The 72,089-nt window shown below is 41.0% G+C and overlaps 2 protein-coding genes across 4 annotated transcripts; one reads left to right on the top strand and one right to left on the bottom strand.

The window, feature by feature from the left end:
• Nucleotides 1-30,580: 30,580 nt before the first annotated feature.
• Nucleotides 30,581-39,966, bottom strand: LOC147899061 (hypersensitive-induced reaction 1 protein-like). Of its 3 annotated transcripts, none has more exons than XM_087377888.1 (6): nucleotides 39,946-39,966; nucleotides 39,088-39,390; nucleotides 38,862-38,982; nucleotides 38,634-38,725; nucleotides 31,754-31,850; nucleotides 30,581-31,669 (listed from the first exon to the last, which is right to left on the bottom strand). In XM_087377888.1, the coding sequence occupies exons 2-6, from the start codon at nucleotides 39,274-39,276 to the stop codon at nucleotides 31,305-31,307; spliced, it is 864 nt and encodes a 287-aa protein (XP_087234014.1). In that variant the 5' UTR covers nucleotides 39,277-39,390; nucleotides 39,946-39,966; the 3' UTR covers nucleotides 30,581-31,304. The 3 variants fall into 3 exon arrangements, with proteins under 3 accessions (XP_087234014.1, XP_087234015.1, XP_087234013.1); XM_087377889.1 differs by lacking the exon at nucleotides 39,946-39,966 and adding an exon at nucleotides 39,510-39,576 and having other exon boundaries at nucleotides 39,088-39,380; XM_087377887.1 differs by lacking the exon at nucleotides 39,946-39,966 and adding an exon at nucleotides 39,475-39,520.
• Nucleotides 39,967-57,210: 17,244 nt separating this feature from the next.
• On the top strand, nucleotides 57,211-58,782 carry LOC147899060 (pentatricopeptide repeat-containing protein At2g03880, mitochondrial-like). The gene has a single exon (XM_087378198.1). It carries the CDS (start codon nucleotides 57,211-57,213, stop codon nucleotides 58,780-58,782), a length of 1,572 nt encoding a protein of 523 aa, XP_087234324.1.
• The last annotated feature ends 13,307 nt before the right edge of the window (nucleotides 58,783-72,089 follow it).

The following is a 72,089-nucleotide window of genomic DNA, read 5'->3' as shown; positions in this document are numbered from 1 at the left end:
GATATAGTTTTTGAAGTGTGTTGTAATAGCACTTGAATAAATGTAAAAGTTTTGAAACTATGTTGTAATAGTTTTTGACTAAATGTAATAGTATTTGTTAAGTGTGATGTCATTTGCACTAACATAGGGCCCCCTAAATTCAAAAAAAAAATCCATTATTTTGGGTGGTAGGGGAGGCGGGAGTGGAATATGATGGAAAATTATTTAGGCCAATATATTACATTGTCCAATATTTCATTACCAAAATTGTAGTTAGACTTTTAAGGTATTTAAAGAGACTGAAGTCAACTACATAAAGGTGTAGTTCTTTTGGAAATGGAGGACACAAATGCACCTCCATTCATCAATGTAGAGCCAACTCTTTTTCTAGCAACAGGGAAAGATGTGGATGTTGAGGAGAATCCTAATGTGGTTGCACAAGCCACCGTTGCTCTAGATTGGTCTAGTGCAACTTTGGACAAGGGAAAGCACACAACGAAAATAGAGCAGACGATAGAGTTGGTTGTGGTTCCCAAAGCAGGTGGGACATCATCCCTCATAGGACGGCTTGAAGAGGAAGAGGAGGAAGGAGAGCAAAAAGAGGAGGAAGAAGGTATGATGGATGAGGTTTTGATGCAAACCCTTCCATATATTTTGATTGAAAATAGAAAATATTTATTATTGATTGACATGTCAAAGTGCAGATCGTACTAGCCTAATCTATCACTTAATGAGCATAAAGATCACAGTGGTTCAAACCAAGTATGAAAAGCCATGGGGAGAGAGACCGAAAGTATGAAACACTCAATATATTCCAATGTGCTATATCAACAATACATGATAGGCATCTTATAGAGAGTGCCCTCTGAATAGTCAACACTTGTGGGATCCTCTAGTCCACATCTCTCCTTGTGGATATCCTCAATCTACATCCTCACATCACGTAGTCCAAATCCTACGGTGGCTACTTTAATTCTTTCCTATACCATACCTTAGCCTCTAATTCATGTGCTCATGGCACCATATCTCAACACTTCCCCTTAGTGCCATGATCCATTGGCTACCGCAAGGTGGTCAGATGTGAGTAACAAATCCATCACCTCCCGTTAGTGATGCATTGCTACTTAAGGTGGTCAAGTGTGGCTTTTTACGTGTCAATACCTCCCTTGGGTGCTTTCATAGCTACTCTCAAGTGGTCAAGTTTGATTTACAAACATGTGGGCTGAAGGTGGCAAGGTTGTTGCTTCTCAATGCTTGATGTCGATGGTGTTGTCTTCTTTGCTTGATGTAGCTTGATGCATGATGCTTTGTTCTTCCATGTGCCTTAATGCTTTATGTGTGGAGGCCATGTTCTGTGCTATGGTCATCTCATACACGTGCTTTTGGCATGCTTATGACAATGATGTGTGCATTCATGCGTCGCTTTTCCATTTGTTGCAAAGGGTCATACCATGAGCGTTTTTGCTTCAATGGTAGTGTATAATTTCTAACAATGATTCTGATCTGACAAGCAAGTAGAGCTCAAAAAGGCGAACACTTTTCCTTTTTGGAGCATGTGCAAATTCCTCTTGGATTTCAAGTTACGGCTTGTTAAAGATTCTGTGAAGAAGAGGGCCTTTGATGATGTGGCATGGGGATTCACATGGAGAATTTAAACTATGCTTCACAAGGGCCTCTGTGCTTAGGTGGCACTATTGACATGTGGTAGCCTTCTGACCCAAATGAGTTAACCCAAGGTTAAGAAAACTTAAACTATGGTCCAATCACCAAACCTAACGCTATGAACCTAACCCTGCTAGCTTAACCACTCCTAACCATGGCTTGTTTGGGTTGAGTTGCCATGTGTTAAATTTACCTAACCACACCTACAAGGTTTACTAACCCTATCTGCCATGTGTCATTATTTGGTGACCTTGGAAACTTTGTGGATGGAGCTTGCTTGTTGCTGAACTGCAGCATCATCATTGGAACTTTCTATTGTGCTACTGAGAGAGTCTTTTTGCAGGAGGGTTTTGTGAAGCTTTTGTCTTCTCAGACCATTCAAATTGAGCTTTCACATTTCTTCGAGATGAGGCAAGCAGTTTCTTCGAGTTTCGTTTGCTTAGTACCACTCTAGCAGCTCCAATTCATGTAGTTCACACCGTCAGCAGAGGTCCATGCCTCTAATAGAAGTTTCCAATGAGCACGTCATGCCTCTAGTAGCCATCTATAGCTTGAGTCAGCAGGAGCTCAAGTCTCAATTCATAATAGTTTTAGCTTCATTATCAATTTGTAGCAGAACGGGTGCGAGCAAGCCTCAAGGTCATACCCGACCCCTTTGCAGGAGTCATGGGCTGGTCGTCAATGCAATGGCCATGTAGAGGCTAGTTGGAGGTGTCGATTGAGCTCGATTGTTGCTAAGGATGGTTGCTAAATGAGTTGGTTCGATGGGTCATTCCTTCTCTACTTTAGCAGAGCTAATGGAGCTGGTCCAATGGGTCACTGGAATTGTTTGTTGTAGATTTCAAGGCTACATGTGCTGCTTTGGCTGGTGAGTCGATGCTGGAGGTCGCTGGAGGTCACTGGAGGTTCATCGACCAAAATTGGTAGCACATTTTAAGCGAACTAGTTATGTTAAAGCGCTTCATATCTACATCCCTCGTGCTTCCAGGCATCCACAATCATGACACCCACATATGCATATCTTCATTTCCGATTGCAACATAACAAGATTGCACCAAATAATTCCTAGGAGAGGGTAGATGGATGCACCCTTACTCTTGAAGGAAGCTCCTTTGTTATTGGGAGCCGTGGAGGGATGGGGACTACAGCTTTGGTTGCTGCTTGTGAGCATGTGTCTATAGAGTCAAAGCCAAGGGTGTGCTTTTAGCCTCTGCTCATAGTGTTTTTAGAGCCTTAGTGTCGCTCAAGCTTGACTTCATTCTCCCTTGAGACTGTTGCCTTGGTTAATGAAGAGGGAGCTACCGGCAGGGATGATGGTAGAAGAGAGGAGAGTCAGGAGGCTGAGCGAGGTGGCAAGGAAAATTCTTCTTCGATGAAGAGAGAGGAGCCAGAGATAGCTAATAAGGTCATGGGAGGGGCAAACTTTGCTATGCAGCTTCTTGAAAATGTCTATCTCAAAGTGAAGAGCCTCTACATGAAAGAACCTCACTCATCAAAATCTCCACTAAGCAAAAACCTCTTGAAGAAACTCACACCACCTCTCAAAGGAAATGAGCTATCCATGGCTCTGATACCATGTCAAAGTGTGGATTGTACTAGCCTAATATATCACTTAATGAGCATAAATATCATGGCGGATCAAACCAAGCACGAAAAGCCATGGGGAGAGAGACTGAAAGTATGAAACACTCAATCTATTCCAATGTGCTATATCAACAATACATGATAGGCCTCTTAGAGAGAGTGCCCTCTAAATAGTCAACACTTGTGGGATCCTCTTATCCACATGATCTCTCCTTGTAGATATCCTCAATCCACATCCTCACATCATGTAGTCCACATCCTAGGGTGGCTACTTTAATTCTTTCCTATACCATACCTTAGCCTCTAATTCATGTGCTCATGGCACCATATCTCAACATGACATTCAATATATTGAAAATTTGAGAGAAGATCAAGTACTGGGGGCACTCTCTGCTTGGGAGAGTAGTAGTAACTTAGGTTACTCAGAAGAGGGGTTGGATAGGTGCACAGATTTGGCACTTGCAAACACTTTGGAGCATCCGATCTTAACTGTGTGGGAGGAAATGCATGACTCTACTAATGCAGCAGAGTTACGGAGACGGAGTTCCATGAGGTCCAAGAAAGATTGGAGGCAGAGAGGGCACAAAAATGCTAGAGACTTGAGAATACTGCAGAGGTCTCATCATCGCCACCACCTCCAGCAATTGATGAGAGCAAAAGCTCCATCGATATAACTGGGCTGGGAATGGGGATGAACAAGATGCTGCTCACATTGTAAGTTCATGATATTTTGTCAATATGAATGAATTTATGTTCTTAGTTTGGCATTGAGAAGATTACTGATGTTATCTCAATTTTTAGGACATTATCAAAGTTGATAATTTTGTGACATGTAAAGGGGGTCAAGGTGACAACATCGGTGTGGATTTAGCACTAGGACACTACATGGGAATGTTCTAGCACCATAGCCTAGTGTGCTTCCATACTTTGTTCTCCCCTTATGGGAAGGAAGAGATGATAAAGTGCAGGGCACTTTCAAGGCTAGTCTCCCTTGTGCCTTTACCCCCTTCTACGTGCAAGTGTATTTTGGTGAGGCAGGACTTGGCATTATCTACTTTTGGAGAGAAACTAGTAGGAAGAATCATGGTGGTTGCTGCTATGGGTGCTTCGGTAGGTGTTTATGATGCTGGGAAGCTTGTAGAATCTTTCAGTGAACCCACTATTTTGTCAACTAAGAGGAGAGCAGCAATGGTAGCTAGAGCTAAGCAAGCAAATATTTTGTAAAAAGTGCATCTATTGGATGCAATATACAAGAAATATTGTATAGACATCAAAATTTAATATATATATCTCTTGTTTTCCAAATGGGTGGTGTTTTGCATTATAATTGAGTTCCATTTCTTGGATTTTAGTGTATCCTTAATTTAAATATACAGCTAATTTTGAAGAAAAGTGCATTCCCTTATCAAAGGTTTCAAAAATTCTTCAAGTTACTAGGTGTATGAATGGACAAGATCAAGATTGCTGATGAACTCTAATCAAGATAGTAGCAAAAGGTAAAATTGGATGCATAATCTCAAACCCTTCCATATTTAGATTCATCTTAGGACTAGGAATGTTTTGCATCCCAAACCTAGGAGGAAAATAGAACAATAATATGGTGGCTAATTTAGTTATATGCATGGTTAGTTGGAAGGATTAATGTAAATTAAGAGGATATATGCTCCATGATTGAGATGGCAAGCTCACTTATGCCAATGGTTCCACATGGAGATGCCAATAATCCACACGTATACTTGGTTGGTGTTTATGTATTATCAAATTTGGATAGAGAACAAGCATATGACTGACTCCAATCCTAGCATAGGAGATTGGGTTTTGACTTTTATGGAAATTGTGGCTAAGTGGTGCTACATACAATTAAAGACGTAGGCCTTATGTTGTAAAATGTTGTAAAGTATGCTAGGAATGGCCAAATTGCTTTAGAAGTGTGCCTTGATATTCTGAAGGCATTGGTGATGACTGCAATGAAGTTTGATACAAAATGGTAAGGTTGACAAATGCACTGATAACTATGAGCAATAATGGATTAAAATGATGTGAATAACATGACATATGAAACCATTGTTCAAAGTGGGTCCCAAGTTTGAATGTAATGATTGAGATATGGGTTTATAAATTGGGACACATTTCAAGCGTGAAGAAGCAAATTGATTGCTAATGCAAGCTAGGTTAGCATCAACGGGGAGAGGAAAGGAAAGAATACAAGATCTAGGTGGAGGAAAGTGGAAAAACATGGGGGAGGAGAAGATAGAGAGAAGCCCCAGAGATCTGAACTCACACGAGAAGGAGGTATAGGCATTGCATGCTTGTGAGAGATGTAAGGTGGCCGGTGTGCTTGCACAACAGGTAATGGAATCTAGGCTTCACTGTTACATCTGATTTCCTCATGAGTGCCACAACTAGGATATGTACTCTTAAGGGTATCATTAAGTGAGTGATCCAAAATAAATGTGAGGGCCTTTGTTCAACATAGGGTCCTTCTAAGCATGAAACGTATTAATTTCAAAGTAACAATTATCTTACCATAGTCCCTTTAGTGGACCTAGCGGTAAAATGACCCTAAGGATGAAAATGACATCTTAATTATCATCTTAACAAATGAAGTCAACACCTAGGGGAGGGTGCTAACATTCGTTATTATCTAATTCCCCCTACTATATTTCTTGTGTGTGTGTGTAAGTGATGGTGGATGCATCCCCCAGTTTAAAAAAAACTAAAAATAGTCCCCGTCTGGCCCAAAGTCATGCCTACGCACACCTGGGCCTCTCAGGGACTATTTTTTGTTTTGTTTTTACTGGGGGATGCATCCCTCATCACTTACACACACACACAAGAAATACAGTAGGGGGAATTAGATAATAAGAGCCCATTCTACTATCAAAGCCCACTGATCTTATGTTTGCTTAATAGGAAAAAAAAATGAAAAATAGCCCCTTAGAGGCCTAGGTGTGCGCAGGCACGACTTTGGGCCAAACGGGGTCCCCGTCTGGCCCAAAGTTGCACCTGGGCCTCTCAGGGGCTATTTTTTATTTTTTCAAAATTGGGGGATGCATCCCCCATCACTTAGACACAACACCCATCACACACACAATAAATACATTAAAAAAAACAAAAAAAAGTCCCTATACCAAGAAATACACAAAAAGAAGCAAAAAAAGCCCTTGAGAGCCTAGGTGCATGTAGGCACGACTTGTGTAAGTGATGGGGATGCATCCCCCAATTTGAAAAAAACAAAAAAAGCCCTTGAGAGGCCTAGGTGTGCACATGTGTTACTTTAGGCTAGATGGGGTCCAAGCCCTTGAGAGGCCCAGGTGCACACCTGGGCCTCTCAAGGGCTTTTTTTGTTTTTTAGGGGATGCATCCCCCATCACTTACACACACACCAATCACACATTGTATGTTGAATGCACATCTATGGAGAGGTTGGATATAAGCCATGTTACATCATCATGGTCCAAATGTAGACATATGAGTCCAAAATTAATGAAATAAGTGTTTCTATTTTATATTGGATATATTTGGTGTATTATGAACTCCTTTAAGTAGCCGTAATTATACTAACTGACCCTCAGGATCCGATAAGCACATCAGGCTTATGGAGATGAGAACATTAAGTTTTTGATGGTTAGGGGGAATGAAAAGGACAAAATATTCGATCAAAATTAGGGGGTGAAAAAGGAGTTAATATATAGAAGAGCCCTTGACATCGAACCCTCCAACTCCTTGAGCCCTCCCCCATGATGTTTTAAATACTAAGGGCCCCTAAATGAATGGGATATCATGGAGCCTTCAGGAAGTGCAAGGTACTTGGTGACCTTGATACTTACGAACTTAATTTATCACCCTCCCACCCTTGGGTGTGGTCCACAATGGCCACATGGGGACATAGCTCTAGAGAGAATCCGAAGCACATCAAGCCCAATGCCCAAGAGATGCAACGAGACCTTGGCATCCACTCCCTGAAAAACTCTGACATCCTGGATTTCAAAGTATCTTGGCGTTATGAGTTAGCCTAGACGGAGCACCTGACAGTAGTAAAGGGACCTCAAGGACATGCCTCCAATGCTGCCTTAGACTATGGAGAGCACACATGTGAATGACACAAGATCACTCTCCCTCTCCCACCCAGCCGCAGAGTGGCAAAGCCCCTTCTTCACCCAGTGGGAGCTTCTTACACTCCTGTCATCCAAGAGGAGCCTGGTAGCCTTGAAACTCTATCAGAAATGCTCACAAGAGCATGGTGACAAGGAGCTATGGTGGGATGACCAGTGGGCATCCCTCCCCTCGATAGTAGTTTCTTCCTTCCTTCTCCCTATGTTTCTATACCATGGCCCCTTATCTTACATTATAGAAACTCCTCCCTATCATTGTGTCCCATATGCTTCTCCACTACACTAAACAAAGGTGCTACCCGATGGGCTTGCACTTAGGAGACCCGTAGTAGAATTGGACATGCACCTATGGACCATCTGCCATGCCCTCACCCTAGTGCGGAGCTCGCGTAACTTGTGTGAAAGCACATACTACAAGCCCTACTAGTGCAGAGGCTGAGGGATCACATGAGCCCAGTGAAGCAATGAATGGTGATCCACGGTCAGCTCTACTGCGACATGTTAACGAAGAGCTTGATCTTGTGGCTTATGCCACAAACTACATTTCCTCGTTTTCTCATTAAATTTCCTTGAATATGTGCCCATATATTGGATAATGGAAGCCCTTTGTAGTTGTGAGGAGAGCTATATGATATGATATCTCACTAGGATCTGGCTAATAGAAGGAGGATATACTTGTACACTACATGTATCTCTCTCCCCCCTTGAGTTTTTTAGGAAAATATTACGGGAGGACTTTTAATCATGATTGTAATATTGATACCTAGCTTATGTTTCCTGGAATATCTAGAATGAATACTAATGAAAGTGGGACTACTGATCATAGAAGAATGCTACAATATTATATGCAACTATTTGACTCTAAGGCATGTTGGTGTCGTAATGGGTTATCAGGGGTTATTGTTGCTAAGAACTTCTTGCAATTTTTGGAGGCGGCATATATTATAATAGGATTTTTTGCTGTATTTATAAGATTAAACATTGATATGAGCTTATTGCAATTTGTCTGAGAATATGATGACTGTAAATAGTCATATACCTTATGATCATGCATGCAAGTGGTTTGAGAGCCTGGGGCTCAACATAGACATATTTACCCCCTTGCAGTACAACATTTGTACAAGTGGAGAATGGCAGTGGTGCCATAAGAAATGGCATTGAGAAGCCTAAACTCACATGTGCATCCCACAGGCTGATCCCTAGAGGGTAAGTGGTATGGGTGGCTAAGAGGATTCAAGAGAGCAATCGAGAGCTCCACTAATAGGCTCTTAGACAGAGAGCTGCCCTCTAGGAGCGAGAGAGAGTACTTCAGTGAGACTCAGCATCTATCGAGTGACTTAGGGAGTAGGAACCAGGGTCCTAGTGGCTTAGGGATCGCCTAGTGTGTGCACGATTGGAGCTACAAGATTTAGAGATTCCATGTAAGGCCTACAAACTCTGTAGAGGTGCAGCTAGAGTCTCAAGTTGTGTCACAATTGTTCATCTCAACTATATTTGGAAATATGTCTTTTGGAAGGTCTTGTAATTTTATGACGTATCATTGAAATACGTGATTGATTGTATGATTTGTCATTTAATGTGGTTTCAATCCTAGATTTGTGGCTCCCAAAGCCAACAATCTCAGTCCATTGGAGTTGCAATGCACCAGATGGCATCTACCCTCAAAGGGATTTTTTAGCAATATGATAAGCATATGTCTCAGAAGGTGACTTTTCTACAAGACAAAGCCACCGATGTAGCAAAGGTAGCACAACTTGAGAAAAGTCTCAGGGAAGGTGTAGAAGCCAAGGTAGAGGAGGCACAAGAGCAAGCTGAGGCCGCTACAAAACGATCGACATGGAAAGGCATAGAAGAGAGAAGTAGAGAAGCGCATGAAGGAGCTCCGAGATAGGCTCAAAGAAGTGAGAAATGATGGGGACATGGCAAACAAGGAGCTAGAAAAGATGAGAAAGGATCATGAAGATCAAAGGCCGAAAAGCAGCATATTTACAAATGGCTCTGCAACATGTAGAACGCATTGAACATTAAAAGAGACCAGATGATGGAGGAGCTAAAAAGGGAGAATGTAGAAACCAGAAAGGTGATGTAGGAACTGTGAGAGAGCTTCAAGGCCAGGAAGGATGGAGCAAAGAGTAGCTGAGGTGGAAAAGACAATGAGGAAGCTCCCCATGCCAGGAAGGATGTAGAGAGCAGCCACGGTGGAGAAAGTTGCAACAGCCACAATGGAGCAATTTGCAACAGCCACAGTGAGGGTTTTTTTTTTGAAACATTGTTGGAAGTCCAAAGAGTAAGCTACAAGACCCTGCAAGAAGATCATGATAGATGTGTGCATGAGCTTGCCGTGGCTTTCGATAGTATGAAAAGTAGTCGGTCGTCCTGAGAACTAGAGTGGATGTCTTGGAAATGGCCCATGAAGATGTTTTTGAGCAATTTATACAGCTTCAACAAATGTTGAGGGATTCAGATGAAGCTGTTGCATAGGAGCAAAAAGTGGAGGAGATGAAGGATAACATCCGCAACCTTAAGATGAGGGAGGAAGGAATCAAGAAGCAACTTCATCATGTACAAAGTAAGACTATGGTATTGATAGTTACAATAGTTAAATCAAATGCCCATCCTACTATGCAACAAGGTCTGAAATGCATGGTCTACCATATCCCCATCATAGATGACTATTGTATCCGATGGCCTGCGTGCTACCACCCTGTGCACGCTTTTTGATTTGGGGTGTTTGTGCATACAAAATCACTATGTAGAGAATGCCATTTTCCATTGCCCAGGTCATGGACAGATCAAATGTGCCTACCTGCTACATCTATCTATGACAAGAAAGTAGATGCTATAGCTCAATTTGCCATTTTGGCAAAAGATACAAAAGACAAGGAGCTCAAATTGAAGAAGGCCAAGACCGAGCCCGACTACGAGGAAAAGGAGCCAAAAGGGAGGGACCAGCCCCCTTCAAGAAGGAGCAAGAAGGGTTGGGCCTGCAACCATGAAGCTCAAATCAAGGAAAAAGGAAGCGGCATGAAGGGAGGGGCCAGGCCCCTGCAGGAAGGAACCAGCCCCATTCTAGAAAGGAGCAAGGAGGGCCAAGCCTACAATCAGGGAGCTCAACAAGGAGTCCTTGAGATGTAATCTCAAGTAAAGGAGTATTTGAGATGTAATCTGTGTGTAATCTATTGAATTGTTAATCTTTTGTCCAGAGTTTACTTGGGCAATGTTTTCTCATCCATGTGACTAGATAGTGTCCTTTGATCCACGCCAACACGGTGATAATAATGAGATGAAAGATTTTGATTTGTCAAGTAATATGAGACGAAAGATTTTGATTAAATCACTAATATGAGGCTGAAAGATTTCAATTAGTCAACTAATGTGAGAGGAAAGATTTTGATTAGACAACTAATGTGAGACGAAAGATTTCGATTAGACAACTAACATGAGACTGAAGAATGAGAAGGTCGGGCTCAATGAACTCAAAGATTTTGATTACCAAACTAACATGAGACTGAATATTGAGAAGGTCGCTCAATGAACTCTCTCCCTATTTAAGTGTGGTGCAAACACAACTAAGAGCCCATTATGAAATCTAGCCCCAAAACTCTGTACACCGATCCAAACTATATACACTAATCCACCTAGAGTGAATATATGGCATACCCAAATAACTTTGGAATGCTTTTGTTCTATCTGAAAATGATGTTGGACGACACCCTCATAGAAACAGACTCGGGGAAGAAGGAGGAAAATAGCTGCAAGGAGGACATGCTTTGATGGTGGGTGTATTACTTGGAGTTGGTAGAGACACTGAATATTAATTTCGCTGGCTATTGTTTTTCCTACTCCTTTAAGGTACTTGTCAAGCTCATGATGTAGGTTTCTTTTGGCAAGACATGATAGAGGCACAAAGATGTATAGAGCGCAAAGACCAAGATGAAGAGGACCCCCAGTGAAAGGACGAGTTACTATGGGTGTATAAGTCAGCAAAGTCAAGCAAGCAGTGTGTAGTCCAAGTGTGTCAAGAGGTCTGCCATTGTGCATCAGACTAGCCTAAAGAACTGGGAGATGCTTGCTATAGAGAGGCTGATAAGATAGTTGGGAGTATGGAATTTCCTTGAGCCACAAAATGTCATTCTATTTTGAAAAAATAAAAATCTTGTAGACATTTCTTGGACTTGTGGACTTTCTCATGGTGCTCGTAATACCTGATTTTGTATCGACATGCTTCCATGTTAGTACTTAAATGTTTTAAATAGCACCATGGTTGAAATCTGACTATTAACGATAACCAATCTAAAGGGAATTGTTTTAGTATAGCATTGTGCAACAAATTTTAGGACAGCATGGCAGTAGTGTAGGGATAGCACGATAGTAATGCAGAATAAGTTATCACCAGTGCGGTGGTTGGTTACACTAGGATATTAACAGACACCAGCATAGTGGTTTGCTTCTATTATTACAATATGAATGGATTTGTAGGATTTTTGGATTTGTTATGGAAAACAAGCACGGTGGTTGTTGGGATATACTAAAAACAAGCATGAGATGAAATCTGACGACGGTTAATGAAATGATAAACAGTCTCAAGGGCATTGTTTTAGTATAGCACCGTGCAACAAATTTTAGGATACAATAGTAGTAGTGTAAGGATAACACAATAGTTGTGCAGGATTAATGCAGTGCGGTGGTTGGTTGCACTAGGAGATTAACAGCCACCAGTGCGGTGGTTTCTTCTATTATTACAAGATGAATGGATTTGTAGGATATGTGGATTCGTTATGGAAAACCTGTGCGGTGGTTGTTGGGATATACTAAAAAGCATTGTTCCATGGGGATCGATGCCCATGCCTCCCTGATGAATGCACAATCTGTAGGCCACCTGGATCCTCATCGTGTGTTGCATGGGAGGGTAGGTTTTATAGCCTAAGATCTCTATGGGAGCGAGGATTACCAAAAGGCGAGCGATAAAAAGTGAGCGAGCCAAAAAAAGCGAGCAATAAAAAACAATAAAAGATTTATAAATCCCCCATTTCAGTGGCAAAAATAATAACTTATTCAAAAGTCCATATGTTTCCTCAATGCTAGAAGGTTATATATGCATATAACTTTCTGAGCCACTAACACTAATTTCACATCATCCATGAGATAGTTTGTATGTTCGATTTCCAATTCATTGTTTGTATTAAAGGCAAACCCTACAGTAACTACAATCAAGTTCTCTTTTTCCACTAGAATAATTGAGATCATCAATGCAACCTTCCACATAGGTGGGGTGTTTCCAAGGACTCCTTGCATGGATTAGTCTAGATTCCATGCATATGTAAATGCTTAGCTTTTTTAACTCTGTTCACTCTTGGAATGAAACCCATGTTTCTTTGTTACTGGAAAAATATCCGTCCCTAATGATTTATTCTTACCTCCCACTAATCTAACCAATGCAACAAATTAACCACAAATTCATATTTTGGTGCATTAAATTTTACTATATGGTGCACAAAGACATGATAATCATCTAAAGTACGCCTTGCCATTTGATTTGATATATAATGTGACCCTATTTGGACTTATAAATCAAAAGATACAAGGATGTGAAATGCGCTCCCTGTTTTGGCCCAAAAGAGGACATTTTCACATCCCTGTATTTTTGCAAGATGTCAACATATGATTTTTTTGGCCCAAAAGATGAGTTTTTAACATCCCTACATCTGTTTATTGTCAAATATAAATGGCATAATGTTACATATCAAATCAAATGACAAGGCATGATTTAGATCAATATCATGCCTTTTTGCACCATCTAAAAAAATTGTGTGCATCAAAATATGAATTTTGTGAAATTTTGTCCAATTTTTTGCACCAAGTTTAAAGCAAGGTTTCCCATTATGGGGAGCGAGAAGACACTGTCTATTTTGGCAAAAAAAAGCCCAAAATTTAAAATCCTCTACCTTTTAATTGCACTCTGGGGATCACTCTTCATAAACCCATAAAGCATGTGCAAGCAAGCATGTATTAAAAATTACCCCTATTCTTGCAATTTACATTTTGTCATGTAAATGGTTGAACCCATGTATGTGTTTACATTTTAAAATATCTACATATATAAATTACATTAAGTTGCTATTTTATAAATCCCCTCATGCACACAAACATGTAAGTCCCCCCACTAAAAAATACCCCTTAATGCACAAAAGTGGTATGTTACATGTTTATGAGTGACCCCCCAGGATAATTGCCAAACCCAAATGGGGTCATGTTACAATAGTCCTTAACTTTAAACTACTCAATTTCAAGAAATGTGATACGTAACCACTCTTTTGAATACTTTATACTTTAAGCAATTATTTTATAAAAAACTTAGATTCTTTCTTTGCTTGCTTGATTTTCTAATCACTTCAACTAATTGTCGCTCGCTTTTTTGGGCTTGCTCGCTTTTTCTCACTCGCTCTATTGATTGCCTCGGAGCAAGCCAGTGGCTTGTTCAAAGGGAGACCGTGAGTGGCACAGGATTGAATGCATTTGTAGCACATGCAAGCATTGTAGTTTGAAGCTAAAGAAGAAGACATTCAATGTCTATCCAAATGAAATTAAGGAAGACAACCATGTTGCTCTAAAATGGAGGAGATTTGAAATTGTCAATGTTGAAGGATCCAATAAAAAGAGATGGCTACTATCATATAAGAGCACCCGGCCAAGGGAGCTTGTAGGTCATGAGGTTTAATCCATCCCAAACACAATTTCACGACCAGGTGGCAGGATACGTAGTTCAAGATGTGCCTTGCCAATTTTCCTTGTGACACTTTTGTATTTGTCATAGATTTTGTAGAAATTTATTCATTTCATGAACAAGATGAGATACAAAGTGCTCACTAGTACAACAAGCAGATAATAGTTCTTGTGCATATCATGTATAGTCATTTGCTTGATTCTTCCATGCCTGATGCCAATCTACTTGCTTACTCACTAGAGTCTAGGTCAGTGCAATGCACATACCATTTCTACATTGCAGATGATAGGGAACATGACACCTTATTTGTGTAACATGCTTTTCTACTACATTGGGAATGGCTGGAAAAGGAAAACACCCATGTAGAAAATATTAAAAAACATTGGGTGTGGTCAGATGATGCTGCCTCTCAATTTGAATCAGCCCATAGATTCTACTTCATCTCAAGGTTCAAATCCCTGACCGGCTGTCTAGACATGATGTGGAATTTATTTGGGTCTAGCCATGGTAAGGGTGAACATGATGGATGTGATGTTATTAAGCAAGCTATGTTTAAACACCAATTAGCATGCCCTCAAGAAAAACTCAATGATGCCCATGATGATGTAATATGGCTTACAACCAACCTCTCACGATGTTGTTATTAAGCAAGATGTGTTTAAACACCAATTAGCATGCCCTCAAGAAAAACTCAATGATGCCCATGATGATGTAACATGGCTTACAACCAACCTCTCCATAGGTGCACATTCAACATACAGTAAACAAAGCCTTAAGAATATTGTAGTACATAGAGTGTTCCATGAAGTGAAAGTGGATGAAGTGCAAAGGAGAAGCCACCACGATTGCAAGGAAATTAAAGGAGTTCATGGTTTGCACAGCATATGGGGCTTTTCAAACAACCAACTAATTAAAACAAGAAAAGTTTCTTGTATCTACAGTGTGTGCATCATAGGGGATCACAACAATTGTGAGAACATTGCAACTGTGAAGACATGGAAGTGAGTTCAAGTTTCCCCTCTCCATTCAAATGGAGTGACAAACAATGGAGAGACAAATGACTCACCACAGTTTGGGGAGAGTTTTGATGACCTCATTGACTATTTGGAAGAGGGGGATAACTTTGCAGTTGTCACGGATTCTAGGGAGAATGAGGAAGATGACCCATACTTTCTATGGCAGTGTACAAAACCTAAGCACAAGGTTGAGGAAACATTTAAGGATAATTGAGGAACAACCTATGAGAAGTGGGATGTAGTAGCTGGAGCTTTTTAGTACAAAAAGACATCTAAGAGAGGCCGCAATTATGAAGTGCTACATATGAGTCCACAAACATGTGTGTACTCTCATCTAGTAAGAGCTATTAAGTTCCAGATGGAGCATGTGCCACAATGAAAGAAGGGCAAGAGTGTCTTCAAATTGGATTTAGACATGCATGAGCACATCTTGGGGTGTCTTGGAGCAGTGGATGAGGACGACTGAGATAGTACTAAGAAAATGTATGTAGTCTCATTGCAAGGAAACAATATGTCCACTTGTCCTAGAAAATGGAGTTTGTATTTGAGACTATGCTTCTTTTTAGTATATCCCAAACAACCACCGTGCTGGTTTTATTAAATTATTTTTGTAAATCTCAAACGGTAAATCCCATGCTTGTTTTTAGTATATCCCAACAACCACCGCATTGGTTTCCCATAACGAATCCACACATCCTACAAATTCATTCATCTTGTAATAATAGAAGAAAACCACCATGCTGATGGCTGTAAATTTTCTAGTGCAAACCAACCACCGTGTTGGCAATAACTTATCCTACACTACTACCATGCTATCCCTACACTATTATCGGTCTCAATGATCTTTTGGCTAACTGGATGTATGTGAAGATTGTGGGAGAGAGGGAAGGAGTCTCACTTGCGGCTTTGTCACATGCACAATGGGGGAATACACACAAAGGTGGAGGCTGAAAACAGTTTTCCTCTTCTTAGTTGTGAAAGCCAAAAGAACTCAAGTACAAAGAAATAGAAGAACCCTATATGTGGGTCTCAAACCAAACTCAACTAACTAAGGTGGCATACTAACTGAGCCACGAACTAGTGTAGATAAGGATAGTTGTCATCCAGCTATTATTCGTGGGCGGTGTACCAACCACATCTCCAGCTAACAAGTCGGTGACATAAATGCACAACAGTCACCCTGGCATATCGCGAGTGGAGCTCGATATCTCAACACTCCCCCTCGAGCTCAATTCCAAATCCTGCACACCAAGCAGGTCTCTGAACTTGTGCAGCTTCTCTGTGCCCAATGCTTTCGTGAATATGTCAGCTACCTGATCCTCTGTGCTGACATAAACTAGATCAATAAGACCTAGTAAAACCTTCTCCCGCACATAGTGATAATGCACCTCAATGTGCTTTGTTCTAGCATGAAAGACTGGGTTCTTTGCCAAATGTATACTGCTCATGTTGTCACAATAAATGACAACCGGCCCATCTGTAGACTGATGCATATCATAAAGTAGCTTATGCAACCAAGCTACCTCACATGCAGCCATTGCTGCACCCCTGTACTCAGCCTCTGTGCTCAACAAGGCAACTGTAGGCTGTTTCTTGCTGCTCCAAGTGACTGCAGCACTCCCAAAAGAGAACACATATCCACTGGTAGATCGTCTATCTGAAATGCTACCAGCCCAATCAGCATCAGTGTATCCATGCAACTGTATCTGAACCCCAGCCTCATAAAATAGTCCATACTGCAATGTGGACTTCACATACCTGAGTATGCGTCTAGCCGCATCCAAATGCGGTTTCCTTGGAGCCTGCATAAACTGACTTATCATCAACCTGTTCTGTAGATGACTGTGAAGTTGATGCTTCTATCTGCTGTGTAGGTGAGGTTTTCCATTTTGATTCCTCATCAAAGATTACATCTCTGGAGATAATGACTTTGCAGTTGATGGGATCATACAATTTGTATGCTTTGCTTTCTTCATTGTAGCCGACCATGATGCATTTGCATGACTTCGCATCCAATTTCCTGCAATGATCATCATGTATGTGGGCATATGCTATGCAACCAAATATGCGGAGATGCCCAATGCGTGGCTTGTGTCCAGTGAATGCTTCGTCATACCTTGTATCGGTTCGGTAGGAAGCCGATTAAGCAAATAGTTAGCTGTAGCTATTGCTTTTGCCCAATACTGATTCGGAAGATGCTTTTCACTAAGCATTGCTCTAGCACTATCTACTAAAGTCCCATTCTTCCTTTCAGCTATTGCATTCTGCTGAGGAGTATTTGCACATGTGAATTGTCTTCGTATGCCGTGATTTTTGCAAAAGTTCATGAATGCTGAAGACATGTATTCACCTCCTCTGTCTGATCTCATGACCTTGATTTTTCTGCCTGTCTGGTTTTCTATCATGGCTTTGAATTCTTGAAATTTGGAAAACACTTCAGATTTCTCTTTCAGAAAGTAGATTCAACAATATCTACTGTAGTCGTCGATGAAGGTCAAGTAATAAAGTGAACCATTAATGTTGCGGGTCTGGGCATAACCCCATACATTTGTATGAATCAAATCAAGAATACCTCATGCACGAGAGGTACTTCTGACAAAGTTGGTTCGCTTTTGTTTGCCGAAGCAGCATGCTTCACAAACCTTTCCAAGAAACTATAGCTTCGGAATCCCAATTGCCATATTCTGATTCCTGAGATCTAACAAGTACTTGAAGTTGGCATGACCATATCTCTTGTGCCATTTTGGAGATAGTGGCATCTATTGCATTTGAGCTGACATGGCATGCTTATCTGGTACTGTAGCTAGCATTCTGTATAAGCGTCCTTCCTTGACACCTTTTGCTACTAGCTGACATCTTTTAGATTTGTCTCTGATAGTGCATTCATCACCGTCGAAGATGACTTTGTAATTGTGTTCCGTCATTTGACCTACTGACAAAAGGTTCTTGCTGAGCTTCAGAACGTAGAGCACATCTTTGACTAATCCTTTTGTACCAGTGAAATTGTTCATAGGGATAACACCTGTCCCTTGAACTGGATTCGGTGTATTGTCTGCTGTGTAGATGACATTTTTCTGTCCTTCTAATGGTTTCATCTCTATGAACCATTCTTGATGATTTGTAATATGAGATGATGCACCACTGTCGATGTACCAAGGATCCTCTTCCACTTGGTCGACTTGATAGCTGAAATCCTCTTTGGGATTGAAATCAGTGTCTAGGTGCATTGTATCAGTCTATGCAATTTCTCACTTGCAAGAAACATATTTCCATGTTCATTTGCAAAATGACTGTGACTAGAATGTCCACCATGATGATTTCCTCTTCCTCGAGAATTCCCTCGACCGCCTTGGTCGTACTGCTTCTTGTGGCAATCTCTTTCATAGTGTCCAAACTTGTGACAGTAGTTGCATAGAATGTTTGACACATTGGTGGATGCATTCGCTTGTCCTTGGAATCTTCCTTGGTTGGAATGATTTCCTCTTTGCTAAGGATGATGCTGATGCTGACTTTGATTTTGTTGATGATGACCACTTTTCTGGTATGATCTACCTCTATTTCTGCCTCTGCCTCTGCTTCTGTCTGAAGCTGTGAATGCCTGATCATTAGAATGACCTTTACGTGCTTGAATGGCTTGAGTCCTGAGTTCTTCACCAAGTAGAACTGATTGAAGTTCTTCCAGTGTTGGAATTTGCCGTTGGATGGCAATACTCTGGACTAGATTCTCGTATTCTTCTCCTATTCCATTCAGGATTACTTGAACCATTTCTGTGGGATTCATAGTCTCTCCTGCTGCTGCAAGTTGATTGTTGTAGTCTTTAATGCAGAGTACATAAGCATGACCGGTTTCACTGCTGTTACGGAAACTCTGGTTGATTTTGTTTCTCAGGGTGAGAATCCTGGATGTGTTCTTAGACTCGTAGAGAGCTGTGAACATATCCCATGCTTCTTTTGATGTCTTAACTGTGTTGAGTTGTCCTAGCATGACATCTTGCACATTTTGCTTGATCAGGTGATAGGCATACTTGTCTTTCTTATCCCATTCTGCTTGAGCTCGGGCAATGGCAGGATCTACTACTGGTGCGAAAACTATTTGTGTAGATGTAGATCCTGATATAGATTCCGTTGCTGTTGCTGTGACAACAGATGGAGTAGAGCTACTGGTGACTGGATCGGCCAATGGTCTAGGTGTAGACCCATCAACATACTCCCATTTGTCCTGAATCACAAGAATGGTCTCCATTCGGTATTTCCATGTACCGTAATTGGAGTTGTCTAACTTAGCAGATGCCTCCAGTTTGAGGTTGCTAGTCGACATGGCGCAAAAAATGTACTCAAAAAGTGTCCTAAAAATCTCTGTATGAATCAACTGCAAATACACTGAAGATGCCAAGTGAAATCTCTGTACCAGTGGAGCTAGTCGCATTAGATAGTAGAAGCGTGAGCTCGTGAGCTAGGCATTGGAGGCTGCTGGGAGCCTTGGAGCGCCAGTGGCTCATAGTTGGAGAGGTCCGTTTGTGTCTTTCAATGAAGCCGGTCGTTGGAGGATCTGTTGCAGGGTTGCCTTGGTGAGCCATCGGTGGGCTGGCCGTAGGAACCATCAGAGGCTGTAGCCCATGAGCGAGTCAGAGGCTACGCTTGGAGATAGAGCGACTGAGCTTTGCACATGCGTTGGAGCAGCCGTATGCCTTGGAGGACTATAGAGCCACGAATGGAGCAGCCTAGAGCTTCGACGAAGGCTTAGAGCCTCAGAACCTTCCTTTTCGAAGCATCATCCAAGACCGGGTTGCCTATCATGAATCCTTTTAGGCTGATTGGTGGGTACTGATCAAGCTTGTTCCTGTCGAAAATTAATTCTGCGAGCTGTGGCATATAGTGGCCTCCGTAGCTTTCGCCAGAGAGATAGAAATCGCGGGTCTTATACTCAAAAAAGCGCATAAACCAAGCAGTTAGGAACGAGTATGCGTCCTCTGCTCCAGATCCGGCCCAAAGCAAATGGATAACCAGAACTACTAGTACAGGAGTCTGAGTCGATGAAGGCAGTTGGGCTTCCAGCAGCAGGTTACAAAGGACAAAACTTCATTGTCGAAGCTTGACAAAAGGAAAGCAAACACTTGCTGCCTAGTCTTGGGAACCAGCAAAGGGTAGAGAGTTGCAGAAATTCTCGTCCTTCTTTCTCTCAAAACTAGTAGAACTTCAAACTCTCTCTCTCAAACAATAGGATCTCTCAATCTCTCTCACATGAATGGAATTGTTTGATGGAAATTTCTAACAAGTGAACGGAAATTCTCTTTCATCAACAGAATGAAAGAATGGAAGCACTCAATCTCTCAATCTCTTGATCTATCTCTATCTCACTCTCACATACGGATCGCAATGCGTCAGCGGAAGGCAAGGGAGCTCTAATACCATGACAAAATATGAAGAGGGGAGAGGAGAAGAGTGGAGATGAGGAGAGAGGGCACAGCTAGAGAGCACACCACAAATGACTAACTGTACAGTAGATTTAGTCGAAAAAATAGAATATATACAAACCCTTTTAGGGTTAGGGTTAGGGGATCTAACCCTTTCCTTTATAGCACTCTATAAGGTTAGTGCTATGCACATATGATCACATGATGGTGCTATGCACACATGATCACATGATGTTGAGCGTGAACTCTCAACATTTTTGTCCCATCTGGGTCACTCTCAAGGCCTTGCTAGTTCCTCTACTCTCACATCTGTCCTCTATTGCAGCTTTGTTGGGGAGAGTGTTGTATCTTCCTAAGCAACATTTTCTAGTTTTGAGCAGGGACATCCGTTTTTGTGTCTTGTGGGATATGGAAGAGCCCATTCCTTCGTGTTTAGATATTGATTATGGGTTTCCACATCCTTTTTGCATTCTCTTAATTTTTGCATCCTTCCCAAATGCGTGTTACAAATGTAGACAAATTGGTCATTTTGCTCAGAGTTGCCCTTTAGCCTCACATCAATCTAATCTTATCAAGGGCACCTTGGTTCTCCCTCGGGTTTCTACTCCTCTTTGCTCTGAAAAATTGGATCAAAAGTCTAAGCATACAAAAGAATGGAGAAGGGTGCACCCCGAAGGGAAAGCCTCAGTCACAATGTCGTTTTTAGTTCCTTTGTCAAATCCCTTTCAAGCTCTTTCTTTCTATGATACTCTTATGTCAGATACTTAGTTGTAGATGCCTAGAATGGTTCATCATGATGTTCCCTCTTCCTATACTATTTCAACTTCTACTACTATTGATATATTTGATCCTCAAGAGCCCTCTTCAATTCAGGGGGCATCTTCATCAGACACTCTAGCTCTTGAATCATCGCCTTGTAAGTTGTAGGTGGATCTATCGAGTACACATGTATGGAGAAGGAGATTTCTTCTGCCCTAAAGAAGAGCAAGAAGATGTCATGAAGGACAAGGCCTTACGGGAAAAGGATCCAAGCAATAAGAAGTATGAAGTCTATTGTGATGATATGATTGTCATCAATAAGGGAGATCTCATCCAGGGGGCATTGACCCTAACACCTAGTTTTATGTTGTGTTTAAGTTAATAAGGTGCTCTGCCATGGATAGTCCATCCTAAAATGATATGTTATTTCCATTTTAGTTAGTCATGTTTAGGCGCTTTGAGTCATATCCTATGGTGATACCCAAAGACACATATTCCAGGTGGACTCTCTTATTGTAAACCAAGGTAACCTAATTTGGAGTGAGATCATGGTGGAGCTAGGGTGTCCACATGAGTCTACTGCTGATGCAACTAGAGTGAGAACAAGGTCGGGAGCATGAAAACGATGTAGTATCCATTTGTCTACTACCAGGGTAGAAGGTCATCAATTTAAGGGGGGGTATGTTGGATAAATTGATGTTTAGGGGACACACTTATGGACATGGTCATGTGGTGTGTGTGTGTGTGTGCCAATGTGCTAGTACTTGTGTAGGACATGGTGTGAGTGCTAGTGAGCACCATGGTAGGTGTGTCAGGTGACTCATCATTTAGGTGTCACCCATCTAGGTGTGATTGAGATAAGTTAGGGACTTGGTGGCCAATTTGATGGAGGACTTGGGGGTGTTACTGATGGAGACAATTAGGGAGATAATCATGGATCTAGAGCCACCTACTCAGGGGCATTCCACTATATGTAACTCTACTCAAATAAAATTAAACTTGCTATTACTCCCATTTGCTCACTTGCTCATGCTACCTTTCTAACACATGATAATCTCTAACTTGGACATTGAGATTTGCATATTAAATGGTCCTATAGTTACTAATTTGTTTTTCTATTTGGCAACACATTTTATTTGCTTATGCACCATACATGGCATGGAATTATGGAAGCATTAGAGTTTGGTCCACTCAGAGCATGGAAAGATCGCATTGTCAAGCACGTTGTGCATATAATAAAGCAACCCAACATGGGGGTGGTAGAACTAAGTCAAGCCCAATGGTTAAATTGGTTCAATGGTGGTAGATGCATATCGAAATAAGAGTAGTTGCAACACTAGCATTCAAAGAGTCCTTAGTGTCCCATGCAGTGCAAGATGTTAGCGCGAAACATCAAAGAAGAATATACAACTCATCAAATACAAGACAGAATCATGCAAGGTGACATGCAACCCGTCATAGACAAGGGCACATATGGGTGGAGACAAATGAAAATGATGGTCTAGACTCTTCAATGTGGATGCCCATGCATAAGTTTCAGAATTTCTTTGTAATTTTAGCTTTGTAATTTTAGTTATGTGATTTGCAATAAAGCCAATGTATAATGGCCATGAGTTACAGTACAAATGAGAAATTTTGAGATATTGGATGTTAATTATAAGTATTTAGCTCAAGGTTGCACCAATTTTACTTTTTTTAGAGTTTTTATTCAAACAAGTATTTTTAAAAATTAGGGTTTTGGGCCCTATATAAAAGAATGGGCCCTCATTTTCATTTCATTGTTCAAAGAGCTCTCCACTCTCACACGACCTCCCACTTGCCCCTGACATTTCCACCCTCTCTCTTGCACCCTCACCCTTTCTCTCGCACACTCTTTCCATCCCCCATGGCCAGGACCAAGATCAAGGCACCATGGAGACTGGCACAGCCAGACCCACCTCCAATCTCAAAGACAGAGAGTGATAGCCTCCCCCCCCTCCCCCTAATGATCCCTATCAAAGGGAGAAACTACCAATCTAGAATCCAGACAAGGAGGAAGGAGCAAGCCCATAGATAGAGGGATAGAGGAAGGCACAAGAGGGACAAAGTAAGGGCCTACAAGAGGATCATTATGTAGAGGCCGATGACTCAAAGAGCATAGAGGAGGAGCATGAGGAAGAGGAACAACAAAGGACAGAGTAGAGTACTAAGGCAAGAACAGACAATCAAGGTCCATGCCAACGGGGGAGAGGACACCGAGCTCCAAGTCCAAGGCAAAGAGGCCCTCAACATCTAGGAAGAGGCCCTCCACATCAAGGGCAAAGAGGCCCTCCTCCAGTGAGGTGATACAGATTCAAGCCGAGGACGGTGGCACTTCGGGAGATCAAAAAGTTTCAAAAGTCCATCGATCTGCTCATCCCGATGGCGAGCTTCGCAAGGGTGGTACGCAAGGTCATGCAAGACCTCAATAATAGCTCAACGTCTCGGTTTTATAGGCACAGAGTTATAGAGGCTCCCTAGCATTTTTCTAGATATGCCTTGCTTGCCATGCAACATGTAAATGAGGCCTACCTAGTAGACCTCATGGATGACACCCAGTTGGTTGTCGTCCATAGGAAAAGAGTCACGGTGACCGCCAACAAAGACATGTAGTTTATTGTCCATCTTAGGAAGCCCAAGGGCACTTAGGGATGTTGTATGCTCCACCTTGGGCGATAGTTAGAGTTCATGTACTCTGCCTATGGGAATCTGTCTTGTGTCAGCCTCTTTTCAATATAAGAAAATGTTTTTTTTAATTGTCTTTATATGTACAATCTAAAATTTATTTTCATTGTATACAACAGCAAAATGAAATAATAAACATCAAATCTCAATAGAACATGCAAAAGGAAATAATACTCAATTTTACTTAACATGGAAAAGGAAACAATGTTCTGTAGTGGGAAGAGAAAATAATTTTCAAATGGTATTCCTTATTGACATAGAGTAGTATTACAAAGAGCACCCACTTGAACGCACAGGCTCCTCTAGTCTATGCTTCTTCCTACTTGGCTCAGATCCCTTTTTTGCTTGCTGAAGTAGAGAGGCTTGCACAATTTCATTCTCTATAGCCTAGGGATCTATAACGCCAACTAGCCTTGTAATAGCTATGATACTATGGAGAGGACTGGATCGTGTGTTTGAGAACATGATGCTACATCATGTACATTGGAGTCGTCCCACTTGCATTTGTTGAGCAACACGGAGAAGCCCTCTCCAAAATGTGTCCCAAGGTGTTTATAAACATTTTCATCTTTGAAGTATTATGGCAACTCAACCCCTTCTCCCTTCTTGCATGTGGGTAGAGTAATGCCACCATGCACATCATGTTGCATCATGTACATTGGATTCGTCCTTGAAACTACACTTGCATTTGTTGAGCAACACGAATAAGCCCTCTCCAAAACAATGTTTTGTAGTGGGAAGAGAAAATAATTTGAAAATGGTATTCTTTATTGACATAGAGTAGTATTACAAAGAGCACCCACTTGAATGTACAAGCTACTCTAGTCTACGCTTCTTCCTACTTGGCTCAGATCCCTTTTTTGCTTGTTGAAGCAAAGAGGGTTGCACAATTTCATTCTCTATAGCCTGGGGATCTGTAAGGCCAGCTAGCCTTGCAATAGCTATCCTGTGTTCGAGAACAAAAATAAAGCTACACTATGCCTAACCAAAACAACACGATCTGCAATAGGACGGATGGGCCTCATCTTCACCATCTGACTAAGGACCCTGAACTTCATGATATTTAGCTTTCCATCCAACAATGATAAATGTCTATGGAACACCAAAATGTGTTGAGCCACTCTGTTTATGTAGTGGCTGCTGATCGAAGCCATCCCCCCACTAGAAGACCCTCTGGTTCCACCCTTGCATCCTGTATATTCATCAACCCATAAGATATCATGCAACCAGCATATCACATCAAAACCCGAAGATTATATAAATCAATAAAACAACATTTTTTAGGAATTAATAGGAATAAGGTTTTTCCACAGATGAAAAATAATATGTTTAAAAAATCATATTTGGGAGGCCACTGAGACATCAGCAACTATGTGCATCATTTGTATGCAAAAAAAAACCCCTGCAAGCCCCAAATCTGACATCTTACAACCACGACCCAATTTATGCACTGACATCGTGTGACTAGAGCCCAGTTTCTGCAGAAACTGTGGGCTCTAGTCACACGATGTTAGGGCTTGTAGGGGTTTTTTTGCATACAAATGATGCACACGGTTGCTGATGTCTCAGTGGCCTCCCAAATATGATTTTTTTTTAATATTATTTTTATATATTACAAAACCATAACCCTAATTGTTTCCACAAATGGAGTTGCAAGGGCAAGTGGCAGAGGGGCAAGTGGCGTTGGCTAGATGTCCTAGGTTTAAAATCATAAAATTTGGTTGGGTTTTGTACTCTAAACCCTAAACCCTATTTTTTATTCCCTAAAACTAATTGTATTCCATGTGGCCTGAATAAAAACCATAAACCTGTTATTTTTCCTATGTTTTAAAACCATAACCCTAATTTTTTCCACAAATGGAGTGGCAGGGGCAAGTGGCAGTGGGAAGATGTCCTAGGTTCAAAATCATTAAAATTTGGTTGGGTTTTGTACCCTAAACCCTCTAGTCACACAATGTCGGATTTAGGGCTTGCAGGGGGTTTTTTTGCATACAAATGATGCACATGGTTTGCTGATGTCTCAGTGGCCTCGCAAATATGATTTTTTTTTAATATTATTTTTCTATAACCCTAAACCCTAATCGTTTCCACAAATGGAGTGGCAAGCGCAAATGGTAGTGGCAAGATGTCATGGGTTTAAAATCATAAAATTTGGTTGGGTTTTGTACTCTAAACCCTAAACCCTACCAGCTGAAGACAAAGCAATGATTTTTGTTGCTAAAATGGAACCTAGAATTATACTGATGATTTTGAATCACATGATGAAGCTGGCAAAGCTACATACCTTTTTTGCCTCATCATGGACTGCGTTAGCTACAGTATCCAATTGGACTCCCTTTTCTGGTTGGTCTTGAACTTCATGTTGGCTTGAGGTGCCAACTTCTTCATCTCTCTCCCCGAACAATTCCCTCTGCACTTTCATGAACTGCTCATCAAACATGTCGTACTCTGGTGCGGCATCGTCGATTGCCTTCTGTGTTAGTTGGATTGCCTCCAGATCGGTGAGGCTCGAGTCATCAAAGCATGCAATCTCATCGATTGCTGGATTGACTAGAGCATCAAAATCAATGACATCATCAAAGGTGTCATTCGTGAGCCAACATAGCACTTCATCCTCTCGGAGACCGATTTCTTCCATCACTTCCAATAGGGTGAGGTATTCCTCATCCTCAATCCTGATTGGATCAATTGAAGCAAGGTGTGGCTTGGTTGCTGCCTCATCTGGATTATAGGTAGAGGATGGATATGCACGAGTCAGATTTGAAGATAAGATGACCTCGCTTTCAACTTCTCCTCAACTAGGTTAATAGTATGCTCCTTACGCTCCAGGTCTAGGTTTATGTCATCTCCTCCACCACTTATTGCTGGACTTGCTCCACCACTTGTGGATGCAGGACCCTCGGACTGCTCGCCACCAACATCAAACTTGCTAGTCGCAAGGACAACAGTAAGGGCCACATCTCTCTCGATCAAATTAATTGGGGAAGATGAATCATCCTCGATGTGGGATAGGGAAAGAAAGAAGGGGAAGAGAGTGGAAGAAGAAGGGGGAAAGAGAGTAAAAGAGTGGAGACAAAGAGAGAAAGAGAGGAAAGAAATGGGTAAGGGTTCTTAAGCCCATCACTTCACAGCTATTGTTTTAACCTTGCGTCATTATATAGGATGAGGAGAGCAGCGAGGGGGCACATGCACCACCACCACACTTTGAGCCAGATGATCCTCTAGAGGAGGACAAGGGTATGGCGAACATGATTGATTCTATTTTTGGAAGCACGATGGGAGATGGGGGTGAGATGTCTGAGCATGAGACCATGATGCGAGATTTGGCATCAACACACTTGTATGATGGTGCGAGGATGACAAAACTATGAGCTTGCCTCTCGATCTTGAATTTGCATGCAAAGTATGGCTGGTTAGACACAAGTGTCTCAACCTTGATGAGGTTAGTGCAAATCATGTTGGGATCCTAATTGTTTTAAAGTTCCTCGGTCTTCGTATCTCGTTCCTAATTGTTTAATTAGTATCTCATTCTTAAGGTTTCTTGGATATGCAAATTGCAATAGATTGCTCCAGAAGATGTTGCTTGCCCCAAATACCATGCCCAATTCTAGAGACGAAGCAAAGAAGATGTTGACAATGGTTGGGATGTATTATGACACCATCCACGCTTGCCCTAATGATTGTATTTTGTTTTGTCAAGGAAGATGATCATGTGGTTACCGAGGTCCTCCAAGGCCAAGGGATTGAAAGAAAGATGAGCAAAGAGCAAAGGGAGAAATTCAACAAGTTTTGTATCCTCAATAGTCCTAAGATACAAAAATGGGTGGAGAGATATGAAGAGGCCAAAGCAGAAAGAATAAATGAGAGAACGAGATTTAAAGTCATGCACAGGCGAAGGGTACCATATCCACTAGAGCTTGCTCTTCACCACAGACACATGTCACGTGATTGGCTACAAGAAGTTCTTCATAAAGCCGAAGATGATGGAGAGGACATAACCGATCGAGAGCGAGAGCTTGCAGTCGGATGTATGCCACATGTAAGTTTCTTACCTTTCTACTGAACTTGGGTATTTATGGTCACAATTGCTACAAAATGCATCCTCATTGTTTTAATCATGATCTTTTATAGTACAAAAAGTATTGTGTGTTATGGTCACATGGAGGGCATTTTCTTGTGGAACGCATCGATTCAAGGAGAGTCACCAATGCTATCTAAACATATGAGCCATGCTATGTGTCCTTGGCAACTCATTCGTATTATGTTCTGAAGAGCTCGGTAAGAAAAACTTTTAAAACGGTGCTAGATGTATTCCTGAGTGTTACTTAGAGATCACAATGATTTGGGGTTGTGAATCCTAAATCATTAAGGCTGCTACACCCTCAAACGGTTAAAATAACTTTATGATAACACATGAAGAGTTCGATAGGGATTCAGGAGCCCAACAAGTCTTCAATTAATCAGTGGTGGAAAATATGTGCCGAATTCAGTGTCTTAATCATACATGAAGGTGAGTTCATGAACTATAAAATTCCCAAGGGGGCATAAGATCAAGAAAAGAGTAGATGGAAGCTTTCATCGCCCATAGAAGGTTTGAACTATTGATTGGTAACTTAGTTACTAACCCTTAAGGTGCACACAATAATTGAGTTGGTCATTATAAGATTAAGAGAACAGATGAGGAATGTAAAAAGGCCAGTTATAAAAAGCTTGAAAAATATGTAGTGGCATCATGGCAAGAAGATTGAGTTCATAGATGGTCGGTTATGCAAATTCAACGTAAAGGATCCTTCAAATCAAAATTTATCCACATATTTATGATAAACATTACTTAGCCTGAGCATATGGTTTCATCATAGTTCATTCTTGATTGACATGGGTGGCTCAATGATCGAGAGCCTATGAAAAATATTAACTATTGGAAGGGCCATGATTCATATAATTGTGGATTGTTCATGATTATGCAAAAACGTTAAGCTATCTTGATTACGAGCGGTAGGCTTTTTCACGATTGCAGTGGCTTGCACTACAAGACACAGGCCTCTTTTCGACGTTATCTATCGACGCTTCGTGAGCGCGGGCACAAAAATTGTCGGTACAGTTGGCGGCCGGTGGAGGTGTCGGTATCAACGATGAAATGCTAGTCGGTATTCATGTCGGTATAGGCATCGGTGTATATTGATGCCTATATTGATGTGAATATCAACGAATGCTGGCACTTGCATCGACTCTAACACTGCAGCCGATACCGACTCTGGGTTAAATTTTCCATCCTGACATTTTTATAGAACGTCGTTTCCTAGGGGATCCAAAATTATTTTTGACTACAAGTTTGGTCATTTGAAAGATAAAAAATATAAGAGTATGTACACCAAAATTGAGATCAAAACACTCATATATTGATGGTAAACCCAACATACAAATGCACAAAATGCCACTATAAAAATGTGAGGGCCAAATATAAGAAGCCTCGTCGATGTCAAAACAATCAATCAGTAGCATTTACCTCGACAGCTTCGTCTTGAGCCAAGTCTTACATGCCAAATAAGTCTATCTCTAAGTTTACATACAATTGATCACCTATATCATCATCCTCTATTATATGTCTACCTAAGACTTGATCCTCTAGTTCACCCTCCTATTCTCCCTCTTCTTTCCCAATGTCATGATCTCCACCTTCCTCCATTACAGTGTCATTATTGTCACCTTCTTCCTGGCCCATATCTTCATCTTCATCCTCTTCCCTAGATCCATTGGCATCATTAGATCTATTGACAGCAGCTCCGTATCCACGTCCTATCTTTAAAACTATGTTTGCTTCGAGGAGAAACTTGGACCACATACCACTATCTTGGATCCGAACGATCTAAATGAAAGACCGCCTATGTTGAAGATGCAAATTAAATGCCATCAATTATATTAATATATGCTTATATATATATATATATATATATATATATATATATATATATATATATGAACATTTATCAATAATTGTTTGAAAATGAAGATATTATCTTTTAACCATTTCTTAAGTAAGGACCTGTTCATAATGCTATGGAAGAACAAAAGTATCACTTTCATCGCTCCAGAGTCTAGTGGAGTCAATGGCAAAGAAACCACTGTTGTCTCTCCTGACTATAGCATTGGAACCATTGCAGATAGTTCTAAACCATTTGACATCAAGAATGAAAATACTAAATCGTCTAAAATCAACTTCATAGATGTCATGTATGGTCCCACAATAATCTAACTGCGAGAAGAGAAGATTGATATCAGAAGCACTTGCTCAGCTATCTTATACGAAGTTAGCCATGACTCAACAATCTTGCTATGAAAGCACAGATATTGCTAGTGTGACATATTTTGAAAAGAAGTCTACATAATTTCAAAAAACCGAAGCTGTTTTTTAAGATCCACAAATTGTGTGCATTGGCTTGCAAAACAATTCTAGTAGGGCGAGTCATACAGTACTCCAGCTTCACAAAATCACTTTGATCCCATTATAAGGAGAAGTCAACACTCACTATAGAAGCCTTACCATCTCCTTAACTATGTACACGTATCAAGTTTGTCATTTGACAAATGAACACTTTAGCTATATAGCCTCAAGCCCTTGTTTTTACCTACAAACAGCAGGCACACCAGACTCTCAAATAACCCTTCTGAGTATATCACCTACGATTTAATAGTCCAAACCTACAAGATGATCAGGGTTCTAGCTGCATACTGGCTAACCATAGTAAACCAGGGAAAGTATATCGCTTTGTGTTACATATTTGCACAGCTGTTTCTTCTTCCTGAAAGTTGAGTATACATCATGTATGGCTGTATGTGACGTACGTCTATTAAAGAGTGTTGGTGGGAGAACCTATGTACACACACTGCTTAGCGGGGAAGAACCTCTTTCATGTGCAGGGGTGGTGAGGCAATTGCACGTGACAGGATTTGCAATCATGACTACCGGTGTTAAGCACAGTACTTTGTAAAGCAGAAATGATGACTTCGTCGTGTACCCATTGTCTCCATGACTATACCACCAGGAGTTGAGAGTAAACTGATAAGGGTCAAGTGAGACTGATCACACATCAGAAACCATTTGGTAAAAAGTATTAACAGCTGTATCCAAGATTGGGAAGTTCGAACTGACAAGAATAACTCGCACTCAGCTTCCATCTTATTTTCATTTCATATGAAAGCCTATATAAAATCTGAGAATAACAAATACAGGCTGTAGCCCTATAGTATATGTCCAAATGTGGATCCTACTAGGCTCGTGGAATTTAACAGAGCTCATCATGGCTTCTTATAAGGTTCACTTTGCACTCACAGATCCCTCATGAAATTATCAGCCATGCCAACCTGCTGCACCTTGAAGTTGAGCATTTCGTATCTGTTCCGTGACATCTGAGACCACCCCAGGTCCATGAGGAATAAAAACAGTTGAAGACTTAGAATTAGCCCCTATGTCTTTAATTGTGTCAAAATACTGAGTTACTAACACCATGTCCAGGACATCCTTTGTTGATGTATCAGGGACATTGCCTGAAAAATCCAGTACACTCTCTTTCAAGCCATCCACTATAGCTTGCCTCTGCCGAGCAACCCCCAAACCTGCAAGATACTTTGATTCTGCATCAGCCTCTGCCCGCTTCACTTGGAGAATCTTCTCTGCCTCAGCCTTCTCTTGTGCAGCAATTCTAAGCCTAGCAGCTGAAATCACACAGTTTATTAGCATAACGATAAGAAACCCCAAATATGATAAAGTACAGAAGAGGTTATTCATGACAAACGAACCTGCATTAATCTCATTCATGGCTCGCTTAACTGTTTGATCTGGTATAATGTCAACTATTAGTGTTTGCACAATCTCATAGCCATAATTCCTCATGGCCTGCACTACACAGAGCACCCAGGGGTGAGATGGCACTTGAAAAACCAACCTGTTCGAAAGACTCTCAAAACCAACCTGTTCGAAAGACTCTCTCTCTCTCTCTCTCTCTCTCTCTCTCTCATGCACAAACACATTGATGAGGACATACCCATATCTGCTCATCCCCTTATCTGCTCCCCAATGAAATTTGTAGTATACACTCAATATCGCTGTGTTTTGTTTGGGCATAGAAAAACCGGTTCTTGGTAATAGCTATGCAGCTTTGATTGTCATACTGTATCACTGGGCCTTTGGAAAATCAATGTCCTAGAGTACCTATCTGAGCCATTCAAGCCACACAACCATGGTAATTCAGATAAACTAGGTACTCTTGATATGTTTCCAAGAGTACTTCAGCCACACCATTGAGGGGTAGGGACATTTACATGGTATGGTTACGTAGGTTAGTCAATTGTAGGTTTTAATTTATATGAATAACCCAGCCCTCGTGTATTTCTAGTTGTTAGTGTTTTCGAATACACATCTTTGTGTCTTGCTTCTCCACCCCCATGTGCATGAAGGGCTGTGATTGAAGCTTCAAAGCTATAGCGAGAGAGAGAGAGAGAGAGAGAGAGAGAGAGTATTAGGTTCAATGTCAACCGCTTCCACTTCCCACGTTCTGAGATGTGCTGTGTGGGAAAAAATGACAAGAGAACAAGTAAGAGAGCAAGAATGTGTGGCCTGCCTAGATCAGTGAGATCGAATGTGTGGCCTGCCTTGATCAGTGAGATCTAGTAATCCTTATCACAACATTGACATGCCTCAAAACAATCCCACATCGAAGCCCATGAGAACACAGCTTAGTTTACTAGTTAGTCGTTGCCAAATCTATATACTGAGTTTTTGTAGGTGAGGACGGACCAGCAGAGCTGAGGCAGTTAAAAATGCTCAAGTGACGCCACATGAGGAGATGGCACACCATTTAGAGTACACCCCACACACATGACGCCTACCTCATCATTTTGTTGCCCCGGTTGCACACAAGGATTGCTTAGTTGGGTCTAACTTCTAGCACCATGTCATTCATTCTCAGATGGTTCTCCCACTCAAAAGATGATTTCCAAAGATCAAAAGTCCTTTCATCTTGCACTCACTTTGCTGCCATCTTTGGGTAAACTTTCCACGCCTTGCATCTTTGGCATCTTTGGCATCTTTGGCCAAAAGAAATCCCGCTTCACGAGATCATATGTCTTCTTGACTCCTGGATGTCCTGCACATGGGCTATCATGGCACTGTCGAATGACTCTCTGCCTAAGATCATTCTGACTAGGTACTACAACCTTGCCATTTCTTTTCAGCATACCATCCCTTATGGTATATCTTGCATATGTTTGGCCTTTTCTGGATGCCAGGTCATCCTTTTCTTCCCCGGGTCTAAACACATGAGCTTTAGGCCATAAGCTCTGGACAAACTCGTCCTTTTGGGTTTCTCTAATCTCGGTCATTAGAGCACTCTCTAATACCGTAAAACTCATATTGTGCATAATGCGAGACAACACATCAGCAACCTTATTATCCTTCCCTCTTCGGTACCGAATCGTCAAATTAAACTCCTGCATGAGCTCTGCCCACCTAGCTTGGCGGCCCCTCAAGTCAGGCTGTTTACAAAAATGTTTCAAAGTATCATGATCCACATCCACATAAAACTCTGAACCATACAAATAATGCATCCATGTTTTCAGAGCATGGATAACAGCATACAACTCCAATTCATGAGTTGGCCAATTTCTTTGAGAGGGAGAAAGCTTCTTGCTTTCAAAGGCTACTGGCCTTCCCTCTTGAAGGAGAACTGCTCCTACCGCAATGCCACTTGCATCAGTTTCCAGGAACAACGGTTTCTGGGGATCAACTATTTTTAACACCGGTCCTCTGACCACAGCTTGTTTTATGGTGTTAAAACTTTCTTGTTGATTCTGTCCCCATATAAAAGGTACTTTATCCGAGGTCAGATCAGTCAATGGCGATACTATTTCGGAATATCCTTTGATATGCCTTTGATAAAATTGGACAAATCCCAAGAATGATCGCAAAGCGGTCAGACTCTGAAGGATTGGCCAAGTCAGTATCGCAGCCACTTTCTTTGGATCCATTTCTACCCCCTCTGGAGTAATTATGAATCCTAAATATTCAAGCCTAACCATACACAGTATAGTTTTCTTTTTATTTATATAAAGACTAGCTTTCCTCCAAGTACTGAATACTATTCTTAAGTGTTCACAATGCTCAGTAATACTTTTACTGAACACTAGAATATCGTCAATAAATACTACAAACTTTCCAATATACAGACGTAGTAAATCGTTCATAAGCATGACAAATGTAGCTGGAGCATTGGTAATTCCGAAGGGCATTACCAAAAACTCATAATGACCAAACCTGCTTCTAACAGCGGTTTTATGCACATCCTCGGCTCTAATCCGGATCTGATGGTAGCCACACTTAAGAACTATCTTGCTGAAAATCACGGCTCCATGTAATGCATCTAGCAAATCATCGATCCGAGCCATCGGATACCTGTGCTTAAAAGTGATATTATTCAATGTTCTGTAATCTATACAGAGGCAAAACGTATCATCCTTTTTCTTCTTTAATATCACTGGCGAAGCAAAAGGTGAGAAACTTGGTTGAATCTGTCCCAACTTGAGGTATTCTTCCAGTTATCTATGCACCTCCGTCTCTTCAGTAAAACTCATTCTATAGGGAGGTCTATTTACAGGTTCTGCTCCCGAGATCAGTTCAATCTTATGCTGAACATTCCGCTCTGGAGGTAACCCATAAGGTAACTCATCCCTAAAACATTCAGAGAACTCCTCTGCTATAAGATTAGCCAGCTTGGCCATCTCACCACTTTGCGCAACATCAGTGCTAGCCGAAGAATCATCAACCGGCTCTACTGATGCTATACAAAGGAATAAAAACTCTTCTTGAGCTTTTCGGATTTCCATCACGGAAACCAACGGTCCCTGAGGTATATCCTTTTCACCTCGTAAGACATAAAGCACATCATTCATCTTGAATTGATATACGTGCTTTTTTCAATCAATGGCTGGATTCTTCCTAGAATGCCACGCCATACCCAAGGCTATATCTGCATGAGCAAGCTTAGTCATTTCAAAATCAAGCTTCTCAGCATAGTCCTGTATATGAAGCTCCAACTGGGTATCCCTTTGGTCCCATACTTCAGTTGAACTTCCATCTGCCATCTTGACTGTATACGCATAGTCAGATGGGCTAGTCTTTAACTTCAGCCTTTTCACGAGCTTGGAGTTAATCACATTGTGCGTTGATGCCGAGTCAAACAACACAATGACATCATGATTGGCCACTTACCCTTTCATCTTAATTAACTCCGTATCATTAAAGGCTGTATATCCCGTTGCTGCGGGCCTAGATAGGATGTTATCAGGTGCACTCGTTACTAGCTTAGCAACAAACACACATAACAAACAAGGTCCTGACCTCTGAGAAGATCCCGCTAGCTGAATCTGCATCTATTCCGCTCTGGGACTTCCCTCCATTTCCATGTCGCATTCTGAGACTACCATCTCAGCCATCCGACGATCCTTATTTCGTGGACAATCCTTCCACTGATGAGGCTGAAGGCAACTAAAACACAAGCCTTCTCTCCTCGCTTTTTCTCTTTGCTTTGGGTTTAAGGGAGACTTAGATCAAGCCCGGGCTGCCATTGGTGTTACTTTCCTCTTCACTCCAATGGTGGTACTTGATTTAGGAGTTTCAACTGGTTTCGCCTGCTTGGCTTGACCACTCGGCTAAGAACCACTCCCTTTACTAATCCACTTCTTCTTAAACCCAGATTTCTTCTGGTACCCATACTGGGTTCCAACCTGCGCAAACCCACTTGACCTGCTGCCCTTGGCATCTTCATAGTTCAGGGCTATGGCTATTGCATCATCCAACGTGTTCGCATACTTAGCCCGAACTTCCATTTTAATCCGATCATTCAATCCAAATCTGAAATCTTTCACTTGGATTGATTGACGTAGGGGTTCATCAACCTTCATTACGCTCTCTCGAAACTTATCAGTGTATTCTGCCACTGACAAATTTCTCTGACGAAGGTTCCTATACTGATCCCAAGCTCGGGATGCTTCGTCAGGAGGTAAGAAGTATTTCCTAAATTCCCTTTTAAACCCCTCCCAGGTAGTGGATGCAATACCATCTTTCTGTTGTTTAATCCACCACCGGTCCGCTGCCTCACTAAACATGTGGGTGGCCTCGCGGATTTTCTTGATATCATTTTTTATTTCACAAATGGCGAACGCCTCGTCCCATTTGTGTAACCAGGCCTCAATGACATCAGAACTACGGTCATTCATCCGACCAGAATACTTTTCCGGCCTATAATTGGCAATATTAGGTACTTTAGCCTTCCTAGGCTCGACCGTATGGATACTAGACTCCGGTGGCCTCGCGGATTTTCTTGATATCAGCCTCGCGGATTTTCTTGATATCATTTTTGATTTCACAAATGGCGAACGCCTCGTCCCATTTGTGTAACCAGGCCTCAATGACATCAGAACTACGGTCATTCATCCGACCAGAATACTTTTCCGGCCTATAATTGGCAATATTAGGTACTTTAGCCTTCCTAGGCTCGACCGTATGGATACTAGACTCCGGTTCCATTGGAGCCTTTCCTTTCTCATCTCGAGAAGGTCTGACAGACATACTGTGTATCACTCTTCTAAGTTCAGACTGCCCTGCATTTGCCTGTAACTGTTGCGCTAATAACTGCTGCAAGGCATCCTCAAGTAATGCAATCCTGCCAGATAAGGTGTGAACTACTGGGCGCGACACCTGCTGAGTCCGCCGACTCCTGACTCTACAGGGTCCATCCTGGAAGCTCCTTCTTCTGCTTCCATTCAGGTCAATGGGTGTTTTGATTTTTATTTTATTTTTTATTTTTTAACACCGCTAGAACACTGTATTTACAAACCGACAAAACTCAGTGTACTGGCACTCTGACACAATTCTCTATTCTAGGGAATACCTGCAATCCCACATGCACCCTGACTAGGCATTTGACCCATGCATAACCCAAATACTGCTTTTCCCTACACTAGGGAAATTCCTGCAAATCAACTCTGACTGAAGCACACAGGCATAGTCTCAAAGACTGTCCACAAAATCTTTTTTTTTTTTTTTGGAGAAGCCAAAAAAATTCCCAAGTCTGCTACAACTACTAACACATCTATGGCATCTTCTCCTTCATGCAACCTGGCAACCCACGAAAACCTAATCTGTTTCTAACAAAACAGAAATGACAAAAACAAAGGGAAAAATGGGTAAAGTGCTCCTTGGTCTATGAATTCGATGTTAAGGAATCCCAATCAGATCATTATTTCTCTCACTCTTGCTTTTTCGCCAACCGTCCCAAAATTTGTGTGGCTTATCAACCGTCGCATATCCCGCGCCTACGCTCTCTGGCTACGTGACTGACTAGCTCGTAATAAATTTTGACCTGCTTCCCTAACGGACTCACAGTCATAGCCCTCCAAGGTCACGTAGACAGCTCATCGACCGAACCAAATCCGTTCTATGGTGCCTTTGGTGAACCATGTAGCTTCATAGCGATCAGGAGGTTCCGGTCGATCTCTTTGTGAATTAGCCAACGGAAGAATAGCTTGCGAAAGGCGCCTACTCTATCCGCTGGTTCGCGTAGGAGTGAGCTAAATTTTAATTCCAAGTTATTTGCGTAGGCCAGGAGAGCATCGATGCTGAGACCCAAATATTCGCCCACGCTTGTGATTCACGCGCAACACCGCTTATCGCGTCGAAGGGCTTCACTATTGGCCATCCCGCAAGAATGCCATCGAGACCTCTCTTGGCACCGCACAAATACTACCGTCGACCTCGCCTGTCACGAATTTCATAGCTTGGCGAATTCGGCCGTCCGTACGCTCTTGCCGCCCAGCCTGAACGCTAACCTCTTCATACGTAATCCCCTCGTCCACCTGAGCTCTAATACCAAATGACACATACTTATCCTCTTCTTTACTACTGCAGATCACGGGAGTAGCACCAACTAAATTCCACCCAACCAATTCCTGTTAAAGCGTGAGAGCTCTCAGAGAAATCGAAATCAGAGAAAATCACGTAAAAGTCCATTCTCCTTCTCTCACTAACTCCAACGAGCCCCATCTCCCTAGATGGATCTAGATGCCACATGTCATCATCATAGGGCCTTTCCTAATGCATCTTTTCACCCCTCTCTTGGGATACTTTAATTTCCTTTGCCCCTAGGCACATTGCTTGCATTAGGCCCTTAGCCTTAGATCCACCTAGTCTAGTGCTATCAACCCTCACCTAAGACCTTGACATTAATTCCCTGCCGATCATTTACATGAAGCGCAAACAAATATATTACAAACGTAGATCCTTAAGGGAAATGTCGGCTGATTCTTCCGAGGTCATGCCACCTCAGCTAGAGCGTAACAACCCTTCAACATGACCCTTCCCATATAAATTTAGTACCGACTATCACTTTTGAAGTCTCATTACTTCTAGTTTGTTCTTGTTGGTCCATAGACCATGCAGCCTTATATACATAAATACATACAAACATTATATACATGCAGGGCACACACAAGCCTTATATGATGTGTGTGTAAAGTTGTAGATGTGGATGTGTATGTGTATGTGCATACACACGCGTGTGTTTTTCCCTCTTTTTCTATACATCAATAAAGAAAAGTCGCTTAATATTGCAAACGGACGGCTTACTTTGTCAAGTTCATGTGCAACAGTCTTGGCAATATCATTTTTCTGTTTGAAACAATCGTCTAGATTCATCCTTGGCACGCTGGATCTCACAACTGGCAAAACTTGGGAGTTAAGAATGACGTACAATACTTGAAACACATACATTTTACTGCAGAAGCTAATTTCGGATCATGTTATTTCCATATGAAAGGCACCTAAGTACTTTGAAAAGCAAACTTTTGTGCTTACCATCAAAGACATAGGATTGGATCTGTCCTTTCGCATTAGTGAGTTTGTAAAATGCCTCTCTTGCATTTTCTGGAAGAACACGATACAGAACTGAAGCCACCACGGTGACGAACACATTATCCTGAAAAAGTATACGTTCACAACACGGCCCATACTGTCCTCATATGTATCCTTCAACAACAGGAACAAAGGTATGAGATGCCGTCATTCGTAAAAATATGCCGACCTTAGTTTTCGTTTCACAGTGCACGTTCAGCTGCTGTACACGCAAAGATAAAGTCCCAGGAACATTGCTCCCACAACACCAGTTTACACAATGGAAGCCAGGGTTAAGAACTTCTTCAAATTTGCCCCATCTTTCTCGGACGGCTACGCTTGCCTGGTTAACTTGCATGCAACAGCACAGCTGGCCCATCCTGGTTACGACTGCAGAGAGAACGAAGTCAAATGACTTTGGCTCCAGTGGAGCGTCAAAACAGCTGAGGAAAGAGGATCGATCTTCGTTCCAGCAAGATACACCTGCAAAACGCTCAATGAAAATCGGAAATTAAAAGATTGTGTGCTGCAAAGCCTTATATGGCAATTGTTAACTTAATCTAAACACAGCACTTACAAAAGACGCGAGGCAAATCATAAAGAGAAAGTTACTTTTATGTCTATCAAGCAACGGATGGTGCCCACGAAAAGCTCCACAAAAGGAGTAGAAGAGGTTACACGTCAAGTATATATGGATTTGGAAAACAAATCTCTCTCTCTCTCTCTCTCTCTCTCTCTCTCTCTCTCACACAGGCAACCTCGATACACGTATATATTATATGGACAAAAAATCTCTCTCTCAGGCAACCTCTATACAATACTACAAATCTCTCTCTCTCTCTCTCTCTCTCTCACAGATCATTAAAGTGATCTCTCAGGCACCCATTAATGTAAACTTTTAAACTTCAATTTCCGATCTCCTTGTCCTTGATGCGGACTTACATGCACGCAAGCTTGCAACAATGTATGGAAGATCACGTTGCTTGCCTTGTATGGATGTAATCAGTAGGCTCTTGAAACTAGTGACGAGGGCGGATCGAGGACTTACCAAAACAAGGGCCAAGACTCGGGGGTGATGGATTATGATTGCATGTTAATCATGTTATAAACTTATAAAGTTGGCAAATGTTGAAAATTAGAAACTCGGACGTCCTCGTGGGAATGTGGGTTTGGCCTCCCATGCGTCCTAAAGACCATGCCAACATCGTGTGGCCGCCGTGCGTCCTACGAGTTCGTTTCCAAAGTTGGACTGGCAAATATGCTAGCCTCCTACCACATAGGCAACTCGTGAGAATGGATGCCATCCTTTGCTTGTGCCTCCATATTTGCCTGCACTGTCGGACATCCAGCCCATCCAGGCGTTGTTGTTGCTTGCAAATCCATTGTTGCATGTGAATTATAGGCTGGATGGAGGGCAAGCCTAATTTGCCCGGGTGGAGAAGACATATGCCGAACCTTGGCATTACAAAAATAGTGGCAAGCCATGGGAACAACTCAAGCCATGGCAAAAAGAGGCAATTTGCCATACATGGGAATGGCATGCACACAGGGCAGCCTCAACCGGCTGTCCACAACCCAAGCATGTGCAACTAGGTGCCCAAAATTTTGCGCTGGCAATGGCATTTAAACCCCTGCACCAAGTGGGCCATCCTTATTTGCTTTATATTATTCCGTTCTTTTTTGCCTGCCAAAAGGCAAATGCCTACTCCAACTACCAACCATTCGGATTGCAACTTAGATTTTGTTTCATTGCAACATGATTTCGCTTCAATTCGAATTTCTCACTGATCCCCTCCATCTTTCTCATATGCCACGCTCAACGACTTCCGGCTCCCTCATGCATTCTGTGCGAAAATTAGATACACTCATCTGGTTGACATGGGTACCACCCCACAAGGGACAAATTTTGGTTAATTTGAAACTATGTTGAACTTTCAGGTGCCTCACACTGTTAGCTTAGCGCCTCTCTTCTCTACCATTTTTACATATATCTAGAATATTTCCATCAATTGGAATCGATTGTACCTTCCGTGCTTATGACAATTTGGTCTTACTTTTCTTACGCTAAGGATTTTCTTCAATCTCGAGTGTGTTAACCTCTTATACATTTGTGGTGTTTCCTTTACTCTTCTGCACTTCATTGTAAGTCCGCTCCGAGCGAATCCCCTGAGATACATTTCGTGTTAACCTCTTATACATTTGTGCACTTCATTGTAACTTGTAAGCCCACTCAGAGCGAATCCCCTAAGATACATTTCGCAAAACACATCCCGACTGTAGGAGTCGAATAGACAACTACAACAACCCACAATCGCTTCTCTAGGATAGGTCAAAATTAACGTTGTTTGCAAGAAACAACTTTAAAGGATAGCACTTTCTTTACTGAAAATAAAATGTAAGTGATGGCTACTTCACACAATCTATGGGGAATGTGTAAACGAAGTGTAAACCATCAGAAGTAATTTTTAAAAGCATTGGTTTCTATGCTTTCAAGACTCATCATTGCACCCATTGAGGATCGACTCCTCTTGGCAAGCCAAGTGAGTTTTCACCTTGTTTTATCTTTGTATGAATGGGCACTCAGTGTGCAATGATAGAACGCTAGTCTCTCATGGTGGAAGGTACGAGGGTGGTGTGTATCTGTGCTGAGTTTGGTAATTCACGCAGGATGTCTCCTACTGCCCGGTGGACTATGGGTGAGTAAGTGTGTATTTTTTTTTCTAAAGGTCACAAGTTTTCCCCCAGTTTTCCAATAAACATAAATAGGGTTTTTTTGAAAAAGGTGTGAATATCATCATGGAAATTTTTCTTGGAATTTAGTGTCAATATTTTCGTCGAGATTCTTGTCAAAGTTTCTCTAGATTGAGCCTTTGCGCACATCTTTTGGGTTTATGCATAAGCTCTCTCATATCAACTACTACATCACTAGCCCTCCACCATGGTGTAGGTATCCCGTATCCCATTTCTTCCCACTTGCACACACAAATGATAAACTTTGTGAGTGCTTTGTGCTCAATTATTAAGTTCTCATGAAGCACTCTATTTTCTCCAACAATGTGCAGTTGAAGGGGAGCTTAAGCTAGAAGGGTTTCAATTGCAACTAGGTTGCAACTCTACTTGTTGCAAACCTGATGTATTTGATTCATACATGTATGTATAATGAAAACCAATAAACATAATGCATATGAGGTTGGCAAGGTACAGCAACAAAGCATTGATATAGTCTTACAAATCTGATCTATTCAATTCATATTTATGTATATACAACACCAACAAATATAATGAATCAGTGAGGCTACATAGGATGACAAGGTAGACAACAAAACATTACTATCATTTTTATTTAGAACCTGGGATGGGGAACAAAAGGTAGAGAGTATGAGGGAGGGTTAGAGAGAAAGGAGAGCCCACGATGGAGACAAAGGGGACATATATTAACGTAGAAATGATACAAGAGTGGCCAATGGGGGAGAATCTTCTCTCAAAGATCTCTCAAGCCCTCCTTTTATAGCCAATGTCAACATTATTTAATCAACCTCTCACATGTGGAAGGTGGCATGGGGTATCTTTTATGTAAAAGTAAGGGCCAAAACCCCTCAATTGAGTGTGACAACTCTTAGCCTCTATTTCCTAGAAAATCAAATCCCAATCTCCCATGTCAAAAGTTTGTGACACATGTGCATGGACCCTTTTGCAATACTAAAACACACAAATGAGACTTCAGAGGAATAGTGGACGGTTGGCACAAAGATGTTGGCCACCTCAACCTACTTTTCCCTATATAAAATACTATGTCATGGATTATGCCCAATCATCCACTCAATGCACTCATGGGGCCATCCATATGAAAGGATAGGAAGAATAGCCTGAGCTTTGTCACCTTAACCATGGTTCATGTGCCCTCTTATTTTGAGTTATGCAATCCATATCATATTACTACTTTCAAAATAGCTTCAACATTATCACACATTTACCCTCCCAGTGTCGGATGTGTCGAATTCCCATGCCTGAGTAAGTTTGGATATGCAAGCCATATCATATTACTCACATTCAAAATAGCTTCAACATTATCACACATATTTCCTCCCCCTCCCCTCCCCCTACCAAGTATGGGATGTGTTCTCGATGTGTTCCCTTCCCATGCCTGAGTTAGGTTTGGATATGGAAGCACTCTTAAGATTAAGCTCTTGGTCCAAATACTTTCCTACATCTTAATCATCACATCCAATGAATAGTGAAAGATTACCATGTCATATCTACTTGTATAGCCCTCATAGAGCACCAAAGCCGTTGAAATCAGCCCCTAGAGATTGCACACTACTTTGTCAATCCCCTCATGGACCATCAAACCTTTCACGTATCCCTACAAGAGTTTAGACCTTCTCATTAATCCCTCATGCACCATGGCAAGGTAGATCCCTCATGCTTGCATTCATGCCTTCACACATACATCACTCAAGTCAAGTCAAAATCCAAGTAGAATCTCCATTTAGAATTTGTCACATTATAAGATACATAGTACACCCACAAATCTTCCTGGGGAAGTTTTTCTCCAACCTAGAGTAACTGCCTTGGTATATTCCTACATGATCACCCAACAGTCCCATAAAATAGATGCTTACAAACCCCCCTAAAGTGATCAGTGATCAATTATAAGGTAAGAACCTAACATCAATCACCAAAAGGAAGTAAGTTTAAAAGCTTGCAAAAGCCTTCAAAATGCAAAGCCTTGGTGAAGATATCATGCACATTATAGCCTCACTCCCATTTATGTTGCACCTAGATTATATAGTTCTTTTACTTGCTTATTTGGCTTGCCTTGCCATGGTCCATCTAGGGCTTTATTTGGAATATCACCATGGAATGTAAGCAAGAAGAGTGGATGGGGTAAATGGTTTTTGGCAAGGCATGAGAGGACCCAATCTGGGTTTGAGGGTTTGGGATGAAGGCCCTGGTCCTAATCTCTGTATAAGAACACACATGGGTGAGCGTGTGGTGTGGCATGAAGTCCATCTTTGAAGTCGGATAATCTTGGCTCTCTTGCTCTCTTGTCTTTCATGTTTTAGACGCCCTTATTTCTTCCATGAGTATCATTAGGAGTGAGTTATTGCTGGTATTTTCAATCATATCAATCGTGGTAACCCATACACTATTGGGCTTGTACTTTGAGATTATAACAGCTACACATCCTAGGTTGAAAAATAATTAAAACATCTCTCCAACTCTTTTGCCTTCTATGGGTAGTGGTCATTTATATTCTCAACAATGCTCGATTTTCCAATTTTCTACAAGGTTTTTCTACCACCAACAGTACACATCAGCATTCTATTACTTTTGTTTGTAGCCAAGTGCTTAAGCTATTGTCACAAGAGTCGATTGAAGAAGGTACTATCTATGGTTTAAGCTCCTTTGCAGATGTTGTTTAGTGTTCCAATACATTGCTGTAGTAGTTCTTGAGCTCTGTTCTTGTTGAGAGGCCTGAAAAATAGAACAAAGATGGTCGTTTCATGCTCTTTTTAGTCTACAACCAATTATTCTCCTTAGTTGTGATGACACATTAATTTCTTTGAAGGAGAGAGCTTCTTTACTTGACACGTGGCTGCGTTTTTCAATCATAGCCTAATCTCGTCTCTAAGGTTCTAAAGCAAGTCAATTTATAGTTGATTCAACCTTTTCTCCAACTTTTCAAGGCATTTAAAGGGCTGGTTGTGGTGGCACTGGTTGGTTGTTCTTGCCCGTATTTTTCTTGCATGTTTTCTTCATTGAGGCAATTGTAAAATATCAATTCCTTTGGGAGTATTTGGCAAATTGATCAAATTTATGTAGGTTTTTAGGTGGCTATTTAGCTAACATGGTAGTAGGGTAGCTTCTATAGGATGATTCTAGCTCTTTCACGTGAAAGCTGAGCAATTAGATGTCATTTTTAGTGTTATTCCAAGGATGTAGTGTAGCTTTTCCAACTTGGGGGGCTAGCATCACATAGCATTTTTGATTGGGTGTGAGTTGATACAATCCAAGATTGTGTGGCTTTCATGGATGGCATAAAGTGTAGAGAAAGTAGGGCCTAAGTTCTCACAACATGGTGGAAGGGCTCACACAAGGAGAAATGCTCTAGAATGAAATGTGATAGATAAGAGATCAAGAGAGCCAAGGTTATCCAGCTTCAAATATGGACTTCATTCCACAGCACACATGTCACCCATGTGTGTTCTTATACAAAGATTAGGATTAGGGTCCTCATCCACAAATCCTCAAACCCACATCTCATTGGATCCTCATATGCTTAGCCAAAAACCACTCACCCCATGCACTCTTCTTGCTTACATTTCATGGAGATATCCCAACATCCCCTGTCAATGCCAACATGTGGCACACATGATGAGAGCATTGCATACTCACCTTCATTCATTACAAGATTACAATGCATGTGGCAAGAACATGTATTCAAAATGCCAATGTTACAACATACATACTCCCCTTACACTTAGAAAATTCCATCTGAGTTGTAATTTGATGAGATTACAAAATTTCATGCCTCACATGGTTTCGTGCAATCTTTTGCAAGGTTACCTATTTCAACACAATGATAACATATTTTTTGTGTTTGGTCTTTTAAGAAACAATGGGCCTCATCAAGACCCTTATTTTTGCAAAAAGTTACACTTAAAACCATGAAGAAACTTATGTTTCTTAACATGGCCCATCGATAAGGCTTGCCCTTGTGGATATAGATGCACCATCTCTTTTCTTTTCTCTTATGTTTCTCTCCTCCTTGAGCAAAGAACTAATAATTATTTCCAAATTGGGGTCGTGGTGATGCCTTAAGGTTATGACGAGGCTCTCATAGGATTTGGTCATGCTCTTTAAGATCACTATAATTACGTCCTATTCTTCCACCTTTGTATCTATGGTGGCCAATTGAGTTGCAATACTATGGAGCTCCATAATAAAATCACTTAACTTTCCATTTTCAGAAAAGCATAGACCAAATAATTTGACTTTGAGTGCGATGTGGGAATGCTTGGCACCCCACATATAGAGTCGATCCAACTCATTCCAAGCACTCCAATAAGACATAGGCCCTACCACCAAATAAATGAGCTTAGGGTGTAGATTGAGTGCTATAATGAGTAATGCTTTCTCTGTGATGTCCTCTTTGTTGTTTGTATGTGAATTTTCTTGGATCCCTTGACATAATGGCCATAGAACTTTATACATCAAGAGGTACTTTGACTTGGGTTTGCCACATATGAAACCCTTCCCCATCAAACAATTTGATGGTCCGAAATGAAATTCCATTTGTCAATATTTTGTAACCATATGCAGCATATATTGTCATAAAGAACCATTAATGGTAGTAAAAAGTCTTCTTAATCTTATATCCAGTTTAGATCACCACTTTCAAGAGATTATGCATGTATAATAGCAATTATTAAAGATAATGTAATTCATTAGCATAAAAAATATTCACAAGCATTCATTCAACCAAAGTTGCAATTGTCACTATCATTGGGGCCATTGATCAAGGATCACATATCACTACCTAATTGAATAGATCATTGATATTCAATTCACATCATGTCTTTCATTAGTTGGATTGGAATACCCAGGAGATACGATTTGCCATTATTGTTCCCCAAGCTTTGCATTCACTCTTAGTAAAAGGGGGAGGTCATGTACATGCATAAAGTTCAATAAAACACCTATATACGATCCATGTAGGATGATAAATCACCCTTATTTAAGCTTATAGGATACTATAAAAAGTCTATTATGTCCCCCCGTTTCCTAAAATCTACATTTATTCTCAATCATTTAGATTAAGACCTAGATAACAGTCCCTCAATATAGGTTACATCACCTTCAAATATTCATTGATGGGCTAATATTTGCCCTCATTTATTTCTTGACATGGCCTAAAACGAGCCATAGTTTGGGCTTAGCTCATGCATACAGTTGGACCTACATAACTAATTGTGACTAGTCAATTTGGATTTGTGTGTTTGTTTTATGTCTAGGGGGAAAATTAGCAATGCCCTTCCCCCCTCCCCCCATCCCCAAGATGGCATAGCCTCCCTAACTTAAATTTATTAGGAAAAACTAAAAAGTTTCCCCACCCCTAATGTATAGCTTATGCCTCATCTCAAAAAATTCTCCCTATTATACACTTGCATTATTAATAAGCTGCCCCTTGTGAATCCTCCTAGGTCATTCCGTCTTCCTTTCAAGATTATTATGATTCACATATATTATATAGAAATAAGTTTTGGGGATCTAGTTGGAAGACTTATCCTTTGGATGGGATATCCACCATTTGAATCTTGCAATATTTATTGATGAATTATCTTGAACCATGATGAAAGATTTGAGCCAGAAGCTTGAGCATTAGAGGTGAGACCATGTATAGAGATGGGCACTTTAGAAAGATTGAAATGTAGATCCATTGAAAATTCTATCCCAACACCTTCCAATTTTTACCATGGAGTAGATCATTGGTAGTGGTTGATGAGAAGGCATATCCTAACACCTTCCAATGGTTACCATGGAGTATATCATTGGCAATGGTTGATGAACAAGCATTTTGACATAGAAAATGGAATTCAAAATTGATTATGTATCTTTGATTTGTGATCCCCTTGAAGGGAAAATATATCTTCTTCATGGGATACTTTTTTCCTTTTAAGGGATAAAATAGCTTCTCATGGAGGGATATAACAGTTAAGTGCCAAAAATAACAAATCTATGAAGGATTGCAAAAGGTCTTGAGGTTGAAAGTGTCCTCAGAATTGATTTAGCCAACATGAAATATGATTAAAACCGAATCTACTCATGATTCAGCATAAATTTCCATCTCACTGAGCACACTCTATTCAAGGGCTTGATTTAAGGGTAGAATTCCTTGCACAATAGCAATGTGAGCACCATACTCTTTGGTGTGGAAGTATCTTTTAAAAGTGCCATCTTTAGCATGGCATGGCATGCCTTTGCATCAAGGGCTTTCTTCAATAGATGGTTAAGGTACTGTAAAACAATAAGAATTACTTCTTTTTTCTTTCGACTTTGGATATTGGAATCCACTCTTTCATGGCATCCTTGGTGACCCTAGTGAATATTGTGTGGAGATTGACTACAATCAAGAAGTGCTTATGGTATTGTTTGCACAATAACCCATACTTCAACATTCCCCTGTCATTGGATGGTCTCTATATCACATAGAAATAGATCCCTTTTTAACCTTTCAAACTTCTCATGAGACAGGGGAATTGGCTCACAAGTATTATTGCATAGGAAGTATGAAGCCATGTTGATGCCACCAAATAGATTGAGCTTGCCAACTGATTTTTGGTATAATGTAGCATCTAAAAATGGAGCACTTTCCAACATCTACATGCTATGCCCAATCTCTGCAATTGTACTCATAGGTATAGCATTGAACATTCAAAATTACTCGACTATAGAGTCAATATACCTTGTTTGTTTTAGAAATATGCCTTCATCTAATTTTTCTATCTCTAGACCCGAAATGTAATGAAAGAATTCCACATCATTCATCTCAAAGTATTTGTGAACATTGAACTTGACCTCCTTGATCAACTTATTCTGCCTACTTGTTTGTACAATGAGGTCATCCACATAGACTACAATGATTGTACTAAAAAACTCACTCAAATAAGCTAATGGAACACAATGATGGACTAGAAATGCAACTCTATTACTCATGAAAGAGAAATGAATGGAGGAATCCCTCAGTACATGCTAGAAGTCCACAATGGGTAGCAAGCTAGCTAAAGGGATAGGAGTATATATAGCAAAATTACTCATCTCCTATAGCAAGATCTCAAATTTCTTTTTGGATACGTCTATTAAAGTGAGAGATCACTGATTTAGGCTCTCTAAGTTGGGTAAGAACCCCCTCCATAAGCTACCATCATGTGTCTCACAAATCCTTGAATCTAGCAGTCAAGGTTTGGTGAATATATGAAGATCCACCCTACGTCTACAATGTCCCTCGAGTAAGCATGTAGAGTGAAATATTAGATTCATTTCATTTAAAATAAGCAATCAAATTGGATACTAGACTCTAAGGTAGGTATCCTTCAGCTGACTTGTGGAAGCTCCTATAATTAAGGCTAACTCCTAGATAGGAAAGTCTACAATGTCATGTAGTTGAAATCAATTAGGGGAACCCAACTAGCTCCCACCTTACCTAGGTGTGGAGTACCTACCATAACATTGGTGTGCTTCATCATTGGGTCCACATGACAAAGTGGTCCATGAAGACTATTCGACTAGGTGACTAAGCCTTGTAGCTTGGATTAGCTTATTATGGTTGGCCCAATGTCCCTGTTAGATATCAATGCTCCACTCTCATGTAACTACGCGGGAACCAGCTAACTCTACTTGTAAGCCCCCCATATGAGGAGAACACATTTGAGTAGCTCGATTATCCGGTAGGTCCTAGTTTGGACACCAGAGATGGGGGCCATGTGTGGCCTGATGGCTGGACAGCTTTATATAGAGTTGGCACACTACCAACTAGGCTATATGCAAGTGCGAGAAGGCATCCCATGACTGACTGCACTGAGGGTAGACGGAGCATTTCCCGGGGCAGCCCACTCTCGAGTTGCAGGGCCCGTTTGGAGAACCAGATGATCCCAGATGGCCCTGGGCCAAACGGGGACCATAGGTTAGATGCTCTATTTTGCGCCACGGTTCTATCATGTGGTCGGTGGCCTATTTCAGGACCGACCTCTAGTCGACCATTTTGGGCAGACTGGGTCGGTCTCCTAATTGGGTCTAACCTGACTATGACTGGTGGCTATATAAGAGCAAGCCCGTGAAGCCCATATTCATCGCTGGCTATAGTAACCCTGATTCCTTAGCATCCAGCCTCCGTCCTCTACTGTTTCCAGCACGCCATCGAAGCTTCACATAGGAGCACACGACTGGAAGGTTGCGCCATCTATTGTATCAGTTTTACAGTAATCAAATTTTTTATTCTCCATACTATCTTCTTTTCTCTCTTGCATACGAGATCCTGTTATCTATTGAGCATAGATGTATTATTTTCTTACATGGTATCAGAGCTTGGGCTCTAGCAAGAAGATTTGGTAGTGTGTTTCTATTTGCGAGCAGATTGTGAGAGATGGCCCAGCCTGCAAGACTGTGAATCCCACCCTTCGGTAAAAGCGGAAAGTTGGACAGCTCTAACTATCCACTCTGGAAGTTCAAGATGAAGACCATCCTAAGTGCATACGAGCTTTGGGATATTGCTACTGGGGTGGACTTGAAGCCGGTTCCAAGAATCCAGCCAATGCAACACAACAGAACGGTACCAACTGCGGATGAGATTCTCACGTGGACAAGAAGAAATGTAGATGTGATGTGTTCTATTATCTGCAGTGTAAGTGATTCTGTCATGGCGTTAATTCAACATGTCACCACAGCGGAGAAGGCATGGACAGGATTTTGAAAAATCAGTACTAGACCACGAATCAAACGCGGATTCAAAATCTGGAGACTCAACTCGCGAACGAGAAATTATCTGTCTGAAATGGCAGAGAAGTTCATCACCAAGGTGAAGAATCTACGCGATCAGATGATTGCGATTGGCATCACCATCACCAGCGAGAATCTAGCACGAAAGTGCATACGGATTCTCCCACCAAAGTACGACGGTCTTGTTATGGCGATGAATACGCAGAAGAAAAATATGCCCCTCAACTTTGAGGATTTCAGCGCGATGCTTTTGGAGGAGGAGATGCGTCAAAAGATGAGGACTGGAGAAGATTCGGCTTTCTAGACTCGATCAAAGAAAGGTAAGGGTAAGGACTCTGGTAACCCATCTTCTTCTGATGATAAAAAGAGAAAGAAGAAGATCAAGTGCTTCTATTGCAACAAGGCAGGGCACAAGCAGAATGAGTGCCGGAAGAAGATTGCAGATGAGAAGAACGGAGTAAAGAAAGAGTCCAGCAACAGTGCGCAGGCAATACCAGTAGAGCTGTTCATAGCAATTGAGGAGATTTGCACGGAGGTAGTTCATGTACCTGCAGATGAACCTTGGATTATTGACAGTGGTGCATCGTGCCACATGACCAGTTGGAAGGATTGGTATACCTCTCTACATCCGGTAAGGAATGACATCCTGGTAGCAGTCGGCAATGATGCAAAATGTCCAGCAAAGAAAAAGGTACGATTGCTCTCAAGTCAGATGGAGTTGTAAAATAGTTGTCCGATGTTCTTTATGTGCCAGATATCAAGAGGAAGTTGTTGTTCGTTTCTGCAATCACGGATCGGGACCTCAAAGTTCAATTCGATAAGAATGGCGCATAGATTTTGGATCTTCAAGGAAAGGTCGTTGGTAAAGGTACATGGCGCAACAACATCTACGAACTCTCAGCTTTCAGTGCTTGAGCTAATGTGAGCAACACTAAGCTGTGGCATGAGAGGTTTGGTCATCTAAACCTTAGTTCTTTAAAGGAGATGCATAAAAGTGGAATGATTGCAGACCTACCAGAAATTACAGATCTGTCCGATGTATGTGAAGCTTGCATGATGGTGGGCAAGCAGCATCGGCAGCCCTTTCCTAAAGAGGCCAGCAGGGCAAAGGCTCCTCTAGAGCTCATTCACACGGACCTCTGCAAAAAGAAAGTGCAACCTCTATCCCTTGCTCTCTTGTAAATCCCCTCCCTCTCCTCTCTAGTGCAGCCTTTATCCCTTCCTCTCTTAAAATCCATCTCCTCCCCTCCACTCTTGTGTAACCCTCCCTACTTGCCTTGTGCAACCCTCTCCCTAACTTCTTGGTCATCCCTTCTCTTCATTTCCCTGTCTGTTAGATATCAATGCTCCACTCTCGTGTAGCTACGCAGGAACCAGCTAACTGTACTTGTAAGCCCTCCATATGAGGAGAAGGCATTTGGGTAGCTCAGTTATCTGGTAGGTCCTAGTTTGGACACCAGATGGGGGCCATGTGTGGCCTGATGACTGGACGGCTTCAGATAGAGTTGGCACACCGCCAACTAGGCTACATGCAAGTGCGGGAACACATCCCTTGACTGACCGCACTGAGGGTAGACGGAGCATTTCTTGGGGCAGCCCACTCTCGGGTTGCGGGGCCCGTTTGGAGCCTCAGATGATCCCGGATGGCTCTGGGCCAAACAAAGGCCGTAGGTTAGTTGCTATGTTTTGCGCACCGGTTCTATCGTATGGTCGGTGGCCTATTTTGGGACCGACCCCTAGTAGACTGTTTTGGGCGGACTGGGTCGGCCACCCAATTGAGCCTAACCGACTACGACTAGTGGCTATATAAGAGCAAGCTCGTGAAGCCCATTTCATCACTGGCTATAGCAACCCTGATTCCTTAGCATTCAGCCTCCGTCTTCTATTGTTTCCAGCATGCCATCAAAGCTTCTTTCACAGGAGCGCACAGTTGGGAGGCAGCGCCATCTATTGTACCAGTTCTACAGTAATCAAATTTTTGATTCTCCATACTATCTTGTTTTCTCTCTTGCATACGAGATCCTGTTATCTGTTGAGCACAGACATTGTATTATTTTCTTACACTCTTATAAATCCCCTCCCTCTCCTCTCTAGTGCAACCTTTACTCTATGAAAGTAGTCAATGTTTTGGTTGAATTGGTGTAGCTTAATGGAGTTGGAGAAACTGAATCCTATGATTCTGGACTTGGGAATCTCCTAGGTTTATAGGTCAAGGCACCCACAAAGATATTTCAGTACATCTCCTTGTTTTCTATCATTTTAGTATAATTTTAATACATTTGTTTATGTTACCTACTTCTCTTTATTTTTTGTTTTTGTGTATGTTGTATGGTGTGCCCATTGTGAGGATAGATACTCCATGCAAAGGCTTGATCTAATGATGATGAACAATACGAGCCCATCCTATCATTTGATGAAACATCCTGAAGATCTAAGAGTATGCTCAACAAGCATGGTACTACTCATCATAGGGAGGGGAAACATCACGATTAGGTCCTACTTATGCCAAGGCTATACCACGAACATAGAAAAATGGAAAGCACTCATAGCCTAACTCCATTTGGTATCCTTGATTGGGGTTTCAAGCTTGAAAACACAAGGGGATTCCATGCTAATGGCCAGGGCTATACCAACAACATGCGAACATAGCCAAATTTTATTTGGCATCCCTCAAGCCTACAAATACTAGGGGATACCATGCTAAGCATCAATTAGATTTAGAGTGATTATCAAACTATTAATTGGATCATGAGGTAATACCATCATCAAGATTTAGAACTCATTGGTAGTTTTTGTTATGTAGAGGTGATGTATGTTAATCAGGCATGGCTAACCACCTAGCATCACAAGCATATCTCATCTCTATCCCAATAGTGGTATTTTATCACTTCAAAAGGCTTATCATCAAGAAATGCATGGCCTATCTTGAGTAACAATCCATTTTTTGACATGTGACATGTCAAACAACGTACTCCAAATAAACAAAATTGAATGCAAGCTATACTGTGAAGTAAATGACAAACTCAAGCCAATGAAGGACCTCTTTGTGGCCATCAGCCCGAGACAATTGATGAATTTGCAAAGAGCCATATATCTACATTGGACTTTGAAAAGAGTGGAAGAACCATATGGGTTCTAAAGTTGAGAGATGCACCCACGATGCAGTTGTAAATTTAGAACCTTTATATGAGTCCCAAATTTCCCTTTGACTACACTAGACTACCTGCACATCGAAGAGAGATCTAGAACAAGGTTGCATGTCACCCAAGAGAGCACATCTAAAGTTACATTTGTAGTGACACATTTGTAGGTTGCATTTGTTTTCATGTATGTGCTAACATTGTCTTGTAGGTAACAAAGACAAAAGAGAAGATGAGGTGGTCTTGTGCCCAAGGGTTGTAGTGATTATCGGGTTAAAGATCAGGACGAGCTTGGATAGTTAGGATTCACCAAATGTTGGTGCAAAAGTACCACCCATAAGCAAGTAATTAAATATGGATCAAGAGTAAAATGTCAGCAAAACACCAAACTAGATCAAATGCAAACTCTAAGATAGGTTAAGAGATGTCTCCAACGCATGCAGAAGCAGTGCATGGAACACCACTTTGATCCTCAAGTTTCACAATGTGGAATCCAAAAGGCATTCAAGGGCTAGTATCTACCATACTTAGGAATCAGACTTGATAGGCCATCTATAGCCTCGGGTCTAGTGGACACTCAAGGTCTAGATCCATGGGTCATCTCTTTGACATAGGTCTTTAGAAACCATATACAAGCTTAAGAGTCAACATTCACCTTTCAAAGCTAGACCTATTGGCACATCAAAGGACATGATCTAGTTGCCATACTTCAAGCCAAATCGAAAAATCATGTGTTCCCAAAGTTAGGAATCACTTAACCTGGGTTCAAGACTGACTTCACGATGACTTAGATTTTTGACCTCAACTATGGAGACTGAGGTTTTGTGATTAGAATTGCCTCCAAATTGCTCTTTCTAATCACATCGACCATTCACCATCTACACAGTCATCTTGCAAGGCCCAAATTCACACTCAAAGGACTCCAAATATTCAATCACTCTCCAAAGACTTAATCCAATTTTCAAAGTAGGAGCAGGGGTCCTAAAACATAATATCAAAGTTAGGGGATAGAGTTCATGGCTCAGGCTTAGAAGCAAAACCTATGTGGGCACATTCAATGATGACATTTGGTAGTGCTTTACAATACCCAAGTCTAACCTTCAACTAACTTTGCAGAATTTGATGGCCTAGACTTCATGAAAATCAAACACAAGCTAGGATCCACCTACCAAGTTTAAGCTAGCATCCATGGTCAAGGTTTAGAAGCAAAATCTATACATATTAAAGAGTAAACAAAAAGCCATCACAAACTGAGAGCACACTTGGTTCTACTGAACCATCTCATGAAGTTATCTTCAAAATTGCCAAGTGAACCATTGAATTGCATGTTATTTTTGGACAGCCGAATATACCACAAGGCATGTGCTGTGACATCAGACCACACTCCAAACTTCACATAAGAAACATCGCCACAAAGTATAGCTTTCCAATTAACACGTTGTCTTATCTATATTTGAATAGTTTTCCAAACCCTCCTTCCATTAGGACAAGCAACAAATAACTGGAAAATATCTTCCTTATGGCTTGGGCATCTTAGAGAAAGGATCTACATAGTTTGATGAACTTTTCCAATCCTATTTTAGAGGGAACCAACAAGAAAGATAGAATATAGAAATAGAATAGATGTACTGATTTAAAAACCAATCTTGTCCTTACCAAATTCACTTGGAAACCTCTCCACTTTTCAATTTTCTATTTAAAACTATTGAAGAATCTATCTTTCATAAAAACATCAAAACCCATTGGGATGCCCAAGAGTCTAAAAACAATCCCTTTTGAGATTTTAATCTACAAATTCATTCTCCCTAAGTGTAGAATATCCTAATTTGGAATGGTTTATTACTGAAACAAAGGCTTACAAAAAATATGAAGACACTCAAGGCTCCCTTGACATCATGAGGTGTGTTTCTTGGAGTTAAATTCATATCATCTATGAATTGTCAGGATAATAATGTTTTCCAAAGATAACAGATGTTTTCCAGAAGGAAGTTCAATACCCTTTATGTTGCCTTTACAAGCTAGTCCTAGAGTAACCAACCCAAAGCATCAGCTAACGTAGAGGTGCATGAGGTATCCTTACCTAATATATCTTTTTAGCATAAAAGACTCAGTCATTTACACAAACTTTTGGTGAAGCATTGGTTAGGAGCAAACTAACAAATGATACATAAGTTGGTCCCAGTCGTCGCAGATCCTACAAGATTGTAGGAAAAGCCCCATTTCAAAGTCAAGGTTGACTTTGCTTTATCAAAGTCAACCTTGACAAAGCAAATGTCTTGGCCTGTATCCTTAGCATATTTACAACCCTCCCAAATGTTAATAATATCTTCTAGTAAGTGCCTGCCTTCATAAATCCTTATTAACCTTGAAGAATCCAAGAACCCATTCCATTTTGAACCCTTAAAGCTAATGCTTTGGCAAATATTTTGTGAGTGGTCTCCAATTGCTCCAAGAATTGGTCTATCTCGATCTTCTTAAATTGTAGATTTCTAGCACAAACCCCTATTTAGTGTCAGCTGAACGAAAGTATTGTGATTTGGACCTGAGGAAAAAAAAAATGGAGGTCACAAAACCTAGCTACAAATTGTGTGAAAACCTCCAAGTTAAGAAATTCTATCCCCGATTTTATGAGCTTGGGGGTTTAAGAGAAATTTCCCAAAAAACTTTTTTTGATGAACACTGGTTTCTAGCAATTCTGAGTCGTAGGCCTCCTTTCTCCTCTAACAGTAAGGAGGGGCTTGGAGTTGGCTCCTCTATCTAGGAAAATGGCGAGCGCTAGAAATGCCTCGTCCAAGCTTTCCTTAGGGTGGGTTCAGAGAACAGGTGGACTGTCAGTGGTGTGTGATGTTCACACAAGGTGGACATGTCTGTGGTCATTTATTGTTAGGTGCTTTTATTGGAAAGTTATGTACAACCGATAAATTTTTTGAGTGGTTAGTAGACTCTTGACAAGTGGAGGACGGGGTGTGCCGGACAATCTTTCCTTCTGTTGGACATTTAGTCGAATCGTCTTATGCCACGTCAACCAAGGTCTTCCTGTTTGACCCTAGCCTTGGGCAGGTTTCACAACCATCGAGACGAGGAAAGAAAAAGAGGCATGGAAAGGAAATGGTGCACAATGATAGGCTGATGGGAGCGTCCATGAAAAAGAATTCCATCTTGGGCTCAACATGCTACCCAGGCGCGAACACTCGATTGTCAGGTAGTCCTGCAAAAATCGAACCGTGGTTCATCCAATAAGAATTTTGCAATGCATGCTGCAACCAAACAACTTTCTATATGGCCAGCAAGCACGTGTGAATCACGTAGCCGCACGGCCGCACTTTTATAATACAAGAGTCGAGATGGTTACGCCTTTCATTGTGGGCATGGCCCATGGATCATGGATGGGCAAGATTGTCATACTAGACTTAACCAAGTAGACAGTTAGTAGCAACCGGCCTCCCGGGAAAGACAGTTGAAGCTTGCGACCTCGTGAACTCTGGAACACGAATTTGGAACTGGAGCAAATTCATGGCCGTATCACTGTGTCCAAACTCACGCATCTGGATCTTTTTCGCTGAGAGTCCCAAAGATTGTTCTTTTGACAAGATGCTCTCCATTTTCGCAATTTGTCACTGCTTTTCAGAGGCGTCTCTCTTCTGGGTAACTCCCTGTTTGCATCTTCTCTAGTTATGGGGCCACAGCCTAGGCTACCCATCTCTTTTGGTAACATTAGAGCTGGAAATATGGCCCATAAGAGGTGGCCTCACCTGAAGGAGGATAAAGAAATTCGCTTTCATATGGGGGAGCGTTTGAATGAGTTTTCAGTGCTTCAGTCAAACAATTTGATCAACGCATATGTGAAGCGTGGGAGCATGGTGGATGCTCGCCATATTTTTGATGCCATGCCAATTCGTGATGTGGTGTCGTGGAACATTATGATCCTGGGGTATGCCAAGCATAAAGAGGGTGCACGAGCTTTGGAGTTGTATACACGGATGCACCAGGAAGGTGTCCTTCCAAGCGATCGAACCTTTGTTTCTGCATTCAAGGCTTGCAGTAGTCTAGCAGCATTGGAAGAGGCGAAGAAAATTGACGGGAAATTTGCAAAAATAGGATGGTTGGAGAAAGGTAGAGCCATCCATTCCCAAGTAGTTACGAGCGGGTTTGAATCAGATGTGTTTGTGGGAACTAACTTGGTAGATGTGTATGTGAAGTGTGGGAGCATGGAGGATGCAAACTGTGTCTTTGATAAACTGCCTCGTCGGGATGTGTTTACGTGGACTAGCATGATCCTGGGGTATGCAGAGCAAGAAGAAAGCGAGGAGGCATTTAGACTTTACGCCAAAATGCAAGAGCAAGGCCTGTCACCGGATAGCATTGCCTTTGTCGCCATCCTGAAAGCATGTGGCAACAAAGCAGCTCTGGAAACTGGAAAGGAACTCCATTCTGACATTTGCAGGGTTGGTTTTGAAACTATTGCAAGTGTGGCAAACAGTCTTATAGGCTTGTATGCTAAATGTGGGAGCATGGTTGATGCGCAACTGTTGTTTGATGCATCGCCCACAAGGGATACTGTAACATGGACTGCATTGATTGCAGGATATGCCCACCAGGGAGAGAGTGAACTAGTGTTTAATCTGTTTGAGAGCATGAGGCAGGATGACATACTGCCAAATAGGGTCACTTTTCTTACTGTTCTCACCGCATGCAGTCATGCGGGTCTAGAGGACAAGGGCCAGAAATACTTACAGGCTATGAAGAGACAGTATGGCATTAGTCCAAATATTGAGCACTATACTTGCATGGTGGATCTTCTCAGCCGTACAGGGCGGGTGGAAGAGGCAACGGCAATGGTGGAGAAAATGCCTTGCCAACCTAATGTTGTTATATGGTTGACAGTGTTAAGTGCTTGCCGAAAGTGGAAAAATGTAGAGGTTGGAAGACATGCCTTTGAAAATGTGGTCAGATTGGACAAAAAGCTTCCTGCAGCATATGTTCTAATGGCAAATATATATGCTGATGCTCAGATGACAGAGGACTGTGATAGGATCCAGGTAATGAGAAAGAAAGCTCAAGCAGGGAAGAAGCCAGGGCAGAGCTGGTGCACAGATCCTTGCGGAATGCTGCACACAGAGGAGAAAGGATTTGTGTCTGACATGGAGGATGTGTTACTGGATGTATGTGATGATGACAAGCAAGATACATTCATTGGGCACAGTCAGAAGGTAGTTACTGCTTGTGCCCTAACGAATACATCCTAGGTAAAAATCTAATGTCCATGCGCTTATATTGAAGATTGAACAATGGAATATTGTTTCTAGAGGTGCGAGCCACATTCACAATGGAAAGGATCGTAAGGGTCCTTGTGGTGACCGCATTTAGAGCAGAGTCCCTCTCCTTTGGAATCTGTCCAGCAGAGCTGTGTGCTGGGCAAGACATGGCTTGATGGTGTGTGCTCTAGTGATGCTGGAAAGTCACATTTGCAATCACAAGAGTGCCGAGTGTCATTGTGGGGGAGTATTGGGACAACTCTGCATCTACAACAAACTCCTCACCTCTGGGATCTTATCAGCAATGCTGAGAAGACGAGTGTGCTCGGATGGGATGGTCAAAGGAACAATGATGGTGCTTTGACCATGGCATAGTTGTGTATGGCACAATGTCACCTCAATTGAGCTAGCTGACAATATCTATTCGGATGTCAAAAAGGATATCAGCCAAACCTGGACCATGTCTGGGCTTCCTAGGATAGGTGCAAAGGAAACCAGTAACTCTGTTATATCTTGAGAAATGTTTGGTCAGGGCACAGACAGCGTTAGAGAGTCAGGCTTTAGTGTTCTGACTCTTCCTACAACAAAGTTGTGACCGATGAACTTGTTCACAGTATACCAATTGAATCGATGCATGACTGGTATTAGCAACCAAGCATTGATCTTGATTTGGTTTTTGTTCTCATCTAAAGATGACATGCTCCCTTCTCTCTTTCTTCCCTCTGTGACCCGTCCCTCTTTCGCCTGTCATCCTCAATTTTTATGATTGGATATAGTCCTATGAAGGCATATATTGTGCTTAGTTTGGAATTTCTGATAGGTGGCCTTCTGTCCATGGCACTTGAAAGGATTGCATTAAACAGCAATAATGTATAATTGAAGCGCCAACTAAGTGTGTCTGAAGAACAGTACCGAGCACAGGTACAGCAAGCTGTTTGTGACTTTTCAGGCTCTTTAAATTTTCATGTTTAACCATGGATCCAATCCTTGTGGTTTATTACATGCCACATCAAGACAAGAAAACAAATATGTAACTAGGTGGTGTTGAGGTAGTAAATTTAATGAACACTTTGTGTCAACGTCGATCCCCCAGGGAATAGATTTTTATTTAAGGAGGGGCAATACATGAGCTCAACATCAGGACCCCAATATCGGAACAGCTCCTTGAACGAAGTCAGCTTTCATCCTCATAGATCTCTTGCCAACATTCTAAGGAAAACCCTGGCAAGCTTCTATGTTAAGTATGCTTCTATGTTAGACATCAATAGTGAATGGGACTTGCTTCTAAGCCAAGCCTAAATGACTATGTGCAGCGGAAAATATAGATTAGACCACAGGATCTCTTGCTGATATGGTTCCTATTCAGTATATGTGCACGATAAAATTTCATGCTCAGATTTGGAAATAAACAGCGAGATATTGCACCCCAAATGTAATAAATATGTCCACAGATAGGACCAAAGATGAATACAAAAGGGAACTCACAACTCACACCATGTGGGCAGCTAGATGCTGCTGCACTGGTGGCCGATCCTACATCTGAGATCCCAAGTGTTGCCAAAACCTCCTGCTGTTTCCTTCTTCTGCTGGGTGCCTCCAAGTTAGTTCTTCAGTGGCATAGCAAGGAGCCCCAAATTCATTAACACCCTTTCTGCTCTAGTATTCTACTCCATTGATGAGCTCTACACTGCTGCTGGATCTTCTCTGTTTGCTGGTGGCCCTGCTGCTGCCCAAGAACACTCGTGCTTGCGCCTGGAACATGCCCTGCAAGTGCTGGACTGAACGGTTTATTTGCCCACTAGTAGTGCCTGGAATGCACTTAGCTGTGATTGTAGACTATGTTATTCTGTCTCACCACGGAGGCCTATTTGTAGGACTGGAAGTCCCTCTGATCTCGCCGCGACCATGAAACCCAGATCTGAGGTTATTTTCCGGACCTGCAGACCTGGTCTGTAGCAATGAACAGACTATCCAACAAGGACTGGCTGGCCAGTCCTCAGCCAGGGTCTATACAAAGCTGGTATTGCTCATACACAGGACCATGCTGCACCTCCATGGCCCCTCCCAAAGGGGATTCTTCAGGAGTTGACACGTGGTTTCAGAGAAGCCTCAGAGGATCTACTGGAGGAATCTACATCTACGACTGAGTTTGGATGTAAGCTGACCTCCATTAAGTCCAGACTGTTGTGACAAGTTTTTCTGCAGTCTGTTCAGACAAAAGCAAGATTTTAAGGCATCTATACCTTGCCATAGTGTTGGACACAATTGCCACAAACTCTGTGAGGCTAAAAATTTATGAAGCCAATTAACCAATTCAGAAAGTAAAGATTAGGATGATGAGGGAGATATGGTATTGACGGAAGGAACAGAGCTCGGGACGGCAGATGTCAGGGAGTTGACAAGGAAGGTCCTGGTATCAGCAGATCCAGATTAAGTCAAGGAGTGGAAGTTGAAGGATGCAATAGCACTCTCCATGATGTGGTTGACAATGCCACGTTTTGGCACCTTCCAATCTATTCTCAGCATTAGGATGTGGCAAGGATTTTGCCTTGGAGCTAGATGGGCAAAAGAAGGTTGTAAAACTAGGATGAGCTGTAGGCTATTGTCATACAAGACCACTCCACTTCGGGAGCTTATCGACCACATCGTAACATTCGTCCCAAAATATGTGCTTCACAATTTTGTAGCACATTGGCAAGGCAAGGGATTCAAGACGTGCCTTGCCAATTTTCCAAAGGACACAATTATCTTTGCGATTGATTTTGCTAAAATTACTATTTTCAAGAACAAGATGAGATACAAAGTGCACACTAGTACAACAAGTAGATAACATTTTTGGTGCATATCACCTACAGCCATCCGTTGGATTCTATGAGTAATACCAGTCTTCCAATAGACTCTGAGTACAGGAAAGTGCAATGCACATATCATTTCTACACTTCAAATGACAGAGAACATGACATATTGTTTGTCCAGCATGCTTTTCTATTGCACTGGGATTGGTTTCCCCAAGTAAAGGAAACAGTAAAACAACATTGTGTGGGGTCAAATGGTGCATCCTCTCAGTTTAAATTAGCCCATCGATTCTACTTTATTACAAGATTAGGATCCCTCCTCACTGGTCTAAACATGTGGTGGAATTTCTTTGGCTCTAACCATGGCAAGGGAGAACATGATGGATGTGGCATCGTTATTAAGTGAGCTCTTTTTATAGACATCATTTAACATGCCCTCAAGATAAGTTACAGGATTCCCACAATGCAACAACATGGCTTGCATCTAACCTATCCACAAAGGTAGAGTTGAAATACAATAAACAGAGCCACAAGATGGGTTGCATCTAACGTGTCCACAAAGGTAGAGTCAAAATACAGTACACAAAGCCTCAAGAACAGCTTCGTGCACAAAGTGTTCCACAAGGTGAAGATGTATGTAGAGAAGAGAAAGACATATGACTGTAAAACCATTAAAGAGACATGAAATTTGCACAGCATATGAGGATTTTTAGACAACCACCTGTGTCTCAAAATAAGACAACTTTCCTACTTTTGCAGTGCGTGCATCATGGGAGCTTATGACGATTGTGAGTGTTACGAAAATTATATTTCTGATATATCTTGCTCTGGATATTATTTTATTTTAGTCAAGTGTAACTATGGCAAAGTATTCCATAAAAGCGCACCGGACGCGACGGGGGTCCTAGTGGATGCTTTGTGTGGCTAGTTGGGGACGCCTGACTAGCTTATGTTTTGCCATGCTATGGGTGATTCCATGTTAATATTGATGTCGCTAGTGTTATTGTTGTGCTTGAGTATTGTACTTTGAGTTTGATTATGTTAGGATCAGTTGATTTGATGATGCGTTCAATCGATTGTTAATAACTAATGTAATTGGCGGCTTGAGTATATGTGATGGAACTCACAGCGAGGTTTGGAGTTAGTGTGAGGGTACCGATCAAGGTGTCGCACAGTGCATCTTTTATGGCCATGGGCCAATTTTGTATTTCTTTAATATTGCAAGTTTGAGCAATATATTTTAGGGAGGACATAATTCAATTTTGGGCCCAAAGAGGCTCTGTAAAGCAAATTCCTTATTTTGGAAGAATTTTGGCTCCTTGTGCTTTTATGAAATATTATAAATACTCTAGATGAGGAAGTGTGAGTGCATGCCTTACCAATGTGGAAACATTATTTGCTGGGAGCTAAGTTTCGTATCAAAACTGATCAACAAAGTATCAAGCATTTGTTGACTTAGCCACTAATATCTAATAGACGCAATTTTACTATAGGATTTACAATTCAAAAATTGTCATGAATAATGAAGTTGGTATCGTGTTGGTAAGAGCATTTGTGTAGCTACTCATGGAATAGATGTGGATTGGGAGGATTTTTCGCAACACCAAGATGTGAACCTGTGGTTAGGTAGCTTTACAGATATGAAAAGGGAGCAACAAAGGTTCAGTGTGGAGAAGCAACGTGTACTGGATGAGTAGAAGAGTAAAGTTGACAAGAAGAATGCAAGATTGCTAGTAGAACTTGAGGCTGCTACTATAATGGAGGCTAAAGCCCTTACAAAAGTAGAGTCGATTACACATAGAACCAGTTGGGTGTGTAATAAAATAGAAAATTTTCCACATGGTAGTAACACTATTAGTGAAGTGCTACAAGAGGAGTTCTTGAAGGATATGGCCAAACTTGAAGTAGAGCTGGATTCAGCAAAAGAAATTTTTGAATAAGTAAAAATGCATCAAGTCTATGTTGGAGAGCACTTGGCTACAACAAGCACAAGTTTCTTGAGTAATATGCAACATTCCATTTTTCAGAGAAGGTGCAATGCATTTATCCATCCTGCAAAGTATCTATATCAGATGCATGGTTGGCTGCCAAGGGCTTCGACAAAGCAGGTACATTTTCTATACCCTTTATTTGTTATTACTTATTTAAAGTCAATAGTACTAAATAATACTGTTTGTTGTTTGAAGTTAGTTATTATAGAGAGACATACCATATAACTAAATAGTATTGTTTAGTACTAATTAATACTATGTGATGTTAGAAATCAGTCGTAATAGAGTGACTAAATAGTACTGTTTATTACTAATTAGTACTTAGTACTATTTAGCACTATTTGGCATTTAGTACTAATTACTACAACACTATTTAGTACTAATTACTACAACACTATTTAGCATTTAGTATTATTCAGAACTATTTAGTATTTAGTACTAGCTAGCACTTAGTACTATTTAGCACTTAGCACTAAGTAATATTTAGTACTTATCAATATTAGTAGTATTTAGCACTAAGTAATATTTAGTACTTAGCAGTATTAGTAGTATTTAGCACTCTTAGTAGCACTTAGCACTTAGTACTATTTAGCATTTTCTACTATTTAACATTTTGTACTATTTAGTACTATTTAGCATTTAGTACTAGTTAGTACTTAGCACTATTTAGCACTTAGTAGTATTTAGCACTATTAGTAGTACTTAGCATTAATTAATATTTAGTACTTAGCCGTATTCATAGTATTTAACACACTATTAGTAGTACTTAGCACTTAGTACTATTTAGTACTAGTTAGCATTAGTACTATTTAGCATTTAGTACTAGTTAACACTTAGCACTATTTAGCACTTAGCTGTATTTAGCACTACTAGTAGCACTAGGCACTAAGTAATATTCAATACTTAGCTGTATTATTAGTATTTAGCACTATTAGTAGCACTTAGCACTTAGCACTTAGTACTATTTAGGACTTAGTATTTAGCACTTAGCACGTAGTACTATTTAATAATATTGTTTGTTGTTTGAAATTAGTTCTTTAGGATTTGTTTGTTCTTACTTATACTCTTTAGTACTAAATAGTATTGTTTGCTGTTTGAAATAGAGTATTGTTTATGACTAACTAGTACTGTTTAGTCCGAATTAGTATTGCTTATGACTAAATAGTATTGTTTAGTACTAATTAGCTCTAGAATCCAACACAGCCCTTGTCAATATGGTCCTTGAGGGGTCCCCTTTAGGGACAAGGGCCATATTAATAGGGGATGTGTTGGAATATGGAATATGGCCCTTTTCCTAAAGGGGACCACTCAAAGGGCCATATTCCATATTTGCTTTTTTGAAATCAGTTTTATATAGCACTATTTATTCAAACTAAACAGTTGTTCTCTTCGTTACACAAACAAGTGTAGCCTTTGAAACTCCTCATCCCAAAAAGTTTAAGAGTGCTACAACACAAGTGAACCTATTGAAAGTGGGAAATTTGAAGCTCCTAGCATTTCAATAGTGTTCATAGACATGGAGAAAGAACAACACAGAGAGGGACATGCCTCATGTGGAAAAGAAGGCAATGAACATGTATTGGATGGAAGGTGATTTGAAGATGACAACTCTATGGAGGATGAAGGGGAACAAGAGCGTGAATATGATGAGGATGAAATGATAGATAAGATCAGAAAGTAGCAAGCAGTTGCACAAGGGGAGCCCATAGTTGCAGAGGGGAGAGGTAGGACTCTTTTTTTTTTGGCAAAAAAAGGGTATTTATTTTGATATGTTCCTATTTTATCTATTGCATCGATTCATGTTTTATCTATTGTTTAGAAGATGAAAGTTTGTCATAAAAGGAGGCTACTACTACCATGAAGCAAGGGATACAACACGAGAAATCTACTGTGGGGTCCTTGTATAGAAGGAAGAATATAAAGGCAAAGGAGGGTATGTATTTTTTTGTGAAGATGCACATTTTATCTATTGTTTAGAAGATGAAAGTTTGTCATAAAAGGAGGCTACTACTACCATGAAGCAAGGGATACAACACGAGAAATCTACTGTGGGGTCCTTGTATAGAAGGAAGAATATAAAGGCAAAGGAGGGTATGTATTTTTTTGTGAAGATGCACGTTTTGTATACAATTCCTCAAATGCAGTCTTGATAGACTTTCTTTCTCTGAATTGCCACTGTAGACAATGGTAATGGAGACACGGAATATGATCTACACTAACCTAGATAAAGATGATCTACAACACTTGGATGAAGATTATCTGCAACACTTGGATGAAGATGATTAGCACTTGGATGGTATTATAGAGAAAGCAATAGCATGCGACGACATGCAAGACTTTCCTAAAAAGCAAAGTAAGGTTAAAGACATAGATAGTAGTGAAAATCTCATTGAGGCAACTGAGATCATATCAGGCCTAAAGCCTAAATTGCCTATCAACTCTGATGGAGAGGACATGCAGGATGACATGGTACTAGGTAGCCTTCTCCCTACTATGATGAAGAAGAGAAAATAAAGTGTCCAGACAGTTTCTAAGTCTTATGTGATTGAACCTAGAAAATTCCCAACCCCAAATGTTCGGACTAGATCCTCTATGAAATGACATTGTATGAGAGCTGGTCTCACAAGTTTTGAAATTTTTGAATGAAAACAAAGTCTTGTTTTTTTTCCATCAACTCATATATGTATATGTGTCATTGTTGCTTCTAGGTGAAAAGGAGATATCCTACCTCAAAAGAAGTTGTTAATATTTGATATGAATGGAATATTGTTAAAGAGGTGGTAGCAGTCTGCTCTTGAAATGGCCCAAGGAGGGGACCTTCATATATAGGCAACCATGTCATCTCTTTATAGCCACAATTGAACACTTATTTTATTAATTTTAGACTTCTCAATGTACAAATTCATTTTTATAGATACTTTTGGACTAGTTTTTGGATAAAATTTAAGAAAAACCCCTCTCTTCAAAACACAAATTAAAAAAGAAAAACAAGCACTTTTTTAGAGTTTAATAAAGGAAATGAAATCAAAATTATAAAATTTAATGTGACAAAGATAAGTTACACCAAAAGATAAGATGTAGCTGTAAACTCTCATAATATTTATAATGGTGTCAACAAACACCCTCAAAAAGTTACAATAAGCCTCTCACTGGAAGGCATTAGTATTTGCTATTTCTATCCGAGATTCAACCCATTCCTATACTGAGACCATCTCATCATGATCAATGTAGATAAAACTACAAAAGAGAGGTAAGGAATTATAAAATTTTCCCTCGATAGCACTTTCTCGGTTCCGTATGTCTTGCGCTTCATGTGGTGGAATCTCCCATGACGAGTGCTACGAGGAGTAACCTCACTTAGAAAGTCTACTAGCTCTCTCCTATATGAAAGTAAACTATTTATTTTGATGGTAGACCTACTTATTTTTCTCTCTCCTCCCTCTCTAGGCACTTCTGAAGAGAAAAATCCTCCTTTTCCTCTTGGGTTAGTGGAGCTCGTTGTCTCTTTCTTTGCACTCTGCTCGCCTCATTCTCGGTGATCCAATCTTTATTGGTGCTAATGGCTTCCTCCACTGAGAAGATGACTTCAAAGAGATCCATGAAGCTTTGAGCTAAGAGAAGATGGAATGAGGAACAAGAGAAAGTGAGGGAGTAAGGTTGTGAGATGAAGAAGAAAAAGGCAGAAGAAGGAACTACAAGTGTGAAAGTAAGGCAAATAAGAATGGCGAAAGAAGGAAGTGAGAGTGAGAGCAAGGTAAAGGAAGCAAAAGAGCGAGAGTAAGGCTAAGGATTAGAGAATGACGAAAGAAGGAGCTGAGAGTGTGAGAGTAAGGCATGTGAGAGAGAGGAATTTAAGGATTCTAGAGTGCACGCCACAATGTGAGATGAAAGATAATTACAAATAAAGTAATTAAAGTTCAATATTATGGGAAAAGTGAGTGAGGTGAAAGATTACAAATAAAGTGAGTTCAAGACTTGAAATAAAGATTTAGAGAATGCTCTAGTAGATAGTGTGAAATGACATGTGAAAAATCAAAATGTTTGATAATGAGTGAGGTGAAAGATTACAAGTAAAGTAAGTTGAAGACTTGAAATAAAGATTTAGAGAACGCTCTACTAGATAGTGTGAAGTGACATATGAAGAATCATAATGTGTGATAATGCTCATGAGAAAGTTGACATTTCGCTATGATGATGGTAGGAGAATGCTCTACTACAAACTATGAAGTGACAAGTGCAGAACCGTAACTTGAGACGAAAGATTTTGAATAAAGTGAGTTAAAGATTTGGAATGAAGTGATTGGAAAATCCTAATGAGAAAGGAAGTGATTTCATTATGACAACGATGGGAGAACTCTCTACTTGACAGTGTGAAGTGAAAGATAAAGAACCATAATGTGAGATGAAGGATTTTGAATAAAGAACCGTAATGTGCATTAAAGATTTGAAAAGACCGACTTTAATACCTCTTCTAGTATTTAAAAAACCATAGAATGAGACACTTATATAATCAAATAATGATACACATGGAAGAAATATCATAAGTAAATGTCATTATATATTGTAACATTTAACATAAGTAACAAAAACACTATCATGAGTCAACATAAACAAGAAAAAAATGTTCAAGGAATCATGTTTCTTATAGGTCATCTACATGCTCTACAATGGAGTAGAGTCTGATGAATCCTCTTGAGGCTATGATGCTCTAAGAGTACATTGAGTCTCTACTTCTTATGCAGATAGTATACACCAAGTTGCTACTTCTGGTGCAATTTGTAATAATGTTGAGATAGAATCAATCTCTTATTCCTTTGCAAGATGTGATTCTAATGATGCAAATTGACTCCCTACTTCTTGTGTACATTGAGTTTGTACTTCTGATGCAACCTGTAATAATTTTGGGATAGACTCACATTGACTCTCTACTTCTTGTGTACATTGAGTTTGTTCTTCTGATGCAAGTTGTAATAATTTTGGGATAGACTCAATCTCTTCTTCCTTTGCAAGATGTGATCTTGTAGATTGCACATTGAGTCTCTACTTCTTGTGTAGGCAAAATGCATTGAGTCTCTACTTGAGGTAGAGACTGTAATTCTTTTTTGCGATAGTCTCACTCTCTTCTTCTTTGCTTGAGGTTGTGATGCTTTAGGAGACTGAATCATCTCTTGTATTTCTTTGGGTGGCTTTTGGACTCTACCTTAGTGACATGTTGTCTCCCAATGGTAGCAATTATGTCGTGAATGGTCGTAGCCATAAAATCTTGTAGCTCAAGCTCTATATATGCTTCTATTGAGACATGTGAGGCCCATTCACAAATTTCATTGAGGAACAATATGAAGTTGTAGGCAACTCTCCTCCCATTGCTATACCTATCTTTTTGCTCCACTACAATACATGTTTAGAAATTTGGTTGCTCTTGATGTTTCCTGATTTTTCTAATAGCAGATACTAACTTGTTTGCAAACCCACCCATCATGACATATGAAAACAATGATTGTGTGTAGTAAATAGTAAGAGGCATGTCCATAATGATATGTTCAAAGAACACTTACTTGATCACTGAGCTATGAAAGCCTTTAAATGAATTGACAAACCAACAATGGTTGTCATCAAGATCCCATACTACCAAGCTCCAATGTAAGCTACATGACCAATAAAGAAAAATTATCAATTGACACAAGAGACTAAATGCAACACTGATGGCTATAAATCAAGTCATCACGACAAAAAATCTTTGAAGGGAAGCACTTCCAACAAGGATCGCACCACCAAGGACAGAGTGGAAGCCATGGCCCTAAGAGTAAAAGATGAAATGATGCAGGCCATCAAGCAAAACTTGCACATCTCTCAACCACAACAATACCCACAGAGAGAAAATGTTTCGTGATTCACACTGTATGGCCAACCATATAGCCAATGAATGCCCAATCCTAAGGAAAAAGATGAAACCCACTAGAAGTGGCTCGACCCCCATGGTTATGGTGTCCCATTTGCAATGTTGCAGGCCATGATGTAAGTACTTATTTCTACAATATGAGGGTAGCACAACCCTAGCCCCAACAATACCAACAGCCACCAATCCCAGTGTACAGGCGATGTACAGGCGACCAGCACTAGCACCTAATGCACAAGTGCCATGCCTCACCAGTGAGGACACAAGTGCCTCAACTAATTAGGAATCCCAATCCTCTGCAAGATCCGCGACCTCCCAATCTTGCTCTAGTAGCTTCAGTGTGACAACTCTAACCAAAAGAGTTGGAACCTCACTATGAGTATGAAACAGAATACCCTATGTACTACATGGATGGTGCTGAAGGACTCATTCCAATGTATACTAATCAAGTAAGGCCTGCCACATATCAAACACCCATCAAGTGTTTCAGTTGTGGAGAAAATCACCGCATAGTAGCGCATAGTGGAATGCCCACACAAGGATAACCCTACTACATTCCAACGTGTGTCTAGGGAATGCCCACACAAGGATAACCCCGCTACATTCCAACCTATGTGCAAGGAATGCAAAGTTGGGCATGCCTACATGGACTAATCACTAAGAACAAAGCATCAACCAACCATGGAAGTAAAACTTGATGTACCCCTGGGGATGACAAGTGTGGAAAATCATAGTGTGGCAACACAAAGTGTGTTATCATAGCTAGTCTTGATCATAACAAGACAACAGAGAGAAGCAGCATGACAAAAACTCCTTTCCACTCAAAAAGCAAAGAGCCCTCTAGCAAAACAAGCCACGCCATGTCTAGCAGATCCATGAAAAGTGCCACCCAAGAAGCTGAGGAAGCATATCCCAATGCTCAAACTAAGAAGGCTTTTACCCAAGCCTTGAAGCAATGGGAACAACAGGAGCAAGAAAAATTTGAGACAGGGATGGCATCAACAGAGGTCAAAGCACCATCATCACCCAACATTAACACAATGATTGATCCTAACAACTTCCAAAGGGTAATGGAGCAATAGGAAAAACATCCCCAATTGGATGGTATAGCACTAGCAAGCTTGATAAGCTGCCCCATCATGATGCCGATTGGGACCTTACTAAGAAATTTCCCTACAATGTGGGAGAGTTTCAAGGGATGGATCGAATCTTCACAATACTTCCCCCACCTGATGAAGAGGAAAAGGCTATCTCAGTAAAATTCAATGCTAGGGATGACGTAAAAAATGTAGCCATCCTACTGGAGCATAAAGCCTTTGGCCAATACCCTGCAATAGTGGATGGCGGAGCCAGAGTAAACATTTTAGCAAGAGAACTATATGAAGAATGGGGCCTACCTCCGATGCAGAAGGCCACATTCAATATTTGCCTAGCCGACCACACTAAAATGAGGCCATTGGGTATTGTCAACAATGTGTCAACAAAAATTGTTGGAGACATATTCACTCTCCAATTTACTATCTTGGATCTTCCCAAGGGAGCCACATCATACTAGATATTGTTGGGAAGACCGTGGCTTCGAGAAGCTTCAGTACTCCATGATTGGGGCATTGATAGAATCACAATCCAAAATAGAGAAACCACTGTCAAGATAAATTTGCGAATAGGGGAAATCAAACCCACTATTCCTAGAAATGTTGAAGACACTTCCTCCATGACAACCACCAATCATGCATCACCTTTACTTGTAAATGTACTACAACCCATAGAAGGGGATACATAAAGTGACATCAATAATTGGATACATGCATTGGCTACAATAGATAATTGTAAAACAACGCATCCATTGTTGCCAGATGTGGATACCCAAATGATCCAACTAGAAACACCAATCTGGGATGATGAATCAGAAGAAGTGGAAATGTCAGTCTTCATGGCAAGCGTCTAGTGGGACAGTGACCTTGTAGAGGCCATAACAGAAGGATACGGTGAAGACTTTGATTGGGATCTAGAAATAGAAGTTGATAATGCCACCTTGGAAAGCCAAGTATTCGGCAATGACTTGGAAATCCTATAGGCACTCATGGCCATAGAATACCCCAAGATAGACCCTCCAACACTAGCCAATAACAATCAGTCAAGGAGAAAGGAGGGTGTGCAACACCAAAAGGCCAAGATAGAGCACTTCAATAAATTTGAAAGAACGTAGACCAGAGTGGTGGAATTGTATTTGACTAAGCCCACAAAAGCACCTGAGTCCCCAAATTTTGAATGGGATCCTAAAGGGCTTAAAGGTGCCTATACGGCCGAAGAACCGCTCCTTGGGAGTGAGAATCCTATTGAAAATTCATCACTAGTCTCACAAAGCAAAAAACTTCAAAAGTTCAAACCCAATGTGAGAATGAAGAGTGAAATGGTGAATACTAACAAAAAAGAAGAGCATGGGAACACTGTTGGATTGGACCAAACATCTTCCCCCACAGCGGAGCTAGCAACCAAGCAAGCACCTCAAAGTGCCATGAATGCCTACGGGAAGTCCCCGATTACTTCAAAAACTACACCAGGGGAGAAGCAACAATAGCAATGCCTAAGCCATCAGTCAAGGAATCTGAGCTC

This window comes from Dipteris shenzhenensis, chromosome 8 (genome assembly GCF_047967505.1).
Source record: "Dipteris shenzhenensis isolate YYH24624 ecotype China chromosome 8, Dip_SZ_1.0, whole genome shotgun sequence".
Lineage (NCBI taxonomy): Eukaryota > Viridiplantae > Streptophyta > Polypodiopsida > Gleicheniales > Dipteridaceae > Dipteris > Dipteris shenzhenensis.
Note: the sequence above shows the minus strand (reverse complement) of the source record. Positions and strands in the feature narration are given on the sequence as shown.

Coding starts and splice junctions, on each gene's coding strand:
- LOC147899061 (XM_087377887.1), bottom strand. CDS start 39,495: ATGATTTGCCTCGCGTCTTTT. Junction 38,983..39,087: donor ACTGTGAAACGAAAACTAAG/GTCGGCATATTT, acceptor ATACTTTTTCAG/GATAATGTGTTCGTCACCGT. Junction 31,670..31,753: donor CATGAATGAGATTAATGCAG/GTTCGTTTGTCA, acceptor GTGTGATTTCAG/CTGCTAGGCTTAGAATTGCT.
- LOC147899060 (XM_087378198.1), top strand. CDS start 57,211: ATGGGGCCACAGCCTAGGCTACCCATCTCTTTTGGTAACATTAGAGCT.